Genomic DNA, 72,089 nt, shown 5'->3' with positions numbered 1-72,089 from the left:
GAACTCGAAGCTCATCCCTAGAGAAGGGCTAAAGTGGTGAAGTTTTCTGGAGGTATCCTGTAAGGAGGAATAGGGGCTTATAGATACGGAGAGTGAGAAATTAGTAAGGTTATAGTCAAAGAGTGAAAAATTTAAGTTTCATGGATTGCAGAAGTGTCTATTGCAGTAGGCTAAAGAAGGAGGTTAATTTGAGGAGCTGGGATGGGGTGTAAACATTATTACAAACACACAAGTTAGCCCAATTTTGTTCTATAATGAGAAAGATAATGTTACGCCAGGTAAATAGATACTTAACATGTCACGCTTTAAAATTGCGCACACTCGTGGAATGGCGCCAAATGTCGGTACTTAAAAATTTCCATAGCGACCCTTTAAAAATGTTTGCAGGTTACCAGTTTGGCGTTCCAGAGGAGGTCTTGGGCTAGAATTGCTGCACTCACTCTAACGTTCATGGTGATACCTCACATGTGTGGTTTGAACGCTCTTTACATATATGGGCACTATGTCCGTATGCGTTCACTTCTGCATGCGAGCATGCGGGGACAGGCGCATTAAAACTCATTTTTTTTATTTATTAATTGTTTATTTTATTTTTTATTTTTTACACTGTACTTAATTTTTTTTTTTTTAGATCACTTTTATTCCTATTACAAGGAGTGTAAACATCACTTGTAAAAGGAATAGGGCATGAAAAGGTCCTCTTTAAGGAGAAATGTGGGGGTCTATAAGACCCCGCATCTCTCCTCTACGCAGGAAAGGCTGAGATTAAAACAAAAAATAATCTTGGTCTTTTTAGCTGAGTACATGGCAGTATTTACAGTTGCCAGGCCGGATGTGACATCATAATGTTGCGCCCGGGCCTCGGAAGATCATAAAGACTTCCGGGGACCATCTGGTCATTGGTAATATCTATGGTGAACTTCCTCCGCTGGTGGATTCTTTCTATGGCTTGCCAATTGCACAAGCAAGCCGGTAGAAGCACCGGAGGGTGGCGGGAGGAGATGTCCTGTAAAAACAATAAACTGAACTGAACTGCCATTATGATTGTTCTCAGTGCAGGGAATCACTGGCTGAAAAAGATGATAACTGAATGATGCCTGCAGCTGCACTCATCATTCAGATACGCCCATTCAAAGTCCAGTACATCATATGATGGCCTTGGATTGGAAGTGTTTAAATTTACCAAGAATGATATTGGGCAGTTTACTATGCTCAGTTATGAATGGACACAGGAGCGATCCATACCGATCACTTGCTGTGTTCAATTCAGAAAAATAAGGGGCCAGGAAATGACATATTTACCCCACTCTACATCCGCATGTGCTCCACAGCAGCTTGCAGCACTGTGGGGGTACATAGGGGTAGATGGGGGGCACATGGTGTGGCAGAACTCTCCCTCCAGCAGCTGAAAGCCTTTGGGAGGGAGAGGGGGAGAAACTGGCTTTCAACTGCTGGAGGGAGACACAACCACAGTGCATTGTTCTATAATTGTCCTTCCACCCTGCAGCACCAATCTCCCTGCTGTCTGGGCCCACCTGTGTGCCCGGTGGTACCCATTTTGATGGCCCTGGTGTCATCCCTCTGGAGAGTGTCACCCAGGTGCGGTCCGCACCCCCCGCACCCCCATAGCAATGCCACTGATCAGAAACTTGGTTTACTTACACTATAATATCTTTAGTTTTGCCCCTGAATAGTTCATACCCTTCTATATTATTTTAGGTCCCAAGGGGTCGATGCTCTGAGAAATGTCTTCCAGGGTTCAGAAAATCTGTAAGAGAAGGATATCACCATTGTTGTTATAATTGTGCTCCATGTTCAGAAGGAGAAATATCAAACCATTCTGGTAAGCTTTATTTTTCTTTACATATAAACTCTGATATCGGATTAGAAAATTAAAACCTTTAAAGTCCTTTAACAGCTTGCCGACCGCGCTATAGCGGAATGACGGACACAGTGTGGCTTGATAACTCTGGGAGGGCGTACATTGACGTCCTCCCAGAATCCCCCTGGGGCGCGCACCCAGGAATATCCGTGACTGCCGGGTCCAGAGGACCCAGCGCATCACAGATCACAGTAAATGGCCACTGATAGCCGCCGTTTACCATGTGATCGTTTCATCAAATGACGGAGCGATTACTTGTAAACAAACCGGCGTCACATCCGGTTCCTCTCCCATCTCTGTACTGATCGGTACAGAGAGGGGAGAGATTAGATGCAGCAGCGCTGTGGGCTGAATCTGTAGTGCCCAGTGTTACTAAACCCAGTAATATGAAAATAGTTCACCCCCCTGTGCCCACAGATTATAAATATTCTTTTTACATTAAAATACTAGCACTATATACCTTTTTGGCTGATCTGAATACCACAGTCAGTAATCAACTGCAGAGTTTCTCCAGTGCATATCATGTGACCTGGCTATCTCTGAGAACAAGTAAGAACAAGTAAATGTTCTCTTCAGCATAGAAGACACAACTGAGCATGTGCAGGTTGGCTATTGCTTGTGTGTTAGCTGGCTTTCCCCAGATAGACATTGCAGGAGGGAAGGATCAGTGCATACGGGATAAAACAGCCTTTCTATACAATGCAGAGGATTAACCCCTTAAGTTCCACAGTTAATATAACAAGCATGCTATGCTGCATATACAGACAGATTTTACTGTTGTGGGTTTAGTAATACTTTAAATGGTATGAAATTAATGATTACCAAAAAAAGTCAGTAAAGATTTCTGCACTTTTCTTCTACCTTCTCACCCTTCTGGGAGTGTTGGAGGCTTTCTCAAGCAAGCAACGGAAATCAGCTTCCTCCTACTGCCTGCCTGAGAAAGCCTCCAACAGTTTTGCACTTATCTAAAATAAATGGTCTGGAAAATAATTACACTGAAGAGACCAAAATTGGTAAATTAAGGGAATTTCATTGTTGCATGCATGTTAAGGTTACAGATAGACTGGGGGTTATTTACTAAAATTAGAGGGTGCAAAATCTGGTGCAGCTCTGCATAGAAACCAATCAGCTTCCAGGTTTTATTGCAAAGCTTAGTAGAACAAGCTGATGTTAGAAGCTGATTGGCTGCCATGCACAGCTACACCTGATTTTGAGTGCATCAGCTTCAGTAAATCCCCCCACTGTGTTATGGCCATCAATGAGGCTGAAGGTTCTTTTATTTTCAGTAGAGCATCATCACACTTTGTTTATGACTAAAGCTTTCTTGAGATATTCACCATATATATTGTTCCAATATTTTTTTGTTCTTTTGTATGGCTTTTAATTCAGATTTATTACTACATCTTATCTCCAAAAAAATTTAAGGTAAACTAAAAAAATTACTGAAACAAATATTGTCAAATAGTTGCATTCTTGGTATACAGGCATACCCCACTTTTGTGTACTATGCTTAATGTTATTTTCTCTTATTGTTACTCTACAGACAGTGAACTCTGCAAGAAGTGTCCTGAAAATGAATGGCCCAACAAAGCTAAAAATATTTGTATTGACAAGGTCAATGAGTATTTATCATATGAGGAGGATATTTTAGTTTTAGTTTTTTCTATAACTTCAGTTATATTTGCTATGGCATCTCTCTTAATACTTGTACTATTTTTGGGGTTTTGGAGCACTCCCATAGTCAGAGCCAATAATCGGAACCTCAGCTTCATTCTGCTCTTCTCCCTCATAGTGAGTTTCCTTTCTGTATTCCTGTTCCTTGGCCGTCCTGTGGATATTACCTGTATGCTTCAACAAGTCACTTTTGGCGTTCCCTTCACCATCTCAGTATCTTCCATCCTAGCCAAAACCATCATGGTCTTCATTGCTTTTAAAGCCACCAGACCTGGAAGCTCTTGTAGAAAATGGGTGGGAGTCAAACTTCCCAATACATAAGAAAGGGAAGGAAGGGGTCAAGAGGAGATCCCCCCAAAAAAAAAAAAAAAAAAAAAAAAGATGGTCCGCTCAAGAACAAACAGTTGAACCTACAAAAACTTTATTGTGTCACAATATGTAGAAACATAATCCAACAACCATGTGTATTTAAAAATAGGGCAGATAAAAGTCCTATTGTGTGCTGGTGGCCACCACAGACATTACACATATATCTCATGCATTCATGCACTCACACTCATCAATTAAAGTCACTAGAGACCCGGGTCTATACTATTTCACTGGAATTCCAGAGCTGGATTGGCTATATAAGTGGGTAGACTAGGTCCTTGTAGGTAAAGTGCAAGTGCTAATACACAACAAAAGTCCCCTCGGATGTGAACCAATGGCTGGTTAGACATATGTATGTGTCAATCAACCAGAGCCAAGGAAGGAAACGGTGTCCTGATTGTGTGGTGAACAATTGCAACTCAAGCAACCTCACATAGAGGGCTTTTAAGGATGGACGGAAAATGGCCATAAACAAAATGCCTCATGAATGTGAGGGTACATTTTAGCTCACCGTCTGACGTCTTCAATGAAGAAGGAGTAGAGCCCAAAGGAGTTGCTGATGGCTGCGTTCGTGTGGGTTTGAAAACACGTTCATGCGGTATTAGCTTGTTGTGGGCATGAGCGGGTTACTTCCGGGTATACTCCGGCAGAAGGTCAAGATTGTTAGTGTCTCATATCCAATGGTATAAGCAATCCGGAGAGACGCTCGGCGTCCGTGTTCACCGCAGAGGTTTCACCTGATATCCCAAATCTTGATTGTTCCGATCAGGATCGTTAGAGATGTTCACATCCAATTTGGAAGGATATTGTAGTTAGAGTGTGAGAGTCTGTGTGCCACCTGCACATGGGTCAAATGCTAGCTTTAGCATTTGACCCATGTGCAGGTGGCACACAGACTCTCACACTCTAACTACAATATCCTTCCAAATTGGATGTGAACATCTCTAACGATCCTGATCGGAACAATCAAGATTTGGGATATCAGGTGAAACCTCTGCGGTGAACACGGACGCCGAGCGTCTCTCCGGATTGCTTATACCATTGGATATGAGACACTAACAATCTTGACCTTCTGCCGGAGTATACCCGGAAGTAACCCGCTCATGCCCACAACAAGCTAATACCGCATGAACGTGTTTTCAAACCCACACGAACGCAGCCATCAGCAACTCCTTTGGGCTCTACTCCTTCTTCATTGAAGACGTCAGACGGTGAGCTAAAATGTACCCTCACATTCATGAGGCATTTTGTTTATGGCCATTTTCCGTCCATCCTTAAAAGCCCTCTATGTGAGGTTGCTTGAGTTGCAATTGTTCACCACACAATCAGGACACCGTTTCCTTCCTTGGCTCTGGTTGATTGACACATACATATGTCTAACCAGCCATTGGTTCACATCCGAGGGGACTTTTGTTGTGTATTAGCACTTGCACTTTACCTACAAGGACCTAGTCTACCCACTTATGTAGCCAATCCAGCTCTGGAATTCCAGTGAAATAGTATAGACCCGGGTCTCTAGTGACTTTAATTGATGAGTGTGAGTGCATGAATGCATGAGATATATGTGTAATGTCTGTGGTGGCCACCAGCACACAATAGGACTTTTATCTGCCCTATTTTTAAATACACATGGTTGTTGGATTATGTTTCTACATATTGTGACACAATAAAGTTTTTGTAGGTTCAACTGTTTGTTCTTGAGCGGACCATCTTTTTTTTTTTTTGGGGGGATCTCCTCTTGACCCCTTCCTTCCCTTTCTTATATATGCTTTATGGTCCATTGAACAACCGTTTGACAGCTAGTCAGCTACATACCACTGAGTTATATGATTAATAATGATACGGGTGACATGAGAGACATATTAATTTGATTAATTACCACAGTGGGAGGGAATTCCCCTTCCCCCGTTTGTCACCCCAGAACCTACTATTGGACGACTTTAAGGTGTCCTTCCCCCCTTTTCTTTTCAAACTTCCCAATACAGTCATGTTATTCTGCTCATCCATTCAGGTTATGAATTGCATTCTCTGGTTGTCCATCTCTCCACCATTTCAGGAGTATGACATGGACTCCTATCCTGGGAAGATCATCATTCAGTGTAATGAAGGGTCAGTTATTGGGTTCTACTTTATGTTGGGTTATATGGGGTTTCTGGCAGCTATAAGTTTTGTTCTGGCTTTCATGGTGAGGACATTGCCAGACAGTTTTAATGAGGCCAAGTACATCACCTTCAGCATGCTGGTGTTCTGCAGTGTCTGGATTGCCATGATCCCGGCCTATCTGAGTACCAGAGGGAAATACATGGTGGCTGTGGAGATATTTGCCATACTGACCTCCAGTGCTGGAATATTATTGTGTATGTTTGCTCCAAAACTCTACATTTTGCTTTTAAAACCTGAGCTGAACACAAAAGGGACAATGCTGGGGAAAAGAATGTTCTAAATGTAACACTTTGATTCAATGTATAATGCTGTAAACCAGATTAAACAAGCTTAGTCATATTGCTACAATCATCATCATCATTATTAATGCATTGCTCTCAGTGGCCCCTGGAACCAGCAGATCCTTTCAAGCACTCACAGTGGGGCACAGTGGGGTTAGATCTCCAGAATCAGAGAGAGAGAGAGAAAGAGAGAGAGAGTGATCTGCCTGCAAGGTGAGGCAGAGCCACCTACACAGGGAGGTATTATAGCTACATCAGGTAGGAGACTGAGAGATGTGAGGAAGCTTTGGGGGGGTTGTATACTGTGCATAGTTCACCCCTGAACTCTGTAAGTAATGCACTCCTAAACTCTGCACTCTCTACACAATGCACCCCTTAATCCTGTACTCTGTACATAGTGTAATTCTAAACACTACATTCTCTATGTAACACGCTCCTGAACCCTGCACTCTGTACATAGCACACCCCAGATAAAACCAGCTCTTTGAGGGCAACCATACTGCTGATGTAGCCCATGTTGAAATTGTGTTTGATACCTCTGCTCTACAGTATATGTAGGCAACCTTTTCTGTTTCAGCATGACTGTGCTCCTGAGCACAAATCCATCTCCATAAAGACATGGATTGATAAGTTTTTTGTGGAGGAACTCAAATGTCATGAACACAGTCCTGACCTCAGCCTGATTGTGAGTCAGGTCTTCTCATCCAACATCAGTACTTGACTTCACTAAGGTTCTTTTGGTTGAATGGTCACAAATTCCCAGAGGTACATTACAAAATTTTGTGAACAGTCTTCCCAGAAAAGTGGGGACAGTTATAGACACAAAGGTGGGGGGGACCCCATATTACTAACCATAATTTTGAAAGGGGGTGTTTAATTAGCCAATATAGGTGTGATGGTCAGGTGACTACAAATATTTGGCCATATAGCATATCTGTGGAATGCAATCTCCTGATAAACTTGCATTTCTGAATATTATTTCCGTAAACATTTCTACCTATATCTCATTGTGCTGCTGGATTCCTTCCTTGTCTCTTTCACAAAGTTGCATTCATAATTTGTCAATGTTGATCAGTATGTCAGGTGGTCCATACCTGCTTAAATCTAGTGAATGGGCTCAGGAAGTTCAAATAAGCTTATAGTAATCTCTGTAGGTACAGACACTGTGGAGTAATTCATCCTCAAAGTTTCCAGCAGAAGTACTTTCATTCTGATCCACATTCCAGGAGTTATTTGGCAGTTTGCCAGACTTGTAATCTCTAATGTAATCATAGATCAAGTACACAGGAGGAGGAGAGAGCAGAGTGCTAAATTCTGATTAATGGTGACATTCAAAAATTTAAGGATGAATTGCGCTATGGCGCCTCCGTCTACAGAGATAAGTGAGGAGTTCTTATAACCCTTTCTCTTACTCTAACATTCAAATTATGTTGGTGACAGCACTGACCTGTAAACAGACTCCCAACCATTATAGCACCTGGGAGACTGGTAACATTTTCAAGTAAGCTTTCATTGGAAGTGATTTGAGTGGCTGTCAAGCTGTCCAATCATTTCCATACATACTCTAAAATGCTTACCTCCTCGCCTGCCCCCAACTCTGTGTGTAGTGATTACCAGTCCCACCTGGGCGCCCAGGATCTCCAAGGTGAGTGCCAGGTATGAGGTCAACAGGAGATGGGGGACCATTCTCCTCATCTTCCTGTGAAGAATGGACCCAGAAGTGATGTGCTCTGATCCCTTCCATGGCCAGGAAAGAAGATATTTGAGCATGATTGTGCTTTGTTCCTACAGAGTGCAGAGGTATCATTGAAGGGTAACTCTACTCCCATGTGGAAAAAAAAGCAAATCAAGAAAAAATAATCTAGCGTATACAATTGAGACACAAGTCATATTGTAATTGAATGTTGAATTAAAAATTACCTTTTCTTTTCAATCTGCAGCCGATGTAATTTTCTGAAAATGCAATACAATATGGCCACTCGGAATGTGTACTGGACACATCCCAGAAACATAATTTCCTGCTTGTGTAATTGGCTCACTAATTTTCCCAGAAGTCTGCCTAAGATACAAGTAAGATTTCAGGCATTCCCTGCAATAAAAATGTAATTTTTGGTGAGATGCTTTCAATGGGAACCCGTCCAAATGGATGCAGGACCAGCAGATTTCCTCATTAGTGCTCTGCAGGTGCACAGCTGACAAGTAATTATGAATAGCACTCCCATTATACCCACTTAGCACAGAGGCACAGAGGAACAAGCAGGGATTTCTTCAGAATAACAAAAGGTAGGAATCTGCAATGTACCCAGAGGGGATTGTTTTTTCTCAACAAAAGTGAAGTTACGCTTTAAGAGTGTAAAAGACCCCAATGTCTCCTTAACCACTTGACCTCAAGAAGGTTTTACCCCCTACCTGACCAGGCCATTTTTTGCTATTCAGCACTAGGGATAGGCTTTATGTTCGGGTCGAACATGAGTTCAACTCGAACATTGGCTGTTCGCCTGTTCATTGAATAGCGAACAATTTTGGGTGTACGCAGCAAAATTCGAAAGCCGCGGAACACCCTTTAAAAGTCTATGGGAGAAATCAAAAGTGCTAATTTTAAAGGTTAATATGCAAGTTATTGTCCTAAAAAGTGTTTGGGGACCTGGATCCTGCCCCAGGGGACATGTATCAATGCAAAAAAAAGTTTTAAAAATGGCTGTTTTTTCAGGAGCAGTGATTTTAATACTGCTTAAAGTGAAACAATAAAAGTGTAATATCCCTTTAAATTTCATACCTTGGGGGTGTCTATAGTATGCCTGTAAAGGGGCGCATGTTTCCCGTGTTTAGAACAGTCTGACAGCAAAATGACATTTCAAAGGAAAAAAGTCATTTAACCGGTTCAATACCGGGCATTTTCACCCCCTTCCTTCCCAGACCAATTTTTAGTTTTCAGCGCTGTCGCAATTTAAATGACAATTGCGCGGACATGCGACGTTGTACCCAAACAAAATTGACGTCCTTTTTTCCCCACAAATAGAGCTTTCTTTTGGTGGTATTTGATCACCTCTGCGGTTTTTATTTTTTGTGCTATAAACAAAAGAAGAGCGACAATTTTGAAAAAAACACAATATTTTTTACTTTTTGCTATAATAAATATCCCAATTTAAAAAAAAAAAAAAAAAAATTTCCTCAGTTTCAGCCGATACGTATTCTTCTACATATTTTTGGTAAAAAAAATTGCAATAAGCGTATATTGATTGGTTTGCGCAAAAGTTATAGCGTCTATAAAATACAGGATAGATTTATGGCATTTTTTTTTTTATTATTTATTTATTTTTTTACTAGTAATAGCGGCAATCAGAGATTTTTTTTCGTGACTGTGACATTATGGCAGACACATCGGACACTTTTGACACATTTTTGGGACCATTCACATTTATACAGCGATCAATGCTATAAAATTGCATTGATTACTGTGTAAATGTGACAGGCAGTGAAGGGGTTAGCCACTAGGGGGCGGGGAGGGGTTAAATGTGTTTCCTAGGGAATGCTTCTAACTGTAGGGGGAGGGGACGCACAAGGGGAGGAGAACGATCAGTGTTCCGCTGTTCTGGGAACACAGATCGCTCTCCTCTGAACTGACAGGACGTGGATCTGTGTGTTTACACACACAGATCCAGGGTCCGGCCCGGTTAACGGGCAATCGCGGGTGCCCGGCGGACATCGCGGCCGCCGGGCACACGCACCGGGTCCCGAGCAATGCGGCGGGCGCGCGCGCGCCCCTTAGGTGGCCGGGAACCGAAGGCCGTCATATGACATCCACCCAGGATGGGAGATCCCATCTGTGGACGTCATTTGTCTATGGCCGGGTAGGGAAGTGGTTAAAACTACTCCCGGCTATTAATGAATTGTCGGTCCAACAATACACATAAACGTTCATTGATAGAAACTGCATGGGATTTCCATGGAAACTCCATGGAAACTGCATGGGACCCCCGAACCAAAATAAAAAAAAATGTGTGGGGGTCCCCCTAAATTCCATACCAGGCCCTTCAGGTCTGGTATGGATATTAAGGGGAACTCCGCGCCAAAAAAAAGTGGCATAGGGCCCCCAAAAATCCATACCAGAACCTTATCCAAGCAAGCAACCTGGGGACCCCCAGATCCGTTATATAAGAGCTGTCACAAGGACAGAAACGTCACACAGCGGGAGACTCCCACTGAGGCGGATTATCCGGAGAACGAAGCGGAGAAGAAAAGCCAGGGGAAGATGCTGGACGGGAAGACCGGAGGAAGAAGCAGATGAAGATAGAGGAAGAAGTGGGGGAAGAACAAGATGGAGGAAGAAGAAGAACACCGAAGGAAGACCAGAAGAAGATGGAAGAAGAAGCGGCGAAAGAAGAAGACATCAATAAAGGAATTGTCAAAGACCGTCTCTTGTGTTTTTTAACATTTTTGACACTTTTTTGTGAAATGGTGAGGGGAACAATCGTACCCCATTACCAATTCACACATGGGGGGCCGGGATCTGGGGGTCCCCTTGTTAAAGGGGGCTTCCAGATTCCGATAAGCCCCCCACCCGCAGACCCCCACAACCACCGGGCAAGGGTTGTGGGGATGAGGCCCTTCTCCCCATCAACATGGGGACAAGGTGCTTTGGGGGGCTACCCCAAAGCACCCTCCCAATGTTGAGGGCATGTGGCCTGGTACGGTTCAGGAGGGGGGGCGCTCTCTCATCCCCCTCTTTTCCTGCAGCCTGCCAGGTTGTGTGCTTGGATAAAGGTCTGGAATTGATTTTTAGGGGGACCCCCACGCCATTTTTTTTTTAAATTTTGGTGCGGGGTTCCACTTAAAATCCATACCAGACCTGAAGGGTCTGGTATGGATTTTGAGGGGGACCCCCACGCCTTTTTTTTTATAGTTTGCTGTGGGGTTCCCTTTAATATCCATACCAGACCTGAAGGGCCTAGTATGGAATTTAGGGGGACCCCCATGCATTTTTTTTATTATTTTGGTTTCGGGGTTCCCCTGTGGGGGAATCCCATGCCGTTTTTTTAAATGACCTTTATGTGTATTGCCGGGACCAACAATTCATTATAGCCGCGAGTAGTTTTAAATTACTTTTTTTTCCTTTAGCAATGTCATTTTGCTGACTGTTCTAAACACGGGAAACATGCGCCACTTTACAGACGTACTATAGACACCCCCCAGGTACAAAATTTAAAGGAATATTTCATTTTTATTGTTTCATTTTAAGCATTATTAAAATCACTGCTCCCGAAAAAACGGCCATTTTTAAACCTTTTTTTGCATTGATACATGTTCCCTGGGGCAGGACCCAGGTCCCCAAACACATTTATGACAATAACTTGCATATAAGCCTTTAAAATGAGCACTTTTGATTATTCATGTTCGTGTCCCATAGACTTTAACGGTGTTGCATGCTTGGATAAGGGTCTGGTATTGATTTTTGGGGGGACTCCAGGCCGTTTTTTTTTTTTTTTTTTGGCGCGGGGTTCCCCTTAAAATCCATACCAGACCTGAAGGTTCTGGTATGGAATTTAGGGGGACCCCCATGTCTTATTTTTTTTTTAATTTTGGCCGGGGTTCCCCTTAATATCCATACCAGACCTGAAGGGCCTGGTATGGAATTTAGGGGGACCCCCACGTCATTTTTTTTAAATTTTGGTTCGGGGTTCCCCCGTGGGGAATTCCCATGCTGTTTTTATCAATGAACTTCTATGTGTATTGTTGGACCGGCAATGCAATAGCCACGAGTAGTTTTAAATGGCTTTTTTCCTTTGAAATGTCATTTTGCTGTCAGACTGTTCTAAACACGGGAAACATGCGCCCCTTTACAGGCATACTATAGACACCCCCCATCTACGAAATTTAAAGGGATATTACACTTTTATTGTTTCACTTTAAGCATTATTAAAATCACTGCTCCTGAAAAAACATCCGTTTTTAAAACTTTTTTTTGCATTGATCCATGTACCCTGGGGCAGGACCCGGGTCCCCAAACACTTTTTATGACAATAACTTGCATATAAGCCTTTAAAATTAGCACTTTTGATTTCTCCCATAGACTTTTAAAGGGTGTTCTGTGGCATTCGAATTTGCAGCGAACACCCCAAATTGTTCACTGTTCGGCGAACTTGCGAACAGCCAATGTGTTTGACTCGAACTCGAAGCTTATCCCTATTTACAACCCATGTGAGATGTGATAAGGAAAAGCAATGGCGGGTCTTTGAAGTAGAAAAATATTGACAGTAACACCAATTGGGGAAGCTAGGAGCGGAATAATGGAAGTACACACTCAATGGTCAAATATATTCCCAATTACAATATTATTTACATCTGTTATTGGAGATTTCACATCAACTCACATGTAACAACTCTATTCAATTATGTGCACTTGGCTAGAAAGTTTAATTTATTCACAAAAACATTCTATAAAAGATTGTAGCATGTATATGTGCCGTATTACATTATTTGGACTGCAATTTTGAACAGGACCCCTGATATCCATTCTAAGAGCGAGAAATCAACACGAGAGTCATTTTTTTCATGTAAAAATCTGCCCATAAATTGTAATTCCTGAGTGCACAGTATTCAATGATTTGCACTACGGTTAGTTTGAACAGGACCAGACATTTTAATATCTAAAAACCAACATTATAGTTTCATTTATTCACACAAAATATCACAAATACAATTTATTGTGGCCCCTATGTGTGTTCTATAAAACTATGTGCATGAGGTCCCAATTTATAAAGGACTCCCAACACACATTGAAAAATGTTAAAATCAACATTAAAGTTTAATTTACTTACAGAAAAAAAGATGATAAAATCATTGAGTTCCCTTCGTGCGCAGTATTACATTACTTGCACTACGGCCCATTTTCAACAAGACCCCAACATCCATATTACAATCTAGAAATCAACATTTCATTGTCATTTATTAACAGAAAAAATGCCCCCAAAATGTTGCACCTTTTTTTGGGCCGGAATAAATGATTTGTACTAGACCCCAAAATGAACAGGACCTCTAACAGACAATAATAAAATGTAATTTAAAAGAATGTAAAATAAATGTACATTTTTAAAGTCAAGAAACCAACATTAGATTGTCACTAAATCACAGGAAAAATCCTCCAAAAGATTGCTGTGTTTATGTGCACAGTATTCAATTATTTACACCGGGGCCCAAAAAAATCTAAAAATCAACATTAGAGAGTCATTTATTCACAAACAAGAACTCTAAAAAGATTGTTGTTCCTTTATGTGCTCAGGACTAAATTATTTTCACCAGACCCAAGTTTTGAACAGGACCCCCAGAATCAATTCTAAATTCTAGAAATAAATATTAGAGTATAATTTATTTAAAAAAAAGGCCCAAAATGATTGTAGTACCTAAGTGCATAGTATTCCATTATATTGTACTAGAGATAGTTTGAATGGGTCCTAATATGAGCCGTGATAACATATACTAGGGCTGGGAAAGAATGGACTTTATAGACAGATTTCAAAATGTATAAGAAAATCTATAATTAGAATGATAAGAAGAAGATATTAGACACATATGAGATAACATACATGTAAAAGTGATGAAAGCCTCTCCCTGGTCCACCATCCATCCAGAAACCTGGACTTCAAGGATACAATGGGGGGCCGAGGGAGATTCTGAGTACAGCAAATAACCCAAAGGTAATAGTATAAATGGTAGACATGTGCACAGCCAAAAAATTCGTTCATTTTAGTTTTCGTTTCATTCGTTTATTTTTTTTTTTCGGGTCATTCATTATGATCGCGATTCGTAAATTCGTTCATTCGTAAATGCGTTCGTTCATACATTCGTACATTCGTAAATTCGAGCATTCGTTCATTCGTACATTTTTACATTTTTACATTTGTTCATTCGTAAAATCGTACATTTGTAAATTAGAAAATTCGGAAATTTGTAAATTAGAAGTTTGAAAATCTAAAAACCCGAAAATTCAAAAATCTGAAATAGTAACTAACTATTAAATTATAGGTATTGTAATTTCCTTTAAAATTTGACTGTCAGTGAACGTAACAAATACGAGTTTATACAAAGTTACGAATTATCCAAAACAAATGCTGCATCTAAACAAATGGAACAGAAAAAATTAATAATAAATAATAATAATAAAACGTTGTTATTATTATTTTTGTTATTTATTATTATTAATTCATTACGTTCCATTCCATTTTTTCGGATCATTCATAACTTCGGATAAATTTGTATGTGTTACGTTCACTAACAGCCAAATTTTAAAGGAAATTACAATACCTATAATTTAAAAGTTACTAGTAATTACTAATAGTTAAGTTATTATTAGTTAACTATTATTACAGATTTCCGAATTTTCGAATTTACAAATTTACGAATTCACCAATTTACTAATGTACGAATGTATGAATGTACATTTGTAAATTGCGAATGTACGAATGTATGAATGCCTGAATTTACGAATGTCCAATTTTATCGAAATTACGAATATTCGGAAAAAATTTGTTAAACAAGTTTTCGTTAATTTGGATATTCCCGAATTAACAAATTTGTCGAAATTCGTTAAAAAATGAATTCGGAACGAAACGAATTGCACATGCCTAATAAATGGTGACCTAGACAGGTCAATTCCTAGAGGGGGTCAGAAATGGTCACATAAGATGACTCAGATGAGGTCATAACTGATTTTATAGATATACGGAGCTTGCTGGACTTCACACCAATAAATGAGCTTCTTCTGGAGCTACATCAATACATATTAGACATGAGCAATGCCCAAAAATGTGCTTGTTTTCGTTTTCATTTTATTCAAAATTAGAAATTTTGAAAATTTCAAATTTTCCAGATTTTCTTTCTGATTTTCAAATTTTCTAATTTCCAGATTTTTAGATTTTTGGAATTTCTAATTTTCGAATTTCCAAATTTTCATATTTACAAATTTACGAATTTTCGAATTTCTGGATTTTCAAATTTCCCCATTTTTAATTTACGAATTTTCAAATTTATCAATGTTCAAATCTTGAATTTCCATCTTACAAAATTACCAATTTTTGGATTTCAAATTTACAAATGTACAATTTTTCAAATTTTTGAATCTACCAATTTACCAATTTTCAAAATTTCAGTTTATGAATTTTTGAATTTTTAAACTTACAGATTTACAAATGTATTAATTTTCAAATTTCCAATTTATGCATTTACGAATTTACAAATTTTCAATTTTTTTAAACTTTTAAATTTTCTAATTTACGAATTTACAAATTTTCATATTTTGAATTTACAAATTTACAAAGTTTTGAATCTCCAATTTTCTAATTTTCAAATTTTTTACATTTTTTAATTTACAAATTTTCTAACTTCCGAATTTACAAATTTTCATATTTCGAATTTACGAATTTACAAATTTTTGAATTTCCAATTTCTGAATTTTCACATTTTGAATTTACAAATGTAAGAATTTTTGAATATTCAAATTTATAATTCATTAAAAAAATTGTTAAACAGGTTTACGTTAATTTGGATATTTACGAATTAACTAATTTGTCAAAATTTGTTAAAAACTAATTTGGAACAAAACAAATTGCACATGTCTAATACATATTAAAACAAGGTTCTTGCTGTCAAGGAGGCAGAACACCCTATTGGACACAGACCCAGATGGAGCAGCAGGACAATACAAAAATAGACCTAGATCAAGATCTATAAAGGTATAACTGTGTACGTGAGGCAAGTGTCTCTACATCAAAGGCTTAAGGCAAAAAATGCCACAATCATCAACTGATCAAATCTGAATGTAAGATACATGGGAGCCAGGAAAATTTTGTAAATTCAGAAATTGGAAATTCAGAAATTTGGAGGTTTGGAAATTCAAAATTTCAGAAATTCGAAATTAGGAAATTAGAAAATTGGAAATTTAATAAATTTGAAAACTCTAAAATTTGGAAATTTGAAAATCCAGTAATAACAATGAAAATCTGAAAATTCAAAAGAATGAAAATCTGAAAATTTGAAAACCCAAAAATCTGAAATAATAACTAATAATAAATATTAAATTATAGTTATTGGAATTTACTTTCAAATGTTGCTGTTAGTGAACGTAACAAGTATGAATTTATCCGAAGTTATGAATTATCTGAAATAACAAAGGGCGTATCTAGACGAAAATTCACAAATTCATAAATTTGAAAATTTGGAAATTGGAAATTTAAAAATTCATAAATTTACCAATTAAAAAATTTTAAAAATTGTACATTCGTAAATTGGAAATTCAAATATTGGTAAATTTGTAAATTCAAAAATTCGTACATTCATAAATTTGAAATTCAAAAATTGGTAAATTTGTAAATACGGAAATTCAAGATTTGAACATTCATAAATTTGAAAATTTGTGAATGAAAAAATGTGGAAATTGGAAATTAAAATATATCCAGAAATTCGAAGATTTGTAAATTAGAAAATTTGGAAAATCAAAATTTTTAGAAATTCCGAAAAAACAAAAATCCGGAAATTCAAAAATTCATAAATTCATAGATTTGAAATATGAAAATTCGTAAATTTGTAAATTTAAAAAATTAAAAAATGAGTAAATTCAAAAATTTGAAAATTCCTAAATTGGAAATGTGAAAATTTGAAAATTTGTCAATTTAAAAAATCAAACATTAGTAAATTTGTATATTGGAAATTTGAAAATTGGTAAATTGCTAAACTGGAGATATGAAAATTTGTAAATTCATAAATTCATCAATTTAAAAATTCAAAAATTATTAAATACATAAATTGGAAATTCAAAAATTTGAAAATTTGTACATTTGTAAATTTGAAACCCAAAAATTGGTAAATTTGTAAATATGGAAATTCAAGATTCGAACATTCATAAATTTGAACATTTTTCTGCCCCTGTTTAACAGGGACGTGTAATTACAATTTTTGATGCAATACTTTGCAGCAGGGCTCATTCCTGCATTCCAACTAGAGTATCTGTGAGGGGTTGCAGTGTTGTGGCACCAGCATCAGTGCCTAAGGCCCAATTTTTGTTGCCCCTGTTTAACAGGGGCATGTAATTACAATTTTTGATGCAATACTTTGCAGCAGGGCTCATTCCTGCGCTTCAACTAGAGTATCTGTGAGGGGTTGCAGTGTTGTGGCAACACCACCAGTGCCTAAGGCCCAATTTTTCTACCCCTGTTTAACAGGGGCATGTAATTACAATTTTTGATGCAATTCTTTGCAGCAGGGCTCATTCCTGCGCTCCAACTAGAGTATCTGTGAGGGGTTGCAGTGTTGTGGCACCAGATCCAGTGCATAAAGCCCAATTTTTCTGCTCCTGTTTAACAGGGGCGTGTAATTACAATTTTTGATACAATATTTCACAGCAAGGCCTGTTCCAGCGCCCACTAAGAGTAACTGTGAGGGCTTACAGTGTTGTGGCAACACCACCACACCACCACCAAAGGCCCAATTTTTCTGACCCTGTTCAACAGGGGCATGTAATTACAATTCTTGATCTAATATTTTACAGCAAGGCCCGTTCCAGTGCCCACCAAGAGTAACTATGAGGAGTTACAGTGTTGTGGCAACACCACCACACCGTCCACCACCAAAGGCCCAATTTTTCTGACCCTATTTAACAGGGGCATGTAATTACAATTCTTGATCTAATATTTCACAGCAGGACCCATTCCTGCACCCACCAAGAGTAACTGTGAGGGCTTACAGTGTTGTGCCAACACCACCACACCATCCACCACCAAAGGCCCAATTTTTCTGACCCTGTTCAACAGGGGCATGTAATTTCTATTCTTGATCTAACATTTCACAGCAGGGCCCATTCCTACACCCACCAAGAGTAACTGTGAGGGCTTAAAGTATTGTTGCAACACCCACACCTAAGGCCCAAATTTCTGTAGAGTATATAGGGCAGGCCCCTACTTTCAAACGTCCAACTTACAAATGACTCCTACTTACAAACGGAAGGAGACAACAGGAAGTGAAAGGAAATCTACCCCTAGGAAGGGAAATTCTCTCCTGTAAGAGTTCCTTGTTTCACTAAAAACCTCAAATTTACAAAATCCAATTGTCATTTGGACAGAAACTAAGGTGAAATCTTCTGAAGAGGAGCACAGACAGCAAAACAAATGTTACAGGGGTGATAATCCTTCCCTATGTTTTCCAAAAAGCTTAAAAATAGATTTTTTGGCTGGAGCTAAACACGTTAAAAATGTACCAGTTCAAAATTACAAACAGATTCTACTTAAGAACAAACCTGCAGTCCCTGTCTTGTTTGCACCACCTGTATACTGCTGTTCAGAGTAAATAGGGCCTGGGCGCCCCACGCCTTTTCTTTTTTTTATTTGGGTGCGGGGTTCCCCTTAATATCCATACAAGACCCAAAGGGGCTGGTAATGGGCTGGGGGGTTCTCAATGATTTTCATCCACATTACCGGGACCAAAAAAGACATTGAAGCCGCAGTTTTAAATGATTTTTTCCTATAGAAATGACATTTTGTGCAGGGACTGTTCTAAACACAGGAAACATGCACCACTTTACAGGCATACTATAGACACCCCCCAGGTACGATATTTAAAGGAATATTTCACTTTTTTTCACTTTAAGCATCATTAAAATCACTGCTCCTGAAAAAAACGTCCATTTTTAAAACTTTTTTTGCATTGATGCATGTCCCCTGGGGCAGGACCCAGGTCCCCAAACCCTTTTTAGGACAATAACTTGCATATTAGCCTTTAAAATTAGCACTTTTGATTTTGAACGTTCGAGTCCCATAGACTTTAACGGAGTTCGAAAGTTTGCGCGAACTACTAGGGAGAATGACAGCGTGTTGTTGTAGATGGAAGTGGTTAGGTCTGGGCAGGACAGGGGTGTGATTTTGTCATAAAGGCCATCGGTAGCAGGATGAAGAAGTGAAGGTTTGAGGTTGCGAAGGTTTCTGCGGGTAGTGGTTTTAATTTTTACCATTTTGCAAAAAGTCACAATCTAAAATTTACACATATTGGTTATTGATTACCTCAATACAAGTTAGTTTTTATATTTAGTAGACATTTTGTAAACTATGCTGTGTTTTTACCTACTAATAATGATTTTTGTGTATTTTTTGTGAAAAATATTATTTTGATGAACATTCACGCAAATATCATTGTGCCGTACAAATCAGTAGCACCTTATTTGAATTCTACTGGTTATCTGATTTCAGAAAATATATGGTTGGGGGGTCTTTTACAAACTCTGAAAGCTGTAAGAGAAAAACAAAAAAGCAATGGAAACATTTCAAAAATGGTCTGGCCAGCTGAGTTTAAAAGTGGAGCGCAGGGCCTGGCAGCGAAAAGGTTAATTATATTTATTTATCTTTTGCCCATATACCTGTATTTCTGCCGGGCTTCCTAACATTACAGGTTAATAGGTATAAAGTTTGCCTACCTCACTACAATGCATTTGCAGCAGTTCCCCTGCATTTACAAAGTTTGCACGTTTTAGACTTTTGGCTGATAAGTTTACAGGTTCACCAACAGAAATAAGGGGCAACCTATAATGCAGTGCATACTTATTGCCCCCAGTCAGCTGAGTCACAAGAGCCAATAATGTAAAGGAATGGATAACCCAGACCTCTTCTTATATAAGGGTGGCCTTACAGCCATATTATTAGTGTGTGTCAAAATTTTTAGGGGCGGCTGACAATTCTGTGTAGTGAGAGATTTTTTATTTTGTCATTAATACATTTTTCTGCCTCTGCAGCAGAAAATTTCAGCTTGTGGACCTTGCCTTGTCCCACTGAACATCAAATAAAAAAAAAAACAGGTCTACAATACCATTTGCTGGATCACAGATTTATTGTCAAAGTAGAAGACACAAACAGTCAGACATCAATATGGAGACCTTGGCGCTTCACATGGAAAGATTTCTATACTGATTTCAAATTGTCAAATTCTCATTAGGAATTAGGATACTGCACAGCAAACAGCGATGTAAAATTGTCCAGCAGTAGGATAGTTTAATCAGAGATAAAAGGCCTAACTTGTGTATGCCAACTTTTATCTTATCAGTTGGGATAGGGGGTTTGGTGAATGATGGGTGGTGATTTAGGTGCACACTGTTCTTGCACTTTCAAGTCATCCAGTTGCATATTTCAAACAAAAGGCAGCTTGAAAGGCAGATTTATGCACTGCCATGGGGGACATGTACCGATGAAAAAAAACATAGTAATCTCTTTCTACACAGAATTGTCAGCTGTCCCTAACAACACTGATAATAAAGCTGCCGTGTCCCCACAAATCCATTGACAGGTCATCCATTCCTTCATCCGATCCTTGTATGCCACATTTGAGGATGTTCTCTATTTTTTGGTGAACCTGGAAATTTTTGGTGATTCCCAAACGTTTTAAATTCCAGAAATTCTCCCCAAATCTATGGTAACTGCTGAAAATCATCCCTACACCTATATTTATATTAAAATAATTTTATGAATAATAATATTAATAATAATAGTAATACACATGGCATTCTTGGCCATCAAACTTCTCATTTTTACTGCTTCATGTACAATATGTCATAATGTTTTTTTGTTTTTTTTAACCTTCACTTTCTACAGTGCTGACAAAGATGGATTCTGTGTATTTTAGGTTTGGCCTTTTTTTCCTACTCTATAAGCAGATTCATATTCCTGTCTATCAGTAATAAATAACAGAATTATTCTTTATAAACCTGACACTCTCACAGCCTTCAGCTGAGCCATGAAATCAGTGTCAGGATCCTGGGCTGCTGTCAGTGATAATGAGGTCAGGAGAAGAGGAAGAACTCATTGGAGTCTATCAGAGACTCGGCCATGTTGTCTTCAGATATCTACTTAGAATATTGTGGTTGTTGTCTTTGTGTGTGACCCCCTGCACATCTGACACCCAGAACTCTGCTCACAGCTGTGATATGACTATGAAGAATTATACATTTGAGTACAAGTATTCTCAGGATGGAGACATCATTATAGGAGGGATATTCTCTGTACATTCTGTAGTGACACGGTGGAGGCAGAAGGGAAGTCTTATTAAACATCTCATGTGTTCAGCGTAAGTGAAATATGAAGAGCAAATCTTCCAATCTGATCTACAGAGCTGTGTCTTTAGGAGATATGTGTGATAATGTGCAGGACTCATTCAGTCTGTTACACTGCATTTATATAAAAATATGTTCATGAAAACCGGGTGGAAAAAAACATTCAATTCCCTTTCTTAATAAGACAGCACACCGCAGAGCATGGTATGTGTATTATGGTGCCTAGAGGTGTGCTGTGTGTTGGGATCTACTGTACAATGCATTGGGGTGCAATTCACAATGAATGACACCGCATTGCACTGCCCATAGAGAAGGTACTTTGCTATGCATTGTTATGTGTTACCACAATGCACAAGTATAAATGGGACCTTCAATGACTTTGGCCCTTATTGACTCTATATCTTTTTTTTTCACTTTCAAATAGAGTGGGGAAGGATAAAGAATCCCTGTCAGGTTTCTACTGCTATCTGGGGCTCCATTAGAGAGATTCCCCTCACTTCCTGTCCTGCAGATAACTTTTTACCATAGAAAGTGAGGGAATCTCTCCAATAGCAGCACAGAAATAAACACCATTTTTAGTAAAGTACTGGAAGGCTGAAATCCCTGTCAGCCTTGTATTTCTGTCCGTGTCCCTATTGCAGATTTTTCCTCTCTTCCTGTCTGGTAAAACTGTTATCTGCAGAACAGGAAGTGAGAGAAAATCTCTCTAATGGAGCCCTGGACAGTGGCTGTCCAAAAGAAAAATGGTTTTGGTTGGACATGAGTTTTAAGGCACCACAATAACATTATATAGTATTTATGTTTCTGATGGTCGGCATTCCTTTTACCTTTTCGCCGCCATGCACAATTTTAAGGCTTTACATGTTGGGTTTCTATTTACTCGGAATAACTTCATATTTTATATTTTACCAAAAAGTTGACTACCACATTTCGTTTGTGTGCAGTAACATTACTTTTAGTGTTTTTTTTTACTGAAAATATGTGTTTGATAAACAGCTCCACTAATATGACAGGGTCTTTGCTTTCAGAAAATATATAATGTTTGGGGGGTTTAACTAATCATCAGGCATTTTGATATTTCACACAAAAGTGACTCTGGCAGTGAAAGGATTAAAGACAACGGAGTCACAGAAAAATTCCCATCGATCTGTTCCTGTTGTGGAATGACAATACTGTTCTATTTGTTAAATAAAATAACAAGGAATGGTGTCAGCCTTGTCACATTTCTTTTGCTAAACTAAAGAATGTTTCCCCTTCTCCTGAAGTCTACAACATTGGTGGATTGTTTTGTTGTCAAACATGAAAAAAACAAAAAACTGTGAGTGTGGGTGTGTGTGTGTTTGGGGGTTGATTAGACTCTTTGAGGTAACATAGACAGAGTTAAAAAAGAGGGAAAAATATAACTAACACGCCTTGGGGATGCCCTGACCCTGCTGGTGAAGTGTCGCATCAGCATTATGTATACAACCTACTACAGCAACATTAACATTTACAAATGGATAAAATACTGTTTAATTTGCTGGAAAATTACAGCTTCAGCCATCTACCAATCAGCTGAAGGTTCACCTAATCTATAGCAGAATCTTATCCCAGGTGAGGGGATCTGGTATAGATGTTAATGGTGGACCCCACACAAAACAAAAAAGTGTATAATTCCCCCTCAGGATGCATAAATTACCCTTTACCCTGATGAGGTTCTGATAAGGATGTCAAGGGGTACCCAAAAAATGGCATATGCCCCCCCATAAATATTCATACCAGCCTGTAATGTCTGGTATTGATTTTAAGGGGAACTTTCAGGCAAAAAAAAGAATGTGGTTCCACTCAAAATTCACACATGTGGCATTTACTATATATGATCATAGCCCCTGTCAGGCCAGGAAAAGTGAGAATCCAACATCCCCATCTAAACCATAACAGGTCACATACTCTCAGCATGGGGGGTACCTTGCCAGGAGGCCACTGGCAAAGCACCATAATGATGAAGACAAGAGCCTCTTTCCCACAACCCTGCTCTGGTGGTTGTGGGGGTCTGCATGCTGGGGGGGGCTTATTGGAAACTGGAAACCCGAGATGCAGGCATTCCCGCCTATGTGAATGAGTAAGAGGTACACAGAAGCTCTACTCATTCATAAAATAAGTGAAAAAATAAACACACCACAGTTTTTGACAAGTCCTTTTTTTAGCACAAACTGTTTGCTGACAGTTCACAAATTCAGAATTTAATCAAGATTTGGGAAACTTTTCACAAACTAAACCAGGAAGTTTGTCTTATCTCTGGTCCTGACTGTCTCGTATGGCATGTCTGCAGGCTCCAACCAGTCTCGTAGCAAGTTTGAAGTCTCTGACCCTTTCCTCTAGTAAGTCTGCATTCTCTGACCTTCTTCTGTAGCATTACATATACTGAATATTATGTGCGGCTACTTGGTGATATCAGGGGCTACAGCTGAGGTCCTCTATGCCTCGTAAATAGCCAACCACTGCTATAACTCATATAAGTGCAGGAATAATTGAATGTTATTATATGTTTCACAGAGCAATGTACACGGCCACCAATCCCACCTTAGATCTCTAGTTGAAATGTGTTATACATTTTGCCATAAAGAATTTCTGCTTGAATCCTTGTACTGTAGACCAATACAAAACTATTCATTTTCTGCAGGGTTTACAAGAGAGAATACAGACATCTCCTGGCTTTTATATTTGCTATTAATGAGATAAACCGCAATCCAGATATTCTGCCCAACATAACTCTGGGATACCATGTGTATGATTCTTGTGGACATGTGAATAAAGCTATAAAAGACGTTCTACAGATATTGTCTGGACATACAAAGGAAGCTCCAAATTATTCCTGTATGGAGCGGGGTACGCTGGCTGGTTTCATTGGAGATCTCAATTCTGACACCACCCTCCAAATGGCCCAGCTGCTGAATCTATATGGTTACACCCAGGTAAGAAAATCTTGATTTTCTATATTACATAACGTTAGGACAGCTAGTCATCTTATGGTGAGGTGGGTCAAGAAGGTACAAATAATCCTTTCTGCAAATCACCGTAAAGTATAACATTGTTCTAAAAAAAGAAGGCAGCGCTGTGTAGGGTTGGGAAAATGTTCAGTCCAGACTGTTATGGCATTTGGACAAATGCCTGATTTTTTGCTCATTCAGTCCCCTGATTATCATATATCCAATATCTCACAAAGATGAGTACGCCCCTCATATTTTTAGTAAATAATTTATTATATCTTTTCATGTGACAACACTGAAGAAATGACACTTTGCTACAATATAAAGTGGTGAGTGTACAGCTTGTATAACATGTAAATTTGCTGACCCCTCAAAATAACTCACACACAGTCATTGTCTAAACCGCTGGCAACAAAAGTGAGTACATCCCTAAGTGTAAATGTTTAAATTGGGCCCAAAGTATCAATATTTTGTGTGGCTACTATTATTTTCCAGCACTGCCTTAACCCTCTTGGGCATGGAGTTCACCAGAGCTTCACAGGTTGTCACTGGAGTCCTCTTCCACTCCTCTATGATGACATCACGGAGCTGGTGGATGTTAGAGAGCTTGCGTTCCTCCACCTTCCATTTGAGGATGCCCCACAGATGCTCAATAGGGTTTAGGTCTAGAGATATGCTTGGCCAGTCCATCACCTTTACCCTCAGCTTCTTTAGCAAGGCAGTGGTCATCTTGGCGGTGTGTTTGGGGTCATTATCATGTTGGAATACTGCCCTGCGGCCCTGTCGGCAAAAGTAGGGGACCATGCTCTGATTCTATATGTCACAGTACGTGTTGCCATTCATGGTTCCCTCAATGAACTGTAGCTCCTCAATGCCGGCAGCACTCATACAGCCCTAGACCATGACACTCCCACCACCATGCTTCACTGTAGCCAAGACCCACTTGTCTTTGTACTCCTCACCTGGTTGCCACCACACATGCTTGACACCATCTGAACCAAATAAGTTTATCTTGGTCTCATCAGACCACAGGACATGGTTCCAGTAATCCATGTCCTTAGTCTGCTTGTCGTCAGCAAACTGTTTGCGGGCTTTCTTGTGTATCATCTTTAGAAGAGGCTTCCTTCTGGGATGACAGCCATGCAGACCAATTTGATGCAGTGTGCTGCGTATGGTCTGAGCACTGACAGGCTGACCCCCCACCCCTACAACCTCTGCAGCAATGCTGGCAGCACTCATACATCTATTTCCCAAAGACAACCTCTGGATATGACGCTGAACATGTGCACTCAACTTACATAGTTATGTAGTTACATAGTAGGTGAGGTTGAAAAAAGACACAAATCCACCAAGTCCAACCTATGTGTGTGATTATAAGTCAGTATTACATTGTTTATCCCTGTATGTTGTGGTCGTTCAGGTGCTTATCTAATAGTTTTTTTTCATTATTGATGCTCCCCACTGAGACCACCGCCTGTGGAAGAGAATTTCACATCATAACCGCTCTCACGGTAAAGAACCCTCTACGCAGTTTAAGGTTAAACCGCTTTTCTTCTAATTTTAGTGAATGGACGCGTGTTTTATTAAAGAGGAGGTCCATTTAAACAAAAAATATTAAAAGCCAGCAGCTACAAATACTGCAGCTGCTGACTTTTAATAAATAGACACTTACCTGTCCCAGGGTCCAGCGATGTCGGCAGCCGAAGCCGATCGATCGCTTGTCTCTCGGCTGCCCCCACCGTCATCCTCAGTCAGGGAATCAGGAAGTGAAGTGTTGCGTCTTCACTGCCCGGTTCCCTACTGCACATGCGCGAGTCGCACTGCACGTCTACACTGGTGCCCGTTGTGTTGTGCTGAAAGGTGCCAATTGAGGCACCGGAGGGGGGGAGGAATCCGATGAGCGGAAGTTCCACTTTAGGGTGGAACTCTGCTTTAAATTCCCTTTTGCGGAAAAGTTTTATCCCTATTGTGGGGTCACCAGTACGGTATTTGTACATTGAAATCATATCCCCTCTCAAGCGTCTCTTCTCCAGAGAGAATAGGTTCGGTGCTCATAACCTTTCTTCATAACTAAGGTCCTCCTGTCTCTTAATTAGTTTTGTTGCCCTTCTCTGTACTTGCTCCATTTCCAATACATCCTTCCTGAGGACTGGAGCCCAGAACTGGATGGCATACTCCAGGTGCGGCCGGACCAGAGTCCTATAGAATGGGAGAATTATCGTTTTATCTCTGGCGTTAATCCCCTTTTTAATGCATGCCAATATTCTGTTTGGTATGCTTTCAGCAGCCTGGCATTACATGCCATTGCTGAGCCTATCATCTACTAGGACCCCCAGGTCCTTTTCAATCCTAGATTCCCCCAGAGGTTCTCCCCCAGGGAGTAGATTGCATTCATATTTTTGCCACCCAAATGCATTATTTTAAATTTTTCTACATTAACCTTATTTTCCATGTAGTTGCCCACCTCATTAATTTGTCCAGATCTTCCTGCAAGGTTTCCACATCCTGCGTATATGTTATTGCCCTGCTTAGCTTAGTATTATCTGCTTATACAGAGATTGAGCTGTTTATCCCATCCTCCAGGTCATTTATGAATAAATTAAATAGGATTGGTCCCAGAATGGAACCCTGGGGGACCCCACTTTCTTCTTTGGTCAACCATGGTGAGGCCTGTTCTGAGTGGAACTTGTCCTGCTAAACTGCTGTATGGTCTTGGCCAATGTGCTGCAGCTCAGTTTCAGGGTCTTGGCAATCTTCTTATAGCCTAGGCCATCTTTATGTAGAGCAGCAATTCTTTTTTTCAGATCCTCAAAGAGTTCTTTACTATGAGGTGCCATGTTGAACTTCCAATGACCAGTATGAAAGAGTGAGAGCAATATCACCAAATTTAACACACCTGCTCCCCATTCACACCTGAGACCTTGTAACACTAATGAGTCACATGACACCGGAGAGGGAAAATGGCTAATTGAGTTCAACTTGGACATTTTCACTTAGGATTGTACTCACTTTTGTTGCCAGCGGTTTAGACATTAATGGCTGTGTGTTGAGTTATTTTGAGGGAACAGCAAATTTAAACTGTTATACAAGTTGTACACTCACTACTTTACATTGTAGCAAAGTGTAATTTCTTCAGTGTTGTCGCATGAAAAAATATAATAAAATATTTGCAAAAATGTGAGGGGTGTACTCACTTTTGTGAGATACTGTAGAAGTAATATTTAAGGAAGCTAGGAGCCACCAAAGTCACCAATTTCATTGGCTTACATGGCCGTTAATCCCCAGCCATGGCCATATTTGGTCAATGATGTGTAGCGCTGGTAGATTTGCAATCTACCGCATGTTAGGTAAATTTAGTAATTTGTTCGTTAGGAAGGTTAAGTTTGCCTCTGTTCCAGCTTGGCTGACGTTGTGTGTGTTTCCGTGCTGACCGGTGGGTGTCGCTGTTACCACTGGTCAGGGTTGGAAAGGCAACGTGTTGAAGCGCCTGGATGCTCCTCTGTCCCAGAGACAAGCTCGGTGGAGGTGGTCCTCCGAGTTGCATTCTGGGCGAGGGTATTTATGGGACAGACGCCATATTTTGGGGTTCGTTTTACAGCCACCTGCTGGCCCTCCTGGCCAACAGGTATGCATTAAGGAGCTACCTCGTGGTCCTCCATCCGGGAGGCCCACAATGCTGCGGCGCAGGGGTGGGTCCAGAGGCTTGTCTGGGGCCTACCACCGCGGCCGAGGAATGGTCCTGAGCTGTCGGTCCTGTGTGACGAAGCTGGACAACTGAGGAGATCCCAGGGGAGGACCCATCTTGGAGAGATCACGCGGCGTGCTGGTCTATAGAGGGGCCTGGTGACTCGGTTGGAGGATGTATCCAAAAGTAACTATACAGCATAGTGTTGCCGGCTCGGCTTAAAGGTTCAAGCACTGTGACTGACATTTCACTACAGAAAATCTATACATCTTGTGGCAGAAGATCGTACGGATTTTGTTCCCAAGCAAGTCTGTGGCAGAGACTTTGATTCATGCTGCGTGCTGGCTGCTAGACCGGTGAGAGAGGCCTATCCAGACGAGCAAGGAGTGTGTCCCATGAGGGGAGCGCATTCCATATAGTATTTGAATTCTACCAGGACATTTGTCAAGAGAACCCTATCAGAGAATATTTGAGTTTCTTCTGCAAGTCTCCTTTCCATCTCTTTCCTGCTATTTCCTAAGTTGTTTGTTTAATAAAGCATTGAAAACGTACTCCAGTGTTGGTGCGTATATCGTCCATTAGTAAACTCAACGGAACCCTAGACCCAGTGCCGGTGAAACAAAGGGAAGCAGAGTGAATGTAACAGACCCACTTAAACCAGCAGCTCCACCGTGAGTTATTGCTACATGTGGGGGCTCGTCCAGGATTTGTTGACCGTCAATTATTGCAACCCAGTGGAGTGTTTTACCGGGAGTTTACAGAGAGAGCTGGACTTAAAAAAAAAAGAGAGAAGTCTTTTCAGGAAGAGGAAAGGTTAAATTGCAGGACTTTGCTTCTGAGTGCGTAGACGTTGGGCGCCAGAGAAAGGCCTGGGAGCTACGTGACTGGAAGAACAAGTGGGAGGAGTTACTCTACTTGATACCGCGTGGGACGCGTGTATGTGTTTGGCGCCAGAGGAAAAGAGGAGCCTTGTGATCGTGCTGAGAAGATTCGGGGGTGGCCATGTCTTTTCCGGCATTGCAATTGGTTGTGGGACCCAGAATGTTCCCTACAAGCACCGTGATGAATGCTGTGCTATCTGGAACTCTGCTTATGGATACTGGAGTTCGATTGAAGCCACAGGGGAGGTTTGTCCTGTATACCTCAGGAGATATTGAGGGACTGGGCATGATCTGCCATCAATGCGAAGGATTGGCCGTGCATCTTCGTCCATTCTGGCCGATGTCCACAGTGTGGAGAATACCTGTTTGTGGTGGAGCAAACTACCACGTCGCCCCGTGCTTATCGGATGGATTGGGTGACCGGTATCGCTACAGTGGAAGCTGCTATCGCTACAGAGAGAGAGTGACAGGCCGCCACTTTGCCTGTTGTTACTGACAACGTTTCAGAAAGAGACGCTGCTGCTGTCGTCTCATCAGGAGACATTGCTTTGGTTTCTGAGTCTACTACGCCTACTTCTATAGTGCCTGCTCAGAGGAAGGTGGGCTATGTAAAGGCTTCCCATGGCCGTGGTCGAGGCCTACCCCAGAGGTTACCTGAACCGGAGCTACCAGAGTCTACATCGGAGATGGGTAAGCCATTGTTGGGGAATGTGTTCGGGACTGTAAAAACATAAATTTGCCGGCAGAAGAATTGAGAGATTCGGAAATAGAATCCATGCCGGATCTTTCCGGTGATGATGACTTATTTGAGACTGTGTCACGGGAGCTGTTGTGGTCTCGGGGTGAGGATGTTGCCTCCACTATGACTTTCCCTGAATGGACAGCTCTGAGTTCTGGGAAGACGTCACCCTGTGTGGAAACACACAATACTGTTGCTGGAACTTTGCCGAAAACTACTAGTTCACTACAGACACCGGCTGGGTCTATGGTGAGCAAGTCACTGAATTCCTGTGTACCGCCTGGTATGGGGAGAGACAGATCTTTGCCAAAGCTTGCTCGTTTACAAAGGAAGCTAATCGGGAACTTTGGTACAGTGAAGCTGTTTGGGACTATTTGTCTGTACCTAAACCCTTTAGAAAGACTGGATGTTCCGTCCGGATGGATGAACGTTTCAACGGATGCTTTGTACATTGGAATTTTGGTCGGCACATCTATACTGACAAAGTGGTAATCTGCAGGCCGGGAAAGGACAATGTTGTATACTTTATTACCACTGTGGATAAAGAAGGAAAATCGTTGACTTTGCCAGATCCCCGGTTTTACTGGTAATTATGGACAGTAGAACTTTACATAGTTACATAGTTACATAGTAGGTGAGGTTGAAAACAGACACAAGTCCATCAAGTCCAACCTATGTGTGTGATTATATGTCAGTATTACATTGTATATCCCTGTATGTTGCGGTCATTCAGGTGATTATCTAATAGTTTCTTGAAGCTATCAATGCTCCCCGCTGAGACCACCGCCTGTGGAAGGGAATTCCACATCCTTGCCGCTCTTACAGTAAAGAACCCTCTACGTAGTTTAAGGTTAAACCTCTTTTCTTCTAATTGTAATGAGTGGCCACGAGTCTTCTTAAACTCTCTTCTGCGAAAAAGTTTTATCCCTATTGTGGGGTCACCAGTACAGTATTTGTAAATTGAAATCATATCCCCTCTCAAGCGTCTCTTCTCCAGAGAGAATAAGTTCAGAGCTTGCAACCTTTCCTCATAACTAAGATCCTCCAGACCCTTTATTAGCTTTGTTGCCCTTCTTTGTACTCGCTCCATTTCCAGTACATCCCTCCTGAGGACTGGTGCCCAGAACTGGACAGCATACTCCAGGTGCGGCCGGACCAGAGTCTTGTAGAGCGGGAGAATTATCGTTTTATCTCTGGAGTTGATCCCCCTTTTAATGCATGCCAATATTCTGTTTGCTTTATTAGCAGCAGCTTGGCATTGCATGCCATTGCTGAGCCTATCATCTACTAGGACCCCCAAGTCCTTTTCCATCCTAGATTCCCCCAGAGGTTCTACCCCCAGTGTATAGATTGCATTCATATTTTTGCCACCCAAATGCATTATTTTACATTTTTCTACGTTGAACCTCATTTGCCATGTAGTCGCCCACCCCATTAATTTGTTCAGGTCTTTTTGCAAGATTTCCACATCCTGCGGAGAAGTTATTGCCCTGCTTAGCTTAGTATCGTCTGCAAATACAGAGATTGAACTGTTTATCCCATCCTCCAGATCGTTTATGAACAAATTAAATAGGATTGGTCCCAGCACAGAACCCTGGGGGACCCCACTACCCACCCCCGACCATTCCGAGTACTCCCCATTTATCACCACCCTCTGAACTCGCCCTTGTAGCCAGTTTTCAATCCATGTACTCACAGTATGGTCCATGCCAACGCACCTTATTTTGTACAGTAAACGTTTATGGGGAACTGTGTCAAATGCTTTTGCAAAATCCAGATACACCACGTCTACGGGCCTTCCTTTATCTAGATGGCAACTCACCTCCTCATAGAAGGTTAATAGATTGGTTTGACAAGAACGATTCTTCATGAATCCATGCTGATTACTGCTAATGATATCATTCTTATTACTAAAATCTTGTATATAGTCCCTTATCATCCCCTCCAAGAGTTTACATACTATTGATGTTAGGCTAACTGGTCTGTAATTCCCAGGGATGTTTTTTGGGCCCTTTTTAAATATTGGTGCTACACTGGCTTTTCTCCAGTCAGCTGGTACCATTCCAGTCAATAGACTGTCTGTAAAAATTAGGAACAACGGTCTGGCAATCACCTGACTGAGTTCCCTAAGTACCCTCGGATGCAAGCCATCTGGTCCCGGTGATTTATTAATGTTAAGTTTCTCAAGTCTAATTTTAATTCCGTCCTCTGTTAACCATGTAGGTGCTTCCTGTGTTGTATCATGAGGATAAACACTGCAGTTTTGGTTACTGAAGCCCCCCGATTCACTCGTGAATACTGAGGAGAAGAATAAATTCAATACCTTTGCCATCTCCCCATCCTTTGTAACCAGATGTCCTTCCTCATTCTTTATGGGGCCAATATGGTCTGTCCTCCCTTTTTTACTGTTTAAATACTTAAAGAATTTCTTGGGATTTTTTTTGCTCTCCTCCGCTATGTGTCTTTCATGTTCTATCTTAGCCGTCCTAATTGCACCCTTACATTTCTTATTGCATTCTTTATAAAGTCTGAATGCTGAGGATGATCCCTCCACCTTGTATTTTTTGAAGGCCTTCTCCTTTGCTTTTATATGCATTTTTACATTGGAGTTAAGCCATCCAGGATTTTTGTTTGCTCTTTTAAATTTATTACCCAATGGGATACATTGGCTAATGCCCTTATTTAATATGCTCTTAAAGCAAACCCATCTCTCCTCCGTATTCTTTGTTCCTAATATTTTATCCCAATTTATGCCTTTTAGCAAGATTTGTAGTTTAGGGAAGTTGGCTCTTTTGAAATTCAGTGTCTTTGTGTTCCCTTCATGTTTCCTATTTGTGTGATTTATACTGAAACTAATTGACCTGTGATCGCTGTTACCTAAATTGCCCCGTATTTCCACATCTGTGATCAGGTCTGTATTGTTGGTAATCAGTAGATCCAGTAATGTTTTATTTCTAGTTGGTGCGTCTACCATCTGACCCATAAAATTGTCCTGCAAGACATTAAGGAACTGGCGAGCCTTAAATGAATGCGCGGTTCCCTCCGCCCAGTCTATGTCTGGATAATTAAAATCCCCCATTATGATAACACTTCCCATCCTTGCTGCTAATCCAATTTGTGATAGGAGATCCGTCTCTACTTCCTCCCTCAGGTTAGGGGGCCTATAGCATACTCCCAGTATTATTTTCCCCTTAGCTTCATCCCTTTGGAGCTCTACCCATGAGGATTCCACCTCCTCCCTAGCTCCCTCAGTGATGTCATCTCTCACATTCACTTGTACATTATTCTTGATATATAGGCATACCCCTCCCCCTTTTTTACCCTCTCTATCCTTGCGGTATAGGGTATACCCTTGAATGTTTGCCAGCCAATCATGAGAGCTGTTGAACCAGGTCTCTGAAATTCCCACAAAATCCAAATCCTCCTTGTACAACAGTATCTCTAGTTCACCCATCTTGTCCGCCATGGTCCTGGCATTGGTGAACATTAGGGATGAGCCGAACACCCCCCTGTTTGGTTCGCACCAGAACATGCGAACAGGAAAAAAGTTTGTTCGAACACTCGAACACCGTTAAAGTCTATGGGACACGAACATGAATAATCAAAAGTGCTAATTTTAAAGGCTAATATGCAAGTTATTGTCATAAAAAGTGTTTGGGGACCTGGGTCCTGCCCCAGGGGACATGGATCAATGCAAAAAAAAGTTTTAAAAACGGCCGTTTTTTCAGGAGCAGTGATTTTAATAATGCTTAAAGTCAAACAATAAAAGTGTAATATCCCTTTAAATTTCGTACCTGGGGGGTGTCTATAGTATGCCTGTAAAGGGGCGCATGTTTCCTGTGTTTAGAACAGTCTGACAGCAAAATGACATTTTGAAGGAAAAAACTCATTTAAAACTACCCGCGGCTATTGCATTGCTGACAATACACATAGAAGTTCATTGATAAAAACGGCATGGGAATTCCCCAAAGGGGAACCCCGGCCAAAATTAAAAAAAAAAAATGACGTGGGGTTCCCCCTAAATTCCATACCAGACCCTTCAGGTCTGGTATGGATTTTAAGGGGAACCCCGCGCCAAAAAAAAAAAAAAAAAACGGCGTGAGGTCCCCCCAAAAATCCATACCAGACCCTTATCCGAGCACGCAACCTGGCAGGCCGCAGGAAAAGAGGGGGGGACGAGAGTGCGCCCCCCCTCCCTCCTGAACCGTACCAGGCCACATGCCCTCAACATTGGGAGGGTGCTTTGGGGTAGCCCCCAAAACACCTTGTCCCCATGTTGATGAGGACAAGGGCCTCATCCCCACAACCCTGGCCAGTGGTTGTGAGGGTCTGCGGGCGGGGGGCTTATCGGAATCTGGAAGCCCCCTTTAACAAGGTGACCCCCAGATCCCGGCCCCCCCCTGTGTGAAATGGTAAGGGGGTACATAAGTACCCCTACCATTTCACGAAAAAAGTGTCAAAAATGTTAAAAATGACAAGAGACAGTTTTTGACAATTCCTTTATTTAAATGCTTCTTCTTTCTTCTATTTCCTTCATCTTCTGGTTCTTCTGGTTCTTCTGGCTCTTCTGGTTCTTCCTACGGCGTTCTCGTCCAGCATCTCCTCCGTGGCGTCTTCTATCTTCTTCTCCTCGGGCCGCTCCGCACCCATGGCATGGGGGGGAGGCTCCCGCTCTTCTTCTTTTCTTCTCCTCTTCTCTTCTTCATTTTCTTCTCCGGGCCGCTCCGCAATCCATGCTGGCATGGAGGGAGGCTCCCGCTGTGTGACGGCACTCCTCGTCTGACAGTTCTTAAATAACTGGGGGGCGGGGCCTCCCGGTGACCCCGCCCCCCTCTGACGCACGGTGACTTGACGGGACTTCCCTGTGACGTCACGGGGAATGCCACAGGGAAGTCCCGTCATGTCCCATGCGTCAGAGGGGGGCGGGGTCACCGGGTGGCCCCACCCCCCGTTATTTAAGAACTGTCAGACGAGGAGCGCCGTCACACAGCGGGAGCCTCCCTCCATGCCAGCATGGGTTGCGGAGCGGCCCGGAGAAGAAAATGAAGAAGAGAAGAAGATGAAGAAGATGAAGAGAAGAGCGGGAGCCTCCCCCCATGCCATGGGTGCGGAGCGGCCCGAGGAGAAGAAGATAGAAGACGCCGCAGAGGAGATGCTGGACAAGAACGCCGGAGGAAGAACCAGAAGAGCCAGAAGAACCAGAAGAACCAGAAGATGAAGGAAGATAGAAGAAAGAAGAAGCATTTAAATAAAGGAATTGTCAAAAACTGTCTCTTGTCATTTTTAACATTTTTGACAGTTTTTTAGTGAAATGGTAGGGGTAAGAACCCCCTTACCATTTCACACAGGGGGGGCCGGGATCTGGGGGTCCCCTTGTTAAAGGGGGCTTCCAGATTCCGATAAGCCCCCCACCCACAGACCCCCACAACCACCTGCCAGGGTTATGGGGATGAGGCCCTTGTCCTCATCAACATGGGGACAAGGTGTTTTGGGGGGCTACCCCAAAGCACCCTCCCAATGTTGAGGGCATGTGGCCTGGTACGGTTCAGGAGGGGGGGGCCGCACTCTCGTCCCCCCCTCTTTTCCTGCGGCCTGCCAGGTTGCTTGCTCGGATAAGGGTCTGGTATGGATTTTTGGGGGGACCCCACGCCGTTTTTTTTTTTTTTTTGGAGCGGGATTCCCCTTAAAATCCATACCAGACCTGAAGGGTCTGGTATGGAATTTAGGGGGAACCCCGCGCCATTTTTTTTTTTTTAATTTTGGCCAGGGTTCCCCTTAATATCCATATCAGACCTGAAGGGCCTGGTATGGAATTTAGGGGGACTCCCACGTCATTTTTTTTTTTAATTTTGGTTCGGGGTTCCCCTTTGGGGAATTCCCATGCCGTTTTTATCAATGAACTTCTATGTGTATTGTCGGCAATGCAATAGCCGCGGGTAGTTTTAAATGAGTTTTTTCCTTCAAAATGTCATTTTGCTGTCAGACTGTTCTAAACACGGGAAACATGCGCCCCTTTACAGGCATACTATAGACACCCCCCAGGTACGAAATTTAAAGGGATATTACACTTTTATTGATTGACTTTAAGCATTATTAAAATCACTGCTCCTGAAAAAACAGCCGTTTTTAAAACTTTTTTTTGCATTGATCCATGTCCCCTGGGGCAGGACCCAGGTCCCCAAACACTTTTTATGACAATAACTTGCACATTAGCCTTTAAAATTAGCACTTTTGATTTCTCCCATAGACTTTTAAAGGGTGTTCCGCGGCATTCGAATTTGCCGCGAACACCCCAAATTGTTCGCTGTTCGGCGAACTTGCGAACAGCCAATGTTCGAGTCGAACATGAGTTCGACTCGAACTCGAAGCTCATCCCTAGTGAACATGCCACATAGTTTAGACCGGTCACATATTGTCCTCGTATTGGGTGTTTCAAGATTGCAACTTTGAAATTACCTAGCTAGATAGTGTCAGGGTAAAGAGATCTGCGTGGTCAAGATCTATGGATCCTGTTCTGTGTTTAAATCCAAGGACTTTTTGCTAGCCGGATTTTCTTTTATAGGAAAAAGTTCTTATGCAGGGATGGACTCCTAAAGTATATATTTTTTCTAGTATAGATTGTGGGAAGAGAGTTTCATTTTTAATGAGTCTTTGCTCCTACCGTTGTATAGGATATGTGTGTGTGTTTAACTATGTTTCCTTTTCAGGAATCATCGGATCATATATAGAGCTGGGAGGCTTTTCAGCTAGTTAGATAGTGAGGTTGTGTACAATCATACTGTGGTTTTGTTTGTGGCTGTGGACATAATGTTTTATAGATATAAGTCTTGTAATATATTTATACTGTCCTTTCTCTCTCTCTGTCTATCCAAAGTTATAAGAAACTCAAATGCTTACTCTCAGGCTTGAGAGTTACTCTTACTGTTTTTGGACAGACATAGGGGACAACGTCTACTGTAGTGGGGGGAGTATGCAGCGCTGGTAGATTTGCAATCTACCACATGTTAGGTAAATTTAGTAATTTGTGCATTAGGAAGGATAAGTTTGCCTCTGTTCCAGCTTGGCTGATGTTGTGTGTGTTTATTTGCTGACCGGTGGGTTTTGCTGTTACCACTTGTCAGGGTTGGAAAGGCAACGTGTTGAAGCGCATGGATGCTCCTCTGTCCCAGAGACAAGCTCGGTGGAGGTGGTCCTCCGAGTTGCATTTTGGGCGAGGGTATTTATGGGACAGACGCCATATTTTGGGGTTCGTTTTACAGCCACCTGCTGGCTCTCCCGGCCGACAGGTATGCATTAAGGAGCTACCTCATGGTCCTCCGTCCGGGAGGCCCACAATGCTGCGGCGCAGGGGTGGGTCCAGAGGCTTGTCTGGGGCCTACCACCGCGGCCGAGGAATAGTCCTGAGCTGTCGATCCTGTGTGACGAAGCTGGACAACTGAGGAGATCCCAGGGAAGGACCCATCTTGGAGAGATCACGCGGCGTGCTGGTCTATAGAGGGGCCTGGTGACTCGGTTGGAGGATGTATCCAAAAGCAACTATACAGCATAGTGTTGCCGGCTCGGCTTAAAGGTTCAAGCACTGTGACTGACATTTCACTACAGAAAATCTATACATCTTGTGGCAGAGGATCGTACGGATTTTGTTCCCAAGCAAGTCTGTGGCAGAGACTTTGATTTGTGCTGCATGCTGGCTGCTAGACCGGTGAGAGAGGCCTATCCAGACGAGCAAGGAGTGTGTCCCACGAGGGGAGCGCATTCCATATAGTATTTGAATTCTACCAGGACATTTGTCAAGAGAACCCTATCAGAGAATATTTGAGTTTCTTCTGCAAGTCTCCTTTCCATCTCTTTCCTGCTATTTCCTAAGTCGTTTGTTTAATAAAGTATTGAAAACGTACTCCAGTGTTGGTGCGTGTATCGTCCATCAGTAAACTCATCGGAACCCTAGACCCGGTGCCGGTAAAACAAAGGGAAGCAGAGTGAAGGTAACAGACCCGCTTAAACCAGCAGCTCCACTGTGAGTTATTGCTACAGATGTCATTATTATCCCTGCTCCTTCCCTGTCATGTGCGCCGGGTCTGTTGGGTTTTTAGTGTTAGTAGGTTGGCAGGTGGCATACATCATAAATAATTATGCATTTACAATGAGGGGCTTTTCTTGGGTTATTTTTTTAATAAAGGACAGGTCAAACAATTGGGTGTCTTTATCTATAGATTACTTTTTTGTGATTGAGTAGGAGTACTATGTCCCTCTTACTCATTCACATAGGGGTGGCCGGATTCTGGAGGCCTCCATATTTTTTAAAAGGCTTCCAGCTTCCAATAAGCCTACCACCTGCAGACATCCACAACCACTGGTCCAGCGTTGTGGGGGGAAGGACTATCTATCAGTGGATCTTGGATCCCACATATAATTGAAAGAGGACTTTTAACACAAGTTTGTTTTGTTATTGAATTATTGTATTATTTCATATTCCATTGAGCAGTTGGGGAGATTACTGTGCACATGGTGGTGGTATGGATATATTGGAGATGTGGAAGCACTGTATAATTCTAACATGTATACTGTATACAGTATATAGAGTATCAAGCCTTCTAGGTCTGAATCGTATATGTACTGTAGTTGCTGTAGTTTGTACACAGTGCAAGGAAGGTATTGAAAAGACCAAGCAAAGTAGATGGAAGTGTGTATATGTGTATATATATATATATATATCTATATATATATATATATATAGATATATATATATATATATATATAGATATATATATATATATATATATATCTATATATATATATATATATATATATATATATATAGTATCTTTCTTTGTTATCTGAAGAAATTAGAGTTATGGTTGAATAGACAGTCCCAACGTGGAATAGTGGAAATGTAAACATTGATCTGGTCCATAAAGGATACACAGGTTCAGGAGCTGAGCTGGTAATTGTGTTTATACTCGGTTGTCCACCTCCAGCTAAAGACAAAATCAGTCTTGCAGTGGGAGTGTCTATAAAGAAATAAGATGGGCAGGAGACCCCTAGGTGGGATTACAGGAGGAAGATCTCTTAGAGGGGAATTTATCAAAACTGGTGCAGCCATAATCTGGGGCAGTTGTATGGCAACCAATCAGCTTCCTTATTTCATCTTCAAAGCTTAACTAAACAAGCTGAGGAGGCTGATTGGATGCTCCAGATTCTGGCTGCTCAAGTTTTGATAAATTCCCCATTATTGTCATATTATCAGCTTTCACTGATGACTGTAATCATTTATGAAATAATACATTTATTCTTACAACTTTATCTGATTGGGCCGGTGAAATAAAAGCACCACTAAAATCTGCTCATAGATCTCTTGTAGACAGCTCAGATGACATGTTTGTTGCTCCTAAAAAAAAACAAAAAACATTAAAACATTTTCTAAGGTTTTCTTCTGTCCATTAAGAGTTCCAGATTGAATATACAGACTGTTTTCTTTCTTTCTAGATTAGTTATGGAGCCAGAGATACTTTACTGAGTGATAGAAAGATGTATCCAAACTTTTTCCGGACAGTTCCGGATGATGAGATGCAATATGTGGCCATAGCAAAGTTACTGGAAAGGTTGAAGTGGAACTGGGTCGGGATCCTTACATCTGATGATGAATACGGAGAGAGGGAGATCCGACAACTCAGCAAACATTTATCTAATCATGGAATTTGTATTGAATTCAAGATTCTGGTGTCTATAAAGAATCATGATAAAATTCCTCCAGAGCTGCGGACATCAACTACGGAAGTTCTTATTATTTGTGGCTCAGCTAGTAGGACTTTTTACAAGTTTTTGTATAATACTGTCCCTTATTACACGGAGAAAACATTTATTATACCAGATTCTTGGTCAATGAGTGAAGTGTTTTTTAATATCAGTAACTGCAGCTTGGTGTTTACGTTCCCCCTTCTCTACATAAAGGAATTGCTGGGATATTTTTATAGTATTTATCCATCCAGCCTCCCAAATGACCCACTGATGGAGGATATTCTCATAACTCAATATGGATGTTTTTCAAAAAACCAAATGAAAAATTTCCTTATTCCACTCACATTTAGACGTCCTCTTAGGGACTGCAGTTTGGAGACACTTCCACTTGATTTATATTTTCCTGATGAAAAAACATTCTATAGAGTGTATATTGCAGTCTACATTTTGGCTCAAGCATTACATGACATGGATTTCTCTTTTAAAATAAATAACAAAAAATCTGAAATAAATCCACACACACTAAAGTATAAGGTGAGAGCGTCCAATGAAAGTTTACTCGTATCTTTTTATACTCGGTCAGTTCAGTACTGGAACACAATGTGCCCGGACAAAAATTACACCCAGTTTAGGTTCATGTTTAGTTTAGAGGTGTTTAACCCTTTCACTTCTGGAGCTGTTTTTTTATTTTTGCACCCATGATAAAAAAATAATTTTAGGCCTGAAGATTATATAAAACCCCCAAACAGTATACAGTATATTTTCTGAAAGCAGAGACCCTGGAGAAACAATGCTTGCTGTATCATCTTTTTCTGTCACATGATATTAGTGCAATGGTTTACCAAATGTAATCTTTTGTTTTCAGTAAAAGGTACACTAAGTTCATTTTAGGGCACACAAATGTAATATATTACCCAATTATTTGGTAAAATATAAAAGATGAGGATGCATTGAATACATAGATAGCACCTCTGAAATGGTGACAAACTTTAGTAGCTTCACTTTTCCATAGATAATGCTTTAAAGACTAAGTTCACCTTTTGGAACATGTTACATGGCACATCAGTATTTAGGGTGTAACATGTTCCAGCACATGTTCCCTCACCCCCTGTACCAGTGTGTAGGGGGTTCCTCTCTCCCAAAACTGCATCCACATTTAAAATCATCTCCGCCCACACAGCCATATCATTTATTTATAAGAATCTGAGAATAGATAAACAGATAACAGATAAATGTCCTAAAATGATTATTATCACTCCAGCATGCGTGTTGATAGTGTGCAGGCGCCCCTGCCATCTGTGTTTATTTTTGTATATTCATGTAAGTATAGGGCAGCACAGTGGGGTAGTGGTTGGCACGTTCACCCAGCAGTAAAAAGGTTCACTGGTTCAAATCTCAGCCACAACACCATCTGCCTGGAGTTTGCATGTTCTCCCTGTGCCTGCGTGGGTTTCCTCCGGGTACTCCGGTTTCCTCCCACACTCCAAAGACATGTTGGTAGGTTAATTGGAGTCTAAATTGGCCCTACTATATGAATGTGAGTTAGGGACCTTAGATTGTAAGCTCCTTGAGGGTAGAGACTGATGTAAATGTATAATATATATGTGTGGTGCTCTGTTTTGGTTTACTTTTTTTTTCTATTATGGGGCGTACACACGGTTGGACTTTTCGACCGGACTTGTCCGATGGACGCCGCTGGACGAAATCTGATGGACCGTGTGTGGTCTACATCGGACTTCCGATGGACCGTTTCGGTCGGAAATCCGACATACTTTAGATTTGAAGCCTGCTTCAAATCTTTATGTCGTAACTCCGCCGGACTCAGTTCCTGACGGAAAGCCCGTTCGTCTGTATGCTGGTCCGACGGACCAGATACGACACAAGGGCAGGGTACTGCATCTCACGCTCGCTGCAATAGGAATAACACATTTTCCTATTGCAGCGAGCGCAGGACATCCCAGGCCCTTAGGTCTGGTTTGTATTTTCAGGGGAACCCCCTACGCTGAAAAAATGACGTGGGGCACCCCCAAAATCCATACCAGACCACGATCTGAGCACGCAGCCCAGCTGGTCAGGAAAGGGGGTGGGGATGAGTGAGCGCCCCCCCTCCTGAACCATACTAGGCCGCATGCCCTCAACATGGGGGGGTGAGTGCTTTGTGGGAGGGGGGCGCCCTGCGGGGTCCCCCCACCACAAAGCACCTTGTCCCCATGTTGATGAGGACAAGGGCCTCTTCCCGACAACCCTGGCCGTTGGTTGTCGGGGTCTGTGGACAGGGGGCTTATCGAGATCCGGGAGCTCCCTTTAATAAGAGGGCCCCCAGAACCAGGCCCCCGCCCTATGTGAATGAGTATGGGGTACATGGTACCCCTACCCAGTTACCTAGGGAAAAAGTGTCAATAATAAAACACATCACACAGGTTTTTAAAGTAATTTATTAGACAGCTCTGGGGGTCTTCTTCCAGCTTCGGGGGTCTTCTTCCGACTTCGGGGGTCCCTCCGGTTCCTCTTCTCCCAGCGTCCGGTTGGTTCTTCTCCGCTCTCTCTGGCCTCTTCTCCCGGTGTTCCAGTTCTTCTGCCGGCTCCTCCGCTATCTTGATGCCGCTGTTTTGCTAGCGGAGGCCCGGACTTCTGGCTTCTGGCTTCTTGGCTTCTTCCCTCTTCTCTTCTTCCGATGTTAACACGATGCTCTCTCCGGCTGGAATGCTCTCTGAGCACTCCGATGTGACTTATATAGGCGGAGACCCCGCCCCCTTATGCCATCACAGTCCCTGGGCATGCTGGGACTGTGACGTTTTAGGGGTGCCAGAAGTCCGGGCCTCCGCTAGCAAAACAGTGGCATGAAGATAGCGGAGGAGCCGGCAGAAGAACTGGAACACTGGGAGAAGAGGCCAGAGAGAGCGGAGAAGAACCAACCGGACGCCGGGAGAAGAGGAACTGGAGGGACCCCCGAAGTTGGAAGAAGACCCCCCAAGCCAGAAGAAGACCCCCCCGGAGCTGTCTAATAAATTACTTTAAAAACCTGTGTAGTGTGTTTTATTATTGACACTTTTCCCTAGGTAAATGGGTAGGGGTACCATGTACCCCATACTCATTCACATAGGGTGGGGGGGCCGGGATCTGGGGGCCCTCTTTTTAAAGGGGGCTCCCGGATTCCAATAAGCCCCCCGCCCACAGACCCCGACAACCAATGGCCAGGGTTGTCGGGAAGAGGCCTCTGTCCTCATCAACATGGGGACAAGGTTCTTTGTGGTGGGGGGCCCCGCAGGGCGCCCCCCTCCCCCAAAGCACCCACCCCCCATGTTGAGGGCATGCAGCCTGGTACTGTTCAGGAGGGGGTGGCGCTCGCTCGTCCCCACCCCCTTTCCTGACCGGCCGGGCTGCGTGCTCGGATCGGGGTCTGGTATGGATTTTGGGGGGGACCCCACGCCGTTTTTTCAGAGTAGGGGGTTCCCCTTAAAATCCATACCAGACCTAAGGACCTGGGATGCCCCGCGACGGGGCTCGCAAGGTGTCAATATCGCCGATAAAAGCGGTGAGATTGACTTCCTTTTCTAGTCCCGTCGTACCCGAGTCACGTTCAAAATGAACGGACTTGTCCGTGTGTGGGCAAGTCCGTTCATTCTGAAAGTCCGGCGGAAGTCCGTTGGGAAGACCAGATTCGGGAAAGTCCGGTCGTGTGTAGGCAAGTCTATCCATTCAGAAAGTCCGCCGGTAGTCCGCTGGAAGTCTGGCAGCAAGTAAGTCGGACCTAGCTTCCCAGAAAGTCTGACTGTGTGTACAAGGCATTAGTTATTCCGTTTTTAGCCACCTCAAGAATAGTCTTCCCCGAAACCCCCCCCCACCACCACCACCACCACCGCTTTTTCTGGCCCAGGCCATTTTCAGTTTTCAGCACTGTGACACTTTGAATGATAATTACTCAGTCATCCAACAATGTACCCAAATGAAATTGTATTTATTTTGGTAGGATTTAATCACCGCCAAGTTTTTAAGTTTTGCAATATAAATGAGAAAAATCCATTCTGGTTAAAAATGTTGATTATAAAATTTTGCAAATAAAATAAATTTCTTCATAAATTTAGACCAACATGTATTCTGCAACATTTCTTGGGTAAAAATAACCCAAATGAGTGTATATTATTTAGTCTGTGTGAAAGTCTACACACTATGGGATATAGATCTGAAAATTGATCAGTCCTGATGTACTGATGTCCTCATTTCTTGAGGCCCTAAAATGACAGGACAATACCCCCCAAATGATCCACATTCTGTTCTAGAAAGCCAGGTGATTGCTGGTATTGTGAAGGACCTGGAGCACCCAGAGGGACTCAATGATTCCATACACATAACTTTCCACTGCCAACTGTGTTTTAAAGAGACAGTGGGATTGATTTACTAAAACTAGAGAGTGCAAAATCTGGTGCAGCTATGCACAGTAGCCAATCAGCTTCTATCTCTAGCTTGTTCAATTAAGCTTTGACAAAAAAACCTGGAAGCTGATTGGTTTCTGTGCTGAGCTGTACCGGAATTTGCACTCTCCAGTTTTAGTAAATCAACCCGATTGCTATATAGGACCTGAGCCTACTTACTGTACTTTGTACCCCAAAAATATGTTTTAATTGTTTTGCACAAACCAGTCTTATACAGACACATAAACATGGGTACATAGTTACATATTTGATAAGGTTGAATGAAGACACCAGTCCATCCAGTTCAACCTCTGTGTGTGTGTTTATGCCACTACCATATCCTTGTATATTGCATTCACGAAGATGTCCACATCCACATCCTTACCAATCAAACAGTAAAGAACCCCTTATAGAGTTTAAGGTTAAACTGCTTCTCAAGCAACTTCTTTGAGCGGCTGCGTATCTTCTTAAGAAACCTGAGACTGAATAGTTTATTCTCTATGTTAGAATCACCATTTAAAAATTGGCATATTGTGATCATATCTGCTCATAACTGCTTCTCCGGGGAGAATAGGTTTAATGTTTGTAGTCATTCTTCATAACTGAGGTCCTTTGGCCCCCTAATTGGCTTTGTTGCCCTTCTCTGGACTCTCTACAGTTCCAGCACATCCTTCCTGAGGACTGGTGACCAGAACTAGACAGCATACTTCAGATGTGGCTGAACCAGAGTTTTGTACAGTGGTAGAATTGATGTCTTATCTCTTGAGTAGATACCCTTTTTAATGCATGCAAATAGTCTGTTGGCCTTGCTTGCTGCACCTTGGCATTGCATGCTATTGCTGAGCCTGTGGTCTACAAGAATCTCAAGATCCTTTTCCATCCCCAATTCCCCCATGTGTTCCCTCGCTAATGAGTAACTTGTGTTCATATTTTTTTTAGCCCCTAAGTGTATTACTTTATATTTTTCAACAATAAACCTCAAGCACAAACATGTAAAAACTTGCAACTATACTTTAGCTTTTTTGAAGATAACATTTCCCCCTTATTTTTAAAGGGTCTTCAAGAGCCAGATAAGCCTCCAACCACAGACTCCCACAACTACCGGGCCATGATTGTGGGCAAGTGGTCCCCCTGGGAAGATACCCCCATGTTAAGGGCATGTGGCTTGGTATGGTTCAGAATGGGGCAGACAGCTGCCCAACCTCCCTCATCCTAGCCACCCAGATTGCATGCTTGGATAAGGTTCTGGTGTAAAATTTTGAGGAGACCGCATTCTTTTTTTGTGGGGTTCCACTTAAGATTCATGCCAGGACTAAAGGGCTTGGTATAAATGGTATACATTTTGGGGGGATTCTAAGGCATATTATTTATCCCTGCTATATGTTACTAATTACCTGTCAGTCAGAAATCCCTGGAATCCCTGTCTGGCAGCTGAATACGCCGGAAGGGGATGAGTTACTGGTTGTTAGGATGCCAACAGGTACCAGTTCCCTAACAACCAGGAGGAAGCTGTCACATTTAGCAGTGGTAATAAAAGGGATCTGCTCCTTTTGGGACTAGCACCTGTAGCAGAGGTAGAAGCTGATTGGACTTTACACACAGTAGGCTTGGAGCGGTGCTGTCAGAACTACATGTCTTTGGGTTCTGTTTAAGCGTTGTTCGGCTAACAAATTAAAAATGCTAATTTTCTAGGCTACAAGGCAAAGAGATGTAAAAATAGCATGATGGGTGGGCACTGCCCTGGGGAACATTTACCAATACAAAAACATTTTTAAAAATTCCACTTGACCAGGAGCAGTGATTTAAAAAAAATGCTTAAAATGAAACAGTAAAAATTAAAAATTCCTCAAGACGAGAAGGGCGTGACTTCCACTGACACAGGCGGATGTGATCAGTGGGAGCTCCGAGATCAGCCTTCTGAGCCTCCGTCAGGATCCTGTGTAGTCCCTGCTACCGAGACTTTTAACCCGGCAAACGGACACCCCTGGCGGCAGCATGAGCAGCAAACAGACGGCGGCGGATCGCCTTAAGGAATTTGCACGATCTGACAAGCAAGACGCCGGGGCGAAGCCCTCCACAGACACGGAGCGGCGGAACATCAGCTCTGGAGATCCAGAAGCCTAGCACGCCCCAGCTGCAGCCTGAGAAGGCAGAGAAGCGGGAGAAGCAGCCTAAGCTGACACTGGAGCAGATGAATGCTCAGTTAATGGAGGCCATCCACTCAAGCAATGCAGCGCTGACAGGTAAAATGGATGAAATTAAAAATGACATAGGACTGATCAGACATGACATGCAGAGTATGAGAGATAGGATGGCAGAAGTGGAAAATATGATATCTATATTGGAAGATGCAGTTAACCCTATGCCCAAAAAAATATTATCAGCAGAGAAGCAGATTGCTACATGGCAACAAAAAACAGACGATTTTGAGGATCGCATGCGCCGCAACAACTTAAGAATAGTCGGTTTACCAGAGAAAGTGGAGGGGTTTAACCCTGGGGACTTTATAGAAAAATGGTTGAAAAATGTATTTCCAGATATGGAGTTCTCAACAGCATTTGCAGTGGAAAGAGCACACAGGGTGCCGGCAGCAGTACCAAAGCCAGGGCTCCCTCCTAGACCTTTGCTGGCGCGACTATTGAATTGCAGAGACAGAGATGCGATTTTGAGGAAAGACTTCTCCCTAGAATTACAAAAGCAAAGGGCCACTTTTTATGAGGTAAAACGGAGAATGAGAGAGGCAGGAATTGAATATTCTATGGCGTACCCGGCGCGGTTGAGAGTGGAGGAAGGAGGAAAGACTATGTATTTCAGTACAGCGGAACAAGCAAAAGACTGGATGCGGACTGTCAAACCATTACCTCACTGAAAGAAGGGAAAATAGGGGCTGGGGGAAACCCCCCAAAAAAAGTATAGACGCTAAGGGGGGTCTATGATTGTAATTTTGATCATGGGAGGGAGGAGAGGAAGGGAGGAGGGGTAGGAGGCGCTGTGTTTTTTTTTTTTTTGTTTTTTTTTTGATATATGAAGATCTTTTTTTTTTTTTTTTTTTTGAATGGAAGGGGATTTTTTTTTTTTTTAATTAATGGAAGGGGAGTTTTTTTTTTTTCTCTCCCCCTCATTCCTCGTCTTTGGTGGGTGGAGGGAGATTTGATTTGCAGTGGTCTTTTTAAGAGGGAAAAAGGGAAAAGGGAAAGGGGAAGGAAAATTTTATTTATTTATTTATTTTTTTTGTTTTTTTTTTGTTTGAGTTTTTGCTTTTTTGGGAGCACAGCTGCAGCAAGGGATAAATGAAATTAAAGGATAAGTGAACACAGGAGTGGAGTGAGAAGGATGGGGAAGGAGGAGGCGGGAGAGGAGGTAGGCACATTAAAGATTAAGCAGAGATTAAAGAAAACATTAAGGAATAAAAGTATGAACACAAATATATACAACACAGGAAGAGGGAGTGTAGGGGGGATAGTGGGGGGAGGGGGGAATAGGTTATGATTAGGGGGGTGTAAGGGGTGGGGGGAGAGGTGGAGGGACAAGAGTAACACAAGAGGGGGATTAAAGGGAAGATGGATGGCATGCGAGGATATAAAGTCAAACACAAGAGATATAGGGAAGAAAATAGTAGCGGGCAGGAGGGGTATTGGGAATAATCACATAAATGGGAAGAGATAAGGGAGAGCAAATAAATGGAGGACGTGGTGTTTTTTTTTCCTTTTTTTTTTTGTTTGTCTTTTTTTTGTGAAGCTTCTTCTTCCTCCCCCTGACCTCAAACTCCTCCTAAAAGAAGAATAGGAGGGGGGGGGGGGGTCGAGGAGTAGATAGGCTGAAATCTATACGAATTACCTATATAAGGGCAAAATGCACTATGTTGGTAATGCCCTAAAAAAATTTTATTGGGTGAATGGGGATGAGTGGATGAATGAATGGGGTAGGAGGGAGGGGTATGTAGGTAAGGGGAAGGTCACGGGGGAAAGAACGAGAAGTAGGAACTCTGGTGAAAAGGAGGGTAAAATAAAACAAAACAAATAATAAATACGAGTAATAAGAGTAATCAATATACTTTTTTGTCATGGAACGTTAGAGGTATGGGTACGCAATTAAAACGAACGCAGGTGTTTACAGAAATGAGTAAGGTGCAAGCCAAAATAATTTGCATGCAAGAAACACATATGACTAAAGAAAGACTGGATTGCTTAAAAAAGCCTTGGATACAGTGGGCGAGCCATTCATGTCACACAACATATTCAAGAGGGGTTTCCCTGATGGTGCACCGAGTGGTGACATGGGAGTGCATCAGGGTAAGGAGGGAACCGGAGGGGAGATAGGTCTTTGTCTTTGCCCTGATGCACTCACAGCCATTTGTAATTATGGGAATATATAATCCTCCACCTGCTACGATGGCAGTATTGAAGGAAGCAATGTTATTCGTGTCAGAGTATCCAGAGGCATATTATTATTATTATTATACAGGATTTATATAGTGCCAACAGTTTACGTAGCGCTTTACAACTTGAGGGTAGACAGTACAAATACAATACACTTTGATACAGTGGGAATCAGAGGGCCCTGCTCCTTAGAGCTTACAATCTAAGAGGGAAGGTCATATGTTGTGTGCATGGGAGATTTCAATATGTGTTTAAATCCAAAGGTGGATAGGTTTGGGAGGAATACTTCAAGAGGAACAATAGGGTCCAGGATGCTGGAAAAATTTATAAAAGAAGTTGGATGGATTGATCTTTGGAGGTTTAGAAACCCAGGAACTAGGGCTTATTCGTGGCATGCACCTGGAAGAGGCTGCATGTCTAGAATAGACCTGGCTATGGGGAATGAGAAGTTGCTCCCAATACTACAAGCTGTCACTTATAGGCCTAAGGGAGTGTCTGACCACTCTGGGTTGACCTTTGAGCTAAAAATAGGGCATAGAGGAAGATGCCCGGGCTATAGGATTCAGTCTCAATGGTTAACCCAGATTGGTTCAAATGACAGAATACCGGAGCAACTGAAAATGTATTTGGAGGCTCAGGGAGATAGGAAATTGGGGGGCATGGCGTGGGATAGCTTTAAGGCATATATAAGAGGTATAACAAGATCCACAATATCATATATAAACCAAACCTTCAAACATAAATCAGATAAGATGGGCGGGATTAGCGCGCCAGTATAAGAACCAACTAATAATTAATGCTAAACATAAGAAGTTCCAGCAAAATCAAAAAAATTTTGAGCAAGGTCATCAAGCTAATAGGATACTGAACTTTTTGATAAAACAACAGACTCCATCTTTGGCGATTTCAGAAGTGAGAAATGAGAAAGGGGAGATGGTAAACACACTAGAGGAGATACTCATGAGCTTTCAAAAATATTATATCAGTATGTATACATCAACATTGTCCCGTACAGGAGAGGAGATAGAGGAATATTTGGGTGATTTAAACTTCCTTAAATTAACAGAAGAACAAAAGGGGGAGCTGGAGAGGGATATAGAGGAAGGGGAAGTAAGAGAAGCCATCTTCTCTCTGGGGAAGGGTAAATCTCCAGGACCGGATGGCATACCGCTGGAATTGTACCAGCGATATGTGGAGATTATGGTACCGGCCCTAACCAAGATGTATAGAGAGATATTCCTTCAGGGAGAAATGTCACCCACTATGTATGAGGCAACTGTTATATTGATATCTAAACCTGATAAAGATAGAACTGAATGTGCGTCATATAGACCAATATCATTATTGAACATAGATTACAAAATCTTGGCAAAAATACTCGCCAAACGGCTTAATGAAGTAATCTTGTCCATAGTGACAGATGATCAAACTGGATTTATGCCAGGGAAGTCTACATCAATCAATATTAGAAGAACCCAATTTATGGTACAGATGAGGGAGTTTGTTCTGGAGTCAAGTGCCTTGGCCTCGCTGGATACGGCCAGGGCATTTAACTCCATAGAATGGGAATTCTTACAGACAGTATTGAAAAAAAAATGGATTTGGGGAAAAATTTAGAAAATGGGTAAAAATAATTTACAAACAACCATGTTCGAGCCTACTAATAAATGGGACACTATCTGCTACAATAAAATTATATAGGGGAATGAGACAGGGGTGCCCATTGTCCCCCCAGTTATTTGCCTTGGTAATTGAAGCATTGGCAAATAGATTTAGGCAATCAAAAAAGTATTAAGGGAATAAAGTGGGGGAAAAGGTAGAACATATAGGTTTATATGCCGATTATATCATACTATACATGGGGGACGGGTATACCTCATTGCAGGAGGCGATGAAAATAATAGAAACATACGGGATATTCTCAGGACTCAAAATAAATTGGCAGAAATCTGCACTGATGCTGCTTGGAACAGGAAATGTAATGAGAGCCCAGACCCCATTAAAAATAGTCGAAGCATTTAAATACTTAGGAATAAATATTACGTTAGATCCTGAGGAAGCCCTGAAAGTTAATATAATCCCCCTGGTAGAATCTGTTAAGAGAAAACTGGCAATATGGATAAAATTACCAATATCAATGGCGGGTAGAATCCAGCTGATTAAATCTATTATATTGCCTAAGTGCCTGTATCTTTTTGCACACTCCCCGGTAAAAATACCAAAACAGATATTTAAAGACCTGAACTCACAGATAACCAGATTCATTTGGGCATATGGTAGAAGCAAATTAAAACTTAAAAAGCTACAAAGACCTAAAAATGCAGCAGGGTTGGCCCTGCCAGACTTATATTTATATTATCTGGCTGGGCAACTGAAGCATCTGAGATCCTGGGTAGGACAGGAGAAAAAAACAAGAATTGAGGAGTACTTATTAAGTAAGATGCAAGTAGAAAACCTCATGGTAGGACTAGAGATAAAAGATCTGAGGAGGGTGGGAGTAAGAATTCCCCTGATAAAATTAGCCGGAGCAGTCTGGAGGGAGGCAAGGAGGCTAACGGGCTTCTTTGATATCCCACCAGAGACTGTTTTGTGGAATAATCCAGCATTTGAGCATCTGGAAAAAATTGAGGGTAGTAAATTCTGGAAACAGAAAGAGGTGATAAGCATTGGACAGGTATATGAAAGAAACATAATAGTACCATACAAAAAGTTATGTAAACTATATAATTTATCAAGTAAACAGTTTTTTAGATACCTTCAGCTTAGACAAGTGCTACAGATACAGTTTAGAGGAAAGGAATTAAAAGTATCTAAATATCCTCTTTTTGAGATCACAGGGACCAAAGGGGTTAGTAGCCAAACTTTATTCACATCTGTTGCAGAGTAAAATAGTGGGGGAACCAATGGAAATAAGGAGTAAATGGCAAGTAGCTATACCAGACATGAGTGACCAGGAATGGGACGAAGTATGCTCCTCCCATTTGAAAGTATCCCCAGCAATGAATAACAGGATAATTCAGTTAAATATTGTATATCAGACTTATTTGGCCCCGAATAGGTTGTATAAAATGGGGAGAATGAGTGAATCAAAGTGCACAAGATGTGGGCAAGAAGGAGCGGACTTCACATAATGTGGCACTGTGTCAACATAGAAAGATACTGGCAACAGGTGATCAGGAAAATAGGAAAAGTGCTAAATGAACCAATTATGGCCACAATTGAACTCTGTTGGTAATAAGAAGGGAGAAGAGAGGTAATAGTAAATATAATAGGATGTTCCTGCAGGAAGTAATATTTCTCGCAAGAAAACAAATAGTAGAGAAATGGATTCAGCCGAACCCACCGACAGTGACCCAGTGGGTGAGAGCAGTAAATCAGGTTTTACCATATGAAAGAATAATGTATGAACAAAGGGGTAATCTGCAGAGATATGAGAATATATGGGCAAAGTGGAATAGATCATGTGTTACATTGGATGTAGGAACACCTGAAAATGAAGTATAGAGTGACCATGGAGAGAGTGGAGGAGAGAGAATGGTGTGATTGATAGGAGAGAATGTAAATGTAATTGAAATATATGAATAAATGTATAAGGAAATAATATTGTTAAATTATGTGGATTAATTTGTACAAAATTTGTAATAAAGAGGATTGAAAAAAAAAAAATTAAAAATTCCTTTAAATAACATGTGGGGGAGGGGGTATCCTAATCTTACCTTTAAAGGGATGCATCTCCATCGTGTTCAGAAAGTGCTGAAAGTTGGAAAAAAATAGAAAAATAAAAAACTGAATGACCAAAAACACACCCTAAAGAGTAAACTACACAATAATTTATTAGCTATAATAAGCAAAATACAAAGATATTCACAACCACCCCTTAAAAGATAGATGTGGTGGGTATACCCAAAACAATGGGACCCCACCGAACTATCAGACCCTCCCTGTAAACAACTTGATCCTACATGAATATGTGGGGGAGCCCACAATTGTAGAGCCCTCCCTTCCCCAATATATAGCACCCTCTAAGACACCTGTAATACCCCCAGCTACCAACGGGTGGAGGCTAAACTGTGAAATTCCTGAAGGAGCAGCGTGATTTCGCCAATGCAAAAATAATTCACGCTGTTTCCATAAACAAATATCTCAGTGGCTAGCCAAAACCTGCAGTCAGTCAGTCAAAAAAATGGTGATGAAATCAGGACAAGGTGTTAGTCCAAATGTTGGATAATAGATAGAGGGTGGGAAGAGTCAATACTTCCCCAAATAAGTGTCAGTCCCATTATTCTCATCCTGTATGTGACCTGTTCAATATTTATAAGTTCACCGCTGGATTTAGAAGATAAATGCCATAAAGTTGGAACATATAGATGTATGACATACAAAATGGCTATATACCAGGGTATCTGCAACATACATGTGTATCCTCAAATATATATTTTTTCAGTGAACAGCTGATTGCTGTGTGCCCTCCAGTTATAAGTAGCAGATAGAGTATAATACAATGACAGCCAGGTTTACTCACTCATAGTTGATCATGCGGATATGTCTCCAGTGCAAAATGATGTAAAATGATCGGTCAAAGAGCGGTCTTGGTGCATGTCTGTATGATGTGTATGTCCAAATGATGTTCCAATGCATCCACACAAGAAACAAGGCATAGGTGAATCTACCCCTCTGATGTTTGACTGATCAGCGGGGTTGTTATCCATTTCATGACACCTGTTGCTGGTTTAATCCATGGCGGCTCATCTGAGAAATGAATGTGTTTGATCGCTTCCAAATATAAATGATCAGGTAGCAGTTCAGTACCCCAATTTCCTCAAACAGGTATGAGCTGGGGGGGTGCATGACGGAGGTGCTCTCCCAGCATAAGAAAGCTTACATGTTTCGTTCCCTTACTTCATGGAACTTCATCAGAGCTCCATTTTTCTCCATATAATATATTGATTACAGCCCCGATACTCATTCGTCTCATTAGGCGGGACTCCCATTTTCCATTTTTTGTTTCAAGTGCTGAAAGTTTACATAGTTACATAGTTAGTAAGGTTGAATAAAGACACCAGTCCATCCAGTTCAACCTGAGTGAGTGTGGGTGTCTACAATTATCCCTAACCCTGTACATCCCACACTCACATCATTCCCTACTCTCAATCCAAGTTCCCCATTCATATACTAGGGCCAATTTTTGGACAGAAGCCAATTAATCTACCAGCATGCTTTTGGAATGTGGGAGGAAACCGGAGTACCCGGAGGAAACCCACGCAGGCACAGGGAGAACATGCAAACTCCAGGCAGGTAGTGTCGTGGTTGGGATTCGAACCAGCGACCCTTTTTACTGCTAGGCGAGAGTGCTAACCACTTCACCACTGTGCCGCCCTTTTTTAAAGTAAACACCCCAAGACAATCTAATTTCCTGACGCCAACATGGCAGCATACTAGTGATAGAGCTCCGCCTCTTGACCACTCCCTCAGGACCATAGTTACATAGTTACATAGTTTCTGGGTTTTTTTTGAGAAGCTGACAGTGAAATGTAATTTGATGGCAATTTAAACTTTTTTTTCTGATTTTAAGACAGAACTCAACAAAACAAAACAAAAAACGTGGAAGGTCTCCCTAAGGATCCAAACCAGACCCTTATTCTGAGCGTGCAGCCTGGGGGACCAGGAAAGGGGAGGGATGAGCAGGCACCTCCCCCCGAACCATATCAGGCCACATGCCTTCAACATGAGGGCAATGTCTTGTTGATAAGAAGAAGAGCCTCTTCCCCACAACCCTGGTCGATGATTGTGGGGGTCTGTTGGTGGGTTGGCTTAGCAGAATCACAGTGGCTATTTTCTTGTAAATTAAAAATGCTTAAATACGGCCAGTGACCCTAATTTGGCAGTGATTTCACTACTATCCCCACCCCTTTTCTTATGTGGCCGGGATTTCCAGTGATGTCAATAGTTCCTAGGGATACCTCGGGAGCAAGCATACACAGCTTCCTCAGGAATCACTGACAGCAGGAGGTTGGCATATATAGAAGCTGTAGAAATATTGTTTCTTTTTAGATTATCGACTTCAATCCAAAAGAAGGTTGGATGGGAAAAAGTGTTGCCACTTGTCTGAATGCCCAAACAGCCAATGTTTATACCAGACCATTGTCTCATCCTGACTGAAGGTCTTCCTCATATTATTTCCCCTGCTGGTCCAATGTTCTTAGCCTATAATGTTAGGCCATTTTCTCTATTGATGAATGGTAACTTTCATGGTCAAATGTTCTCATGGCTATTTTTCTCAAATGTTAGAGAATGTTACATTCACCACATTCGCCACAATGTCACATTCGGTGAAAAGCAACAAAGATACCATTGCACACATATTACAAACATTATGGTATTATTCATTATACTTGCACACATTTTAAGACATTCATAGTTTATATGGTTTAAAAGATTGAAAAAAAGACACAGGTCCATCCATTTCATCCTGTGTGTGTGTATTTTATTCTTTGAAAGTTCCCATAGCCTCATATATTCTGCTTTCTGAGGAAGACATCTAAAAGGTTTTTGAAATTGTCAGCACTCTCAGCTTGTACCACTTCCTAGGGAAGGGAATTGCACATTTTTACGTCTCTAGCAGTAAAGATCCCTTTCCACAATCTAAGGTTAAACCTCCTTTCTTCTAACCACAAATCATGACCACATGTCCTCTTCGGGGACCTTACAGTAAACAGTTTATCACAGTTCCTGAAATCACTTATAAATATATTTGGACGTTGTAATCATGTCTTCTCTTAAAGAGTAACTCCACTTTTGTTGAGAAAAAAACCCTCCCCTCTGGCTGATCTATGTACATTACATGGATTTTACCAAACTTTTTTTGCAGATTCCTATCTTTTGTTACTCTAAAGAAATAGCTGTTTGTTTCTCTATGTCCATGTACTGGGTGAATGTGAATGGGAGCAGTTTAATAATCGTAGCTCCCTCTAGTGTGCTAGAGTAGGGTTTTTGTTGGGTAGGAAAATTGTTCAGGTTTGGCTGGCAGCCTCCCCCTACTTCTAGAAACTAGCAGAAGATTCTAGAATAATGGGAGTGGAGGTGAGGAGGAGCTGCCTGGAGTATTCATGAGGGCCCTGACCAATCCCCAACAGATGGGTTGGCAGGGGGCAGGTCTCCTCAAATACCCTGGGTCAGCCCAGCTGGGGCAGAGAAGTTCGGGTTGAAGCTGGAGATTAAATTTTTGGCCTTTCGGTGGCCCTTGAGGGTGCCCCCTAGTCTGGGGGGGTGATCTCGGGCCTGGGCTTATGTGTGAAAGGGACCCTCTTCACAACACACAGGGGTGTACTGACCAGAGGCACGGAAGCAAGTGAAAGACAGCAGGGGAACACAGCAAATGTCCAGGGAGGAAGACAGCCAGGTGGGCGGGTGAGTGTTACAATTGGAGAGGACTGAGAGGCATGCCTGAGAGGACTGGGAGAGAGCAGTCTGGGATGGATGCAGAGTCAGTCTGGGAGGACTGTGGAGTCTTGGCCAGGAGGGCTGGAGAAAGGGGCAGCTGCAGCCAGGTGGGCTGGCAGTGCCTGAAGAGGTGGTGCTGGGATCAGTAGCCACAATAGTAGGAGGACATATAGGCACTAGGGATTTGCTACACAAAGAAGGGGCACATGGTCCCCGCCTGGAAAGAGTTTTTGCTACTCGTCTGACTGAGCCTTTGTCAGATCATCCAAACAGTGCCAGCTGGTCCTGGGAGTTGTAGTTCTACAAACAAGATTTGCGCTGGAGGTAGAGAAGAAGTGTATATACAGACTGTATATAGTTGTGTCTCTGAAGAGTTCTACTGCTTTGAACAAGTGGGCATCCCATAATATCCCTATCCCAGTTTATTTTCCTCAATTCAATTTAAAACAAAGCCCTGGACTGGACTGGACCTAAGTGTTCTGTGAAGATGTGCTGTGCCTGGCTGTGTAGGGTGGGGGACCCCTTTACACTTGTGGCTCCTTAGGGGGTGCGCTACATAATTGTTAATCAGCTGCTGCACCTGCAGGGCTTTAATTGGGAAAGTGGGAGGGTCTGCATCCCTTTAGACGTGATTTCCCTTTGGGAGTTCCTCACCAAAAATGACATTTTTATTGCAAGGGATGCACAAAACCTGATTTGTATTTGACTGATTTGCATTTTACTCCTGGGAAAATCAGTGAGCCAATCACACAGGCAGGAAATTATATTTCTGGGGGAGGGGTTTTCTGTACACCATCTGACCATCTGTGTATAGATCGCCTCCAGGTGTCCATATTGCATTTTACAGAACATTACAGAGCTGCAGATTGAAAGAAAAGGTCATTTTAAATAACAATCAATTACAATATTTGTATACACTATATTATTTTTTTATTTGCTCTTTTTTTCTCATGAAAGTGGAATTGCCCTTTAAGTGCCTCTTCTCCAGAGTGAATACCTGTAATCTATCAGTCCTCATAGCTGAGATCCTCTGTCCTCCTTGTTCATTTTGTTGCCCTTTGCTGAACTCTTTCTAATTCATCAACATCTTTCCTGAGGATTGGTGACCAAAACTGAACTGTATATTCAAGATGAGGCTGAGCCAGTGTATTGTAAAGGGGTAGAATTATTGATTTATCTCTGGAATATTCACATTCACAAAATAAATTGTTTATAAATAGTCCCAATAAAATATATCTGATTTTAAGTGCTCAGCAAACAGGTCATCTCATCCTGATGGCATTCTCTAAATGAGATATAACTAAATAAACAATCTATAATCAATAAATGATTAAACGTTCTATATACTTGTTACCTATAATCATTTCTGTCATTTTTTAAGCTGTCCCGCTATGTAAAAGAAGTCCAGTACAAGGATCCAAATGACAAGGTCATGATTTTTAATGATAAAGGAGAACTGCCCAGCCCACTGGTAATTGTAAATTGGATTACAAGAATTAATGATAGAAATATCACTGAAGGGATGATTGTGGGTCACTTTGATGGGTCCCTTTCAGAGGGTCAGCAACTTACACTAGAACCAGAGCAAATATCATGGAAAGGAGACAAGGTGAGTTGCACTGGGGAAGCTGATCCAGAACTTATACAAGAAACATACTAGTTTTTACCCTAAAGCCCATCTCCAGACAAATCCTAACCCCCTCCCCCCATCCTGTACATAGACATCCAACATCCACCCCGACTCATTCCATGGTGATTACATGAAGGGCCAGAGATAGCTGACATCCTTCTGTATATGGTGGGTTGTGAGGCATAGCGAGTGCAAAGGTGTTAGATTCATTGGGCCCCGGACACTTCTTGAATGCAAATAAGATTTTAGTTCTCTTAACATAACTTTGTGAGAGAGGGTTAGGGCCAGGATGCAAGATTAATTGGCAGAATCCGAGACTTCAACAGAAGGAGACAGCCATGCAGGGAAAGGCATCCAGCAAGACACCACTTCTGCATGTGTAGGGATGCTGTCTCCTATGGCAACAGTCTTTAACAGTTTCTAATACAAGGTGTAACAGTTCCTTCACTTTCACTACAATCACTTCTTGTAGTTCTTCAGCCCACTGAGCTCCCAGTCTCTCTCACTAGTCTAGATGATTCACTGCCACTGAATCTATTTAGCTCCTTCAATCTTCACGGTGGTATCTTCCCCAAGCGTCACCCCCTCCTCTATGCTGGGTCCCTAGCTTGGCACTTAAGATACCTCTCAAACTTTACCCCACTGGCCTGCTCAGTCCCTGGCTTGACACACAAGACTGCTCTGCAAGCATCACCTCAGCAGGCTGGGTCCCTGACTTCACACCCGCTGAAGTTTCTTCACCGTCCCCGGTTGATGAGAATACTGCTCCGGTACTTGCTTCAGCTATTCACTGTGGTCCCCGGTAATAAGGTGGTTGGTCCCTTAATGACGACAGCTTCCCCTCTACCTCTGACCACGACAGGTTCTCCGGCCGGTAGAACTGTCACCTCTGGCTGGACTACAAGCCACAATCCCAACCCTGCGCTGCTCTCTTGGTTCTGGATAGGCCCTCAGACAGCCCAGCAGCCAGATGTGCCCGGGCTAGGAGCAGACTCTGGCCTAGCAGCCCAGGCAATGCAACACATGTCCACCCAGACAGCCGTCAAGGTGGCACAGAACACTGATCACCTGACTCCACCCGAATATATAGGTTCTCCCAGCAGGTCAAGGGATTTAAGAAAACCCCAAAACCCCTGCCCATTGGCTGGGATACCCCATATACCCATAATCTGACCTTGCACTGCCCTTCTCATATCTAATGCCACCAGGTACCCGGCCAACTACCGACAAAAGAGAGTGCAGCAATTACAGACTATTGCCCTGTACACAGACTGTACACAGTCAGACTTTCCGACGGAATATGTGCGATCGGAGCTTGTTGTCGGAAATTCTGACCGTGTGTGGGCTCCATCGGACTTTTTCCATCAGAATTTCCGACACACAAAGTTTGAGAACATGCTATAAAATTTTCCGACAAAATCCGATCCTTTAAATTCCAAACGTGTGTAGACAAATCCGACGGACAAAGTGCCATACATGCTTAGAATAAATTAAGAGACAAAAGCTATTGGCTACTGCTCCGTTTATAGTCCCGACATACGTGTTTTACGTCACCGCGTTCAGAACGATCGGATTTTCTGACAACTTTGTGTGACCGTGTGTATGCAAGACAAGCTTGAGCCAACATCCGTCGGAAAAAATCCATGGATTTTGTTGTCGGAATGTCCGATCAATGTCTGACTGCGTGTACAGGGCATTAGAGTGAAATCAATTGATCCTAACAATTAGCCAAGGTAGCTATACCTGGCAGGTAAATTTAGGAGAAACGCTGCCTAAACACCAGAGCATTACAAGAAGAAGATAAAAGACTTTGGATTGGAATGACCACCAGTATTACCAATGGCCAAATTCTACCCAGGCCTTCTGAATTCATCTGACTGTAAAAAGAAAAAAAACAAAAAAACTATTTTGAGTAGTAATTCCCCCGATCAGAAATTTGAACTTACTGTATATACATTAAAAAACAAAAAAACATGGAGCTACCTGGATTTCTGTATGAGTGACTCCTAAAATGCGGTCAAATAAAAAAATAAATAGAAAATCTAGGAACAAAATATCACTCATAGCTTTTTACATGGTCATATATACTGTTGATCAACTAGTTGAAGCAATCAAAGTCCTTCATAGAAAAATATTTGGTACGTCTGAACCTCTTAGATAGTAATTAGACTCCATTACCCCAATCATTGAGAAGCTGGAGGTGTGGCTTAATGCTGTGCTGCCCAATTAAAAAGACCAATCAATGTCTGGTAGAGTCTATTCTACTAAAGAAGGTTCTGTTCATGTGACTCAAGCCATAATCAAAGGACATAGGAGAGGATTTTGGATGAAGAATTGTAAAGATACATGAAGACAAAAGAGCCACAAAAGCATATCTAAAGGCTTTCATGTTAAAATGAAGATACAGGAAATTTGCTGCAAAGTTCACAGAAAAACATAGGATGTCAGTTAAAGACCTGTAGAGATGTCTTCAGGTATAACTAAAGGACAAACTTTTTTTTTAGTTTTGGATAGAGTGGAGAGGGATTAGAATGCTTGTCAGTTTTTATTACTGTCTGTGCCCCGATTAGGGAGATCCCCCCTCTCTATTTGTCCTGTTTACCATTATCATTGAAAGTGAAAGTAATAGAAAATTCCACATTTTTGGGTTGTCCCCAGAAAAGTATTAGAGGGGGAAATTTCCAATGGGGACACTAGTTCTGGTGACCTGGGGGTCCCCAAGGAATTCCTTTAATTTGCAGGGATTTCCTCTCACTTACTCTTTGGCTATGAGACAGGAAGTGAAGGGAAATCTCCACAATGAGACACAGATGGCAAAAAAAAATATATGACAGGGGTTATAACCCTCCCTAACTCTATTCAAAATGGAAAAAAAAAGTTTTGCTTATAGTTCTACTTCTACTTCTAGAGCAACTTAACAACTGTTCTTAAAGTTTTCAAATGGTCACAATGACCACAGAGCACTATTCTATGAATGAATGTAATAAAGGACAGTATAATAGAACATGAAATGCTATTTAAAAAAAGAAAGCGTATCACTACCAAAACTTCCCCCCTCTATGAAGCATGGTGAAGGTAATATCTTTTTTTTTTTTTAAAGCTTTTTATTGAATTTTTCACAATAACAGAGGTACTGAGAACAGGGTTACAGAGTTACAGATTGAGGGAATCAAGATTGTACAACAAAGCAGTAATATGAATTACATGTACATTGTAAGAATGCAACCTCATAACTTTTGTACTTAAAACACTATAATTAGAGTTATTTGCGTCCAGATGGACATCTGTAATTGTGTAGGGGGAATAATGTCTATGGGTGAGGGCCCATTATTTCCAAAGCTGCTATGATTCCCGAGCCATCATGTATGCTATGAACCAATAGGGCAGAACATGCAATGTAGCGACAAACCATAACAGGCCACCCCATTACCCTTTCACCCCAACCGGGAGCTATCTGTGAATGGGCAGGGGCCAATGAAATGCATAAGATAATCAGCTCATACATGGTTTGTCTGTAGACAGGTAGTGTCCCCTGTGTATTGGAATTCTTCCCAAGACTGGGTGAATGTTGATAGGTCTTTTGCAGGCCATGATGGTGTAATACCCGTGCAGGATGGGTGGCAAGGTTCCCAGACTGGGTGTCCCAGTGTGATAAATCTGGATAGCAAATGGTGGTGAGTAGTGAGTGGGATAGGGGGGTAATGAGGGAGACAGGGGTGGCGGATTTCTTGTGTGACCTAATAGGGGTCTGACTATCCTTCTGTATAAGAGAGTTCAAGTACTGGTATGGGTGTTGTTAGAACCTGTGGAGTGTCTATACTGTGTCCAACAGGCCCATGTGTTGTTGTGGAATTTATGTGGATGTTGTGGAATTTAGTGGGGTTTTCTTTGGCTTGTTGGATGATTTTTTCTATTTCAGCCATTTTGTCTATGAGGTTGATCCATTCGGAGATTGTAGGTGGGTCAGTGTTTCTCCAATGAATCGGTATACACTGGGTGGCAGAATTGATATGATGTAAAGTGAGGGATTTTCTATATGACGACAGCGATAGGGATGTATGGTGGAGTAAGTACTGTGCTGGGGTGAAGTCTGGGGTGTATGTCCTGATTTTAATGATCAATTTGTGAATTTCTTTTCAGAAAGGTTGTATTAGCGGGCACTCCCACCAAATATGGAGTAATGAGCCATGAGCGTTGTTGCATCTCCAGCAAATCGGGGGGATGCTAGGAAAGTATTTGTGTATCTTATCGGGCATTCTGTACCATTTGGACTAGAGTTTGTATCTGTTTTCCTGAGCAGAAATGTTGATGGTCCCTGTGTGTGTATATTCGTATATGCGTTCCCAGTCTTCTTTAGAAAGGTCAGTGGCTAGTTCAGTTTCCCAGTCAGTTTATCTTGGTGTTTGGGTTGTCATCAGAAAAGAGTAATGTTTATATCACTGAGATTAGGTGTCTCTGGGGTTCCGAGCTAATGCATATATGTTCGAAGGGGGTGAGATCCCGACCCCATTGGGTGAGTGGTTGTGTGTTTTGAAAAAACTGCCGCCCCATTTTGAAAGAATCGTTGGACTCTAATCTGTGAATTGGGGGGGGTCCCGTGGACTATGTGTGAAAAGACCTGGCTGGAAGTCAGGATTCTGGGTCAACGGGGTCTCAGGCCCGGGAGAAGGAGTCATATTGAGCGTTTTGCATGCTAATCTAAAGTTGAGCAGTGTGGGACCAATTAGCGGGTGTGCTGAGTATTCTTTAGGTGTAGATTTCTGGGCAATCCAGGGAAGTTGAGAGACTGGTGTCTGAGCGAAGGCATTTTCAATTTGGACCCAATCTTTAGTATTTGAATGTACATGCCAGTCCACAGTTCTTGTGAGCTGGCTCGCTCAGTAGTATTTGTGAATATCTGGGAGGCCTATCCCTCCTTTCCGCTTAGGGAGCGTCAGTCTGTCCCAACTCAATCTAGGTGTGTTTGATGACCATATGAAGGTTCTGCACATACTCTTGTATGATGTGAAGTAGGAAGGGGGAAGTTTGATGGGTATGGCTTGTGGGAGGTAGAGTATTCTGGGGAGGACATTCATCTTCAAGATGCCGGCTCTGCCAAACCACGAGAAGGGGCCTTTGTGCCAGCTGTGTAGATCTCCCTGGCTTTTCTGTAGGGTAGGTAGAAAGTTCATGGTGTGGAGTTTACACAGTTTGGTGGGAAGTTTGATTCCCAGGTATGTTAGTGCGTGTGGTTCCCAACCAAAAGGGAAATTATGTTGGCATTGGGATACTATGGTATTCGGAAGTGTAATGTTTAGGACTTTTGATTTGTCAAAATTGATCTGCAGGTTGGAGAGTTGTTTAAACAGGACAAAGTCTCTAAGGCAGTTGGGAATAGTAGTTATGGGGTCCGAGAGCAATAGTAGGATGTCGTCCACGTATGCAGCGAGTTTGTATTGTTTGTGTTTGACGTTAATCCCTTTTATGTCAGGGTTCTCTCTTAGTCTGCAAAGGAGGGGTTCCATAGTTAAAACAAAGAATAAGGGGAGAGAGTGGACAACCCTGGCGGGTACCATTGGCTATGGAGAAAGCACTTGACAGTCAGCCATTGACTCTGATTCTGGCAGTAGGGGACGAGTATAAGGCAAGTATCATTCGGAGCAAGCACGCAGGAAGTCCCAGAGCTTTTAGTGTTACTGTCATGTAGTCCCAGGCCACCCTGTCGAATACCTTCTCCGCGTCCAACGATAAAAATAATCCCTGGAAGGAGGTTGTTGTTAGCCAGTGCTGTATGTTTATAGCTTTTATGGTATTATCCCTGGCTTCCCTACCAGGGATAAAGCCGACTTGGTCGACAGAGTCCAGTCTGGGGTGTAGGGGAAGTAAACGGTTTGTCAGGATTTTGGCATATAGTTTCACGTTTATGTTGTGTAGGGAAATAGGACAATCATTAGAGACCATTGTGGTGTCTTTGCCTGGTTTTGGGATCAATGTGATGTGGGTCTCTAGAATGTCTTTGTTGGCGAGGGGAGAGGAGGCTAGGTTGTTGATTGCTTTGACAAAGTGAGGAATAAGAGTGTCAGGGAAGGATTTGTAAAAGTTAACCATCAGTCCATCTGGGCATGGGCTCTTTCCTGTCATTAGCGGTTTCAGTGTGACCAGGGTTTCGTCAGCTGAGATCAGAAGGTCTTAATCTGATGCCTCTTCCTCTGTGAGGGGAGGGAGGCTATTTATAGATAGAAAGTCAGTCATAGTCTTATCTCGGTCGAGGAGGGAGCCAGTAGTTTTGGATTTAGGTAGGTTGTACAGATTGGAGAAATAGCGGACAAATTGGTCCGCTATGTCTTCTGGAGTGACAAATGCCGTGTACACATGACAGGACTTTTCGTCGAACTGAACTCCGAAGGACTTTTCAACGGAGTTCCGACGGAGTTCCAATGAAATGGACTTGCCTACACACGATCACACCAAAGTCCGATCGTTTTGAACGCAATGACGTACGACTGGACTAGAATGAGGAAGTTCATAGCCAGTAGCCAATAGCTGCCCTTGCGTTCTTTTTTGTCTGTCGGACTAGCATACAGACTAATGGATTTTTCGACCGGACTCGAGTCCATCGGAAAGATTTGAAACATGTTCTATTGTTAAAGTCTGTCAGATTTTTCAACAGAAAAGGTCCGATTAAGCCCACACATGATTGAATTGTCCGACAGATTCGTTCCACGGACCAGTTCTTTCGAAAAGTCTGGTCGTGTGTACATGGCATTAGGCGTCGCCCGATGGAGTCCTAATGGTGTGGATGGTATGTGCCACTTTTTTAATTTGTAGGGCTCCGGCCAGTAATTTGCCCGCTTTACTGCCAAATTCATAGAACAGTTTTTGGCTAAGTGCACATTTACGTTTCAGTGTTTTTTGTAGTTCTTCCAATAGTTCTTCTCTAGCTTTTAGAAGATCAGCATAACATTTGGTGGCTAGTGAACATTTGTGTGCATGCTCAAGGGAACGTATCCATGCAGACAGTTCCTCAATGCTGGCTTTCCTGAGTTTGTTCCTTCTAGCAGCTATGGATCTAAGTTTGCCTCTAATTACGCATTTGTGCGCAGCCCAAGTGACAGTGGGTGAGGATTCTGAGACATTTTTCCACAAAGTACTGGGAGAGGCATTTGGAGATATTGTCTGTGTTTTCTAGGTCCATCAGAAGGTAGTTGTTCAGGTGCCAGATTGACGATTTGGTGTCGATGGGAGTGTCAAAGTCATAGTTATTGGATGATGGTCCGACAGTAGCATGGGTTCAATAGTCACCCCAGTAAGGAAGGTTATATTGTTTTGGGAGAGGAAGAAATGGTAAATCCTGGAATATTTGTTACATGGTGGGGAGAAGAAAGTGAAGTCCCTCACATTCGGGTATAGTGTTGTGTAGGGTTAGGTTGCTGAACTGGGTTTTTATTGTGCAAAGGGCTCTGTATGTTATACAGGAGCTCCCGTTTGAAGTGTCTTGGGAAGGTGTCAGGGGAAAATTAAAATTCCCCCCTCCGATTGGAAAGCTGTTAGTTTTTGTAGGGTCCTACGAAAGAAGGACACTTGTTGAGAATTCAGGGCATAGAGATTTGCAATGGTGATTGGCCTATTCTGAAGTGTTCCCTTGAGAAAGAGAAATCTACCTAGACTGTCACTTTGTATGTCAGTGACCTGGATAGGGCAATTTTTTGCGATCAGGATTGATACCCCTTTAGATTTAGCTACCTCATTGGCAGCGTGATATACTGTTGGAAAGTTATGGTTATGGAGCATAGGGATATTGTCAGATCTGAAGTGGGTTTCCTGTATCAGGGTAATTTGCGTTTTGGTTTTCTGAAGTGTATAGAGTAACAGGGACCTCTTCTTAGGAGTATTGAGTCCACAGATATTTAGTGAGCATAATTTAGGTTGGAAGGAAGTGGGTGTAATTGATTGGCTTGCTGAGGAAGGGTTGGTGATGTCCATCATATTGGAGGGGGTGGGAGTCATGGGGTGGGGGTATCAGCGAGAGACATGTAGTTTAATTAATTACTAGGACAGTAAGTAAATACTGCCTGTAGGAGGAGACTGCTGAGGGCAGGGTAACTTGTCCAATGTCCTCAATTTGTGGATTGGATCGGGGAAGTACAGAACATAATCGGTACATGCATGCCTATAAGAATGCCTGCACCGTGATGCGCCACTGTTTGGGGGTTGACCCAGACCACACTATAAAGAGTGTTTGGTAACTGGCAACTGGTAACTGGGAAAGGAGCAGGTGGAACTAACTGTAGACTGTTGCGATAGGTAACAATTATTGTGCCACCGTGTGGATGGTTGGGGGAGGCATGCTGAGTGCATAGTGCCCTCAATTAGAGTACTGGAACGGCAATAGTGTCACTTTGTTATTTCTGTTGTGGTGTACCTTTCTGAGATGAGGTCCCCACTGAGGTCATAGTGGGGTGTCCATGTCAGGGGTAGGAGTTATGACAGTATTAAGGTCTAAAATGTAAACCTTTAACAGTGTTACATACATAGTTACAGTTATAATAGGTGAGCTTGAAAAAAGAAACAAGTCCATCAAGTGTTAACTTGTTGTTTCAACTAGCATTACAATGATTAAAAGATATTCAATTATACTATCAACCATAGACACACCTTATTTAAGCAGGTCTGATACCTGCTGAAAGAGTCTTTATATCAGACGACCGGAGTCTAGTAGCTTGCTTGTAGAACTCATAGGCTTGTAAAACGTGTAATTAGTATTACCTGGATGCAGACTTGCATAGAGAGTCTGGTGATTACTCTGTATCGTTTCAGAGCGTCACTCAGTGCTTGCTTGTAGGAGGGATGGAGGCATCAGTGTCTGTGTGGGAGATCAGGAGGACATTGCGGCTGAACGGATGTTCGCTTGTCCATATAGGAGGAAGCGTCTGGATGAAGTCCCCTGTATTTGTGTATTTAGAGTCGCTGGTGTATTACGATGATCAAGTCTGGGAGTACGTTGTAGCTGTGGGATAAAGGAAACAGCAGTAGTGAGTTCCTTTTAGCCCGTAATCTGGGCTGCTTGTTAGTTTGTCATCAGGTCTAGGGCGTTCGGTTTCCGGAGTGTTCTGTCACTCGTGACAGGCTGCAGAGCAGGAAGTGAGCTGAATATCATTTTTCTTCAATCAGGCACTGCTTGGATGCTGCAATGAGTTATGGGTATTGTAGTACTGGCCTGGGTGCACGAGTCCTGTGATCTCCAAGTTTTAGGCGATCTTTCTTTTGGTAGTGTGGACTGCATTCAGAGGCAGGCTAAATGAAAGGACGACACTGATAGTGTAAACAGCCATCATTTAGTACACAGAATAAAAAAAAACTTTGAAAAAATAAACTGTGAAAAAAAAACAACTGCAAAACAGCATAACTGGGGAAGGTATAAACCATAGGAGGATAATGAAAATGACCACTGCAAATTCTAGCCAACTTTAGTAAACTGTGACTGTGTGGGGAGAGGTATCTGACTGGTGATTAGCGGTCCCTCCAGGTGGAGAGGATGCCTGCGATTGTCCCTGTGAGTGTCCATGGTGGGAAGACGCCATGTTACTTCTGTGGGACCGGAACATATCCGGTATATTCTGGCTCAGGCTCCCATTCTGTCCGCAGGGAGAGTGTGATCGGGACACTGATGATTGCCTGGAAGCGGTCCCCATGTTGTGTGCGTGGCTATGGGTGAGAATAACTCAGTTTGCTGGTAGAATTGTCCTGTGGCGATGGGAGCTCTAGATTCAAGTGGCCATCTTCGAGCATGGTCAATCCACGCCCCGTGAAGGCAATGTCTTGGTTTGGGGCTTCTTTCCTGTCTCTGGACACGGACAGTCTTTTGTCACAGAGAGGCAAATATGATGATGAATCCATTTGATCAGCAACACCAGAATCACCACCAACTTGTTGACAATTTAAAACAAGCTGTCACACATTTGTCATCTAGTGGTGGTAGTGATATTACCACTAATTCTGTGTGTGGTGGTGGTGGTGGGGGGGGGCATTGTTTCCACAGATGGTGAAACTGAGCTATTGTAGGTAGAATTGGCAAGCTCAGGGCAGGATAGGGGTAAGCTTTGGTAATAAAAGGATATTTGGTTGCAGAGTAGATAAGAGAAGGACTAAAGTGGGAAAGATTTCTATGGGTTTGCTGGTAGTAGGGATGGGGGGTGTACAGGACACCAGGAATGTGTCATGGATGGCAGGTATATTCCCCCAGTATTTGAGTTGTGGTCCCTTTAAAAAGGAAATTTTGAAGACATTGTTGAGTACTCATGGGTTCTCATCCATATTGGGTGAAATGTTCCAGGGTAGTCTGGCTAGAGAGGACTGACTTCCAGCACTCTCTGGATTGATAAGTCCTATTTGGGTTATAAAAGTGATCTGTTGCATTGTAGATAAGAGAAGGGCTAAAGTGGTGAAGATTTCTGCAGGTTTGCTTCTAGGAGGGAAGGGGGGTAAAGATATGGAGAGTAATAAAAGGATAAGATTTTAGCCAGAGAGAGGTAAATGGGTGTTTGGGAAGTTGCATGGAGTGCAGAAGTGTATGTCTATTGTGTTAGTCCAGTAGGAAGAGGTCGGGTTGAGGAGTTGGGAGGTAGCTGGGGTATAAACATTATTAGGGATGTTAAAGTCACTAAGATGATATTGGGAATTTCAAAGAAAAGAAAATAAGGTAGCTGGGCAGAAAATTCATCAAGGAAGAGTGACACCAGTTGCAGAGGCAGATAAATCACAGTGCAGAGAACCTGGAGAAAAGAGAGGAATACAGTGAGCTTCAAATGAGGAGAGGGATAGAGAGGGAGGTGCAGGAAGGACTTGAAAAGTATTTTATGGAAAGATAAGGTGCACTTACAACAACACAGTTTAGTACATTTGTTTTTTGTTTTTTTGCACAACAGTTACATTTTCAAGCTATTGGAGGAATCCCTCCCTTCTAATATCCAAGCAGTACAGAGGAGCAGTGGAAAAAACACGAAGATGAGAATTGTCATAAAACTGTGTGGTAGTGATTTAAAATACTGTGCTCCACATTCAGACCATTACCTTTCCTCACACAGAATTATTATTCACAGTTTAAAGGTTTTCATTTCCTGAGTATTTTTTAAAAAGTCCCTTTAGGAACCAAAACTTCCAGGTCTACCATAGAATGGTCTGGTTGTGGGAAATTCCACAGCTGCACAGTAATCCTCTTCTTTATGTTCTTTTATTGTGTCTGTGACAGACCTAGCCAGGACAGGGGATTTTGGAAAAGATTCAGCAAGTCTGACCTGGAATGAAACCTCTGAGTCATCCAGGTGGCTAATTAATGTAATGGTATATGTCTGTTGTTCTAATATTCCTGTGCACAGTTTGTATCGTTAGGGTAATATGATGAAGTGGGGGATGTCTTCCTGTGGTGTATATATTTTGTGTTAGTTTGTTCAAATAAACGTGTTCCAGCTTTGCAGCCAAATGAGTCCTGCCTAGTTCTAGGTTGAAATATGCAGCTAGAATATCTGATATCTATTTTCAGACTGGAGGAAGTGGTATATAACGTAAGCACTCAAGCGGAGTGTGGGGGACGATTCTGTTACATCGGTGGCATACAGTGAGATGCTTCCTGCAGTCTGGGACATTCAAACCTCCACCTGGATCCAAGGTCCGGATAGCAGGAGAGGAGAGATACAGATACCAGCCGCCATGGAAGAGGAATTCGGAAGGAGGTTACGAGAGATACAACACAGAGGACCAGTGTCAGAGCAGGCCCTGCTAGGATGGTATGATTCTGTCCGCTGGGAACTCTGCAAGAATGCGCTAGCCCGTGAGCAATGACACTGGGGAAACAATCTCTCCTCCTTCCAGGAAAGGTACTGGTCACAGTACAAAGTGCGCACAAAGAATGGAAAGCTGAGTTAACCAGGCTGGTCCAGGCGGAGATACAGTTGGACGAAACCTACAGAGCCCTCTGCTGGTATGTAGCCCAAGTCTGCCTGTGGACAGCAGACGACACCCCAACAGAAGGCTTTGGCTACGGCGGTCTTGGGCTGTTTTTAGAGAGGCTGTCTGAGGACCCTGACTTTGGGAGAGATTTGGAGGTAATCTTGGAATACAGAGAATGGAAGCTGAATGTCTCGGAAGTTCTCTGGGCACTTTTGGAGTTTCTATCCAATGAGGAATGGGAGCTGGAGATCACCTACAGACGGCTGCTAGATTCTGCTCAGCAGCAGGTCTGAGCACCCTTTGCCTGGGACTATCAGGAAACACCAGATGATAACTCTGATATCCCGGCTGAGTCGTCAATGTGGCATAGTAATGCAGAGGTCTTATGGCGGATGCAGCAAGTACTGACTGACCTTGACGATCTTGTTTCTGCATGGGACGATCTTGGATGGAGGAATGCGTCCATCCAGCAGCCGGATGAGGGTAATAGGAGATGAATCAATTGGCTCATGTCTCCAGCTACAGATCACAGAATGTATCGATTTCATTGATTTTTCATCTGGGGATGTTATGGATTATGAGTCACCTGCCAAAGTGTTGGCACAGGGCCCAAGTGCCACCAACCCCTATCCTGGATTTTCAGAAATTCCTGAGACTAGTGATTTAATCGACTTTTCAGCTGAGGAAGAACAACCAGCTGAGCTTCCAGCAGAAGAGCTGGCATCAGGGCAGAACATCACTGAGCTCTGCCCAGCACCAATAACAGATTCAGCCTTCACGAGAGAAGAGACAGTCAGCATTCCTTGCACTATTCCTTGCAGCCAAGAATGGAGATCATGCAGACTGACTATGTGAATTCTTTCTGTCTGACTAAGGCATGTTCAGACCAGGTGGAGGTCTGGGACCTTGTTAGTCGACGTTTGATGGGGGAGAAGTGTGACAGACCTAGCTGGGACATGGGCTTTTGGAGAGGACTGGGAGCAAGCCTCTTACCCACTGACTAAGGGCCCTGGCATTTAAGGGAACACTACTCTTTGGAAGGTGTATGCCTGGGAGATCCGTGGAGTGGTCTTGTTACTTTGTATTAAAGTCCATGTCTCCCCAAGACACAAAGACACATAGACTCTGGGACTCTAAGCCTGGGGTCCATGTTAAGGGCCTAGATGCCACATTTCCAACAAGGACTGCTCCACACTATGGAACTTATAGCAGATGTTGATGTCATCAGCAAGCCACCTGTTATAATGTGTTTATTATAAGTAGATGTAGTGTGCTTCCTAAGGGTCTTTCAACCATTATTAATTGTGTTAATTTACTCACCTTTTGTCTGTCTGCTAAGCAAACCATTGTGGGTTGTGTTTATACTTGTGTAGCACTGACCCCCGAAGGAGCTGCTGATTTATTTGGGTCTGTATTTTGCTTTGTTTCCCCTTTGAATATCTCAGTCCCCCTGACACAGCTGTGGTGTAATAGTGTGCAGTCAAAACAAAATCATAAAGGCAAGTTCACAATACTCAATAAAATATACCTGTCTGTAGTTACCTTACCCTCCTCTTGGCTGGTGATGAAGAGGAAAACAACACTCACACAGTACATACTTGAATAATAACCTTATTTACTGTGATTGTTTTAGAAGGTTTAAACTACAATGGTTGTACTGTCAGACCAACATAGTCTGACAGTCAACTGAACTTTATATTACAAAGATACAATACAGGTATAAAATGTCTGAAATAATATATCAGTGGTGTAGCAAAGTAAATTGGATAACCGTCAGAGTGAATTTATCTCACTATGAGCACTATCCTATTTCCTGCGTGCTTTATTACTATACTAAATCAAAGACTAACTTGATAAAGTGTAGTACAACAATTAGAGAGCTCCCTCATTTAGTATCATACTACCCCAATATAGTAAAGGGACACAAGGCCTTGTGTTTTACTAAACAGTCCTTCTTTTCTTCTTTTCTTCTGCTAGCAAAAACAAGGTAGATTTGTAATCCAAAGGGTTAATAACTCCTGATCAAAGTAGACTGAAAATGTGAAAGTAAGGTTCTGGTGCAGCCGCACTATAACTAACTTTGATGCCAGGGACTCAGTACTAAATCCTCTTGACTTTGCTTGTGGGACTATGGGTCCCAGCAACTCTGTCTTGTGTAGACGGATGTATAAAAGTGCATCAAGAAACTTTCGGGCAACAGCCCTCTCACCCAACCAGGACAGTGTTGTCAGAAGACTCCGTTCTGATGTACAGGGTTCTGTCTCTGGCCGGCCGGCACTACTGCGCTGCTCCGCTCCACAGTTCAAGATGCTCCGGAACTCCCAGATGACTCCGACAGGCTCCTCTGGCTCCTTCCCAGTCTTGCCCCATGGTCAGTCCAGCTCTCTGGTGTGTCACAGTACTGCTGCTCGGATCGCTCTTCCGTGGAGGTAGGCCGCGCTGTGCTGGAGACCTCACACAGATCCTCCCAGGCTGGCCATGCGTGTCCAAGAGCCCTAAGATGGCCACTCCCAGGCCTTTTATAATCTTCCCACAATGCAGTTCTGTTCCCTGAGGTTTGTGGGAGTTAATGAGCATTGTGGGTAGGTCAAGTTAATTTCCCAACGTAAACAAACAAAACACTTCCATGTCAACTTCTGAATAATAAAAGAATAAATATGCAGTCCTTTTATATTTTGGCCGCTAGATGGCGCCAAATACCAACTTATCAACATTATAGTATTACATAGAATCAGAAGCAAAAATTGTCAGCGCTACACTTGTAATAATGTGTATTGTCCAGTACACTGTATTCAGTATTGTAGAGATCGGCAAGTCTGACCTAGAATGAAACCTTTGAGTCA

Source organism: Aquarana catesbeiana, unplaced genomic scaffold (genome assembly GCF_042186555.1).
Source record: "Aquarana catesbeiana isolate 2022-GZ unplaced genomic scaffold, ASM4218655v1 unanchor218, whole genome shotgun sequence".
Classification (NCBI taxonomy): domain Eukaryota; kingdom Metazoa; phylum Chordata; class Amphibia; order Anura; family Ranidae; genus Aquarana; species Aquarana catesbeiana.
Note: the sequence above shows the minus strand (reverse complement) of the source record.